The 67,952-nt window shown below is 38.9% G+C and overlaps 1 protein-coding gene across 1 annotated transcript; it reads right to left on the bottom strand.

Moving 5' to 3' along the window:
* Positions 1-63,575: 63,575 nt before the first annotated feature.
* Positions 63,576-65,498, bottom strand: LOC149795665 (uncharacterized). Its single transcript, XM_089963836.1, has one exon. It carries the CDS (start codon positions 65,496-65,498, stop codon positions 63,576-63,578), a length of 1,923 nt encoding a protein of 640 aa, XP_089819962.1.
* Between the last annotated feature and the right edge of the window lie 2,454 nt (positions 65,499-67,952).

Here is a 67,952-nt window from a genome sequence, read left to right as displayed (position 1 = left end):
ACGACCAAAACAACAGAAACGTAGCAACACCAGTAACAAAAGCACTGACAGCAAAAATCAAGAGCAACAAATATGCCACTACAGATCCATACAATAGAATATGGCTTTCTACAAATACAAAACCCCAAATAACAAATTCCAAATATTTCCCAACTCTTGTTCTGCAAATATAACCACAAATCCGCTATACTATAAGAAATAGGAAGACACAAATAACAAAATGCAAACAGATATGCCAAAGCATCCAGTAGTCGAAATATTTTCCAATTGGATAAACGATATCGCCCTATATATGGAAACCCAAAACAAGATTTTACCACCGTTACTCGAACTGCTCGAAACGACAGCACACATTCCACCGAACACATACTCGACCGCCCACAATATGGGTATTCCATCTGCAGGAGAGCGAACCGACACGCACGTGTCGCTACGAAACATATACCATGGAAACCTTGTATCAGATATAGCAAATGTAGACTATCTTTAACAAAACAGACAATAAAATCTTAGAACAGAACTGCAACGAATATCTGCCCTATACCTATATGTTTGAAGTCCTATTTCTGACAACCAAATATCGCATACAAGAGCAGAAGGGGTTTCCTTATCTGATGCAGGTCTTGTACCAAAAGCAGTTCTTACAAATATTGCCCACAGGCATCTAAATATGGTTTGCCAGTTTCTACAACTCCAGACATCGGAACATCGCCATCTCTACATCGATCAACAACTGCTTCCATATTTTGAAAAGATCCACATGCATTCGATGTATTCCATGCACATTAAACCCAAGCACAACAAACCAAACAATACTGGCATTAAGCAAAATAGATACATCCAATAATTTAACCAAATGACTGTTCAGATTGTTAACCGGTTTTCTGAGATCGTTGCAAACAGATGGAATCTTTTTCTATGCAATCGATGTTATCAGATACTCTCTTCGTGTTCTAGAGAGACCTGCATGGTAGAACATCTGCAATCAACCACAATTTACAACAACAACTATGACAATCGATATTATATTAAAAAATTCCAAAGCAGTGTCAGAAACAATTGCTTATCGAGTTTCCTAGAAGACGTTCCAACCGGATCTGCCAGTCGAATATTATGTCAAGGAAAATCCTACAACAATGTGCGTTCCAAGTGGGATGCGCCGGTACACAATTAATGCTTGGAAACAATATTTCGAATTTTCATAATTGTCCAGACGAACAATCGGGAACATTTGCCAACCTGAAAATAAAACAAAGAGGAATTTCTTGTATCTAGGTATAGCTAGCTGTATGCCTGCTTTGTTGCAAATATTAAGAGAAAAAAAAACAGCCACCAATGTTGTACAACAGATGTTTGAAGTCACAAAAATGACTACTATTTTATAGATACAGCCAATACAATTCTAATCCCAAGCGCCAGTAGCAGCAACACAATCCAACCTTGCACTCCTATTTAAATCGACCAAAAGCACTATATCCAATATATATTGGGAAAATACCCAAGTACCCGGATGTTGAGCAAATATACCGACCAAGACATCGAAACACTGGAACTGAAAAACCCTTCCACTGTGGACATCCTCGTGTGGATTTCTGGGTATGCATGTGCGTGCTCTTGTATTGAATGAAGAAAAAGACATCGCCATTGATATCAATGGGAACAAATGCGGGAGTATACCCCAACTCTTTGCCAAAGCCCTAAGGGAGAAACAAACGGAAATTTCCTGTATGCACCTTGAGGTGCTCACGAACGAGCTTCAAATAAAACTCGAAAAGAAAATACGGGGTCAAAGTGCAGAGTAGTTACATGGCAACATACTGGGGTTTCCCAACAATCTACACAGGAGTAAGGGTCTTTAGTATGTCTGATTATGACGCTAAGTAAATCCCACCATTTCTGTATGTACTAGGATTCATGATAAAATCCTGATATAGTGAGTGTAGCAGCAGAGGGGGCGAATCGGACATTTTGTCCAATCGTTATTTGGCTTAATTATTACTTTCTGCACTCAACGATCTAGTGTCGTCAGCGCCTGGTAAAAAAAAAACGACGTCGTCGTTGGGGGATCGTCCAAACGTCATTTGGTTTAATTAACACCTTCTGCGCGCCGATCCCCAGCGTCGTCAGCGTCCGGTAAGCACATCGACGACCGCGTCGATGTCATCGCCCCCTCTGCTGCTAAGTAGTTATTTACAATGAAAATTATTTACAACTAACCGAATATTTGGTCAAGTCCGATACGATATCGTGTCCGAGGATCATGTAAATTTATCGTTATGAATCCATGTGGGGTCGACTGAGCATGACTAAAAAAGTTTCGAAAAACATTAAAGTCCATGTCACCGCCGCACCATGTCTGCCAAATATTTCGTAGCGTGTGTGTATCAACGCCGTTGAATACAGCAAGAATATTGCAGTTATCTCTGATTACTTTTGGAATCTGAGTGTATCGTTGAGTGACATATATCACGTCAGTGTTTTTATGCCTGCCTCTGGAAAATATCCTAGCTGGGTTCTTTTGATTGTCTAACATAACATCATCGTACACGACTAGATTGTTAACGTCGCCATCAATATCATCAATACCCGGTGCATCATTGATATCCGTAATAAACTCAATAACATTCTTTTTAGCGATCGCTGATGCATTCTCGTTGAAATCTTTCAACACCTCGTAGCATCGTTGATCATCTACGCTAGGAGCAACCAAATACAACTTATCCCACTTCATCCATCTCATTATTAAATTGAGTAACAATTGCGTCTTGCCGGATCCAGATGGTCCGATGATAATCATCCGGATCGAGTTTGGTAACGCTGCAACATGCTTAACTGGTTCTCTTGTTTTAGTCGCCGAAAAATCAATTATATTCATATCTCTATACATAAATTATGGATCTATATTGTGTGAAGTGTAGAATGCGTACTGGCACAAATGATATGACAACCGTTACGACAAGAAATAACAGATCGGCGCTTACTGGTAAGTGTGTACAATGCGGTACAAAGAAATTTAGATTTATTTCTATTAGACCCGGAGATGTTTTAAAAAAAAGCGAGGAGGTGACATCGCAGCCAAATTGGCAAAACTCCCCGGAACACCGTGGGCAAAGTATCCAGGAGAAAAACACCTCCCAGGATATAACTACTGTGGCCCCGGAACACGATTAGATATTAGACTCGATGATCAAAATCAGCCCAAACCCGGTGAGTATCCAATAAACGCTATCGATAAGGCGTGTCATGCTCATGATGTTGCTTACAAAAGTAGCGATCTGCAACAGCGTCATATCGCGGATGTAAAATTAATTCACGCGCTAAATGCTATTCCTGATAAATCCGTCAAAGAAAAATTGGCCTCATGGTTGGTAAAATCGGCTATGAAAGGTAAATTAATGATTGGCGCTGGTAATTAATAACAATCATCCAAGAAAAACGATGGATTCCATCTATTATTCTCCGAGAGGATACTGGAAGGGGAAGGCCGCAATTGGTAAGCTTGCAAGCGCTGCAAAGGTAACAAAGACCACTGCGGCTAATTGGTTATCCAAACAGGCTATATGGCAAATCTATCTACCACCGCCTAAACAAATCAACTTCTCGCGCTTTGATGTCAGCGTACCTAATGAAGTTCATCAGGCTGATATACTATTTTTGCCGCATGACAACGGTTACAAATACGCGCTAACCGTAGTTGATGTTGCGAGTCGATACAAACAAGCGGAACCGTTGAAAACAAAGTCAGCAACTGAAGTAGCCGATGCGTTTGAGCGGATTTATCGAAGAGGTCCTCTGCGCTGGCCAAATCTATTACAAGTTGATCCTGGTAGTGAATTTCGCGGCGCTGTTTTATCAACGCTGAAACATCATAGCGTCGCGATACGACGAGGTCATACTGCGCTACATCGTGATCAGGCAATTGTTGAACGATTCAATCGGACTCTCGCTGAACGGTTATTTGGATATCAATACGCGAAGGAATTCATCCAAGAAAAACGATCTCGTGAATGGGTTAAAAGGTTGCCAGGTGTAATTGCAGCGTTAAATAACGAGATTACCCGAGTAATCAACATGAAGCCCAGCGACGCGATTAAATACGAGTATATACCCGGAAAATTAAAAATAAATAGCGTTTCTAAGCCGATTCTTGGCGATGTCACTGTTAGATATCTATATGAACCAGGAGAGCTTGAAGGCGGTAAAAAAAGGGCTACCGATCCTATTTGGAGTGTTACCACACATAACATATCAACGATAACACGATCAACTGGTAGACCACCGATCTATAGACTGGATTCAACTGCTCCTCAGCGCGGATTTACACGCGAGCAACTACAAGTGATACCTAACGATACTCAATTACCCCCGCGTGGTCTTAACTAGCGCCGTTGCGTCTATTACACTCAAGACAGGTCAACCTCACATTGTTTTTGACATGACCGAGACTGTTATCGATCCTATCCACGGTAAATTGGCGAGTGTTTTTATCCGAATAACGCCAACTCATTATACAATTGCAACTCGCGCAGTGATTATTCTGTTGTTGTCGTAGCGAGATTATTAGTTCGGCATCAATATCAAAACGCCGCTGTTTTTTTTTATCCTGTTGGCGGTAACCCGAGAGTTTTCTATCAATGACGCTTGCATCGATGGTGACTTTGTCGCCGGCTTCGTCGGTGGCTTCGTCAATAACAATTCTTCGAAGCTGATTTATCCTTCGTACTCTGGACACTGCAAGATAGACTAGATTCGACCATTCGATGCGATTATCAACTATCCAAACAATTGTGTCCGTGATGGTTAGTCCCTGCGAGGAATGTATTGTTGTTGCGTATCCTAGCGTCCACGGGGATTTATCAGCACGTAGCGCGTCCTCGACGACGCTGATATCAACGAGCACGATATCATTCAGCACGAGAATTTGTTTTTCTGTCCGGCCTGGAATTTCAACTTCAATGTTCTGCCGCCGTGTGTCCGCGGGTCTATAACATAACGGCACTGGACGCGTTGGAAACTTTTCCTTATGCAACGTAAACAACTTCCGCTGAAGTGTGTCTCTGACTATCTTTCTACTCGCTACAATCAAATCGTTTGGTCTCCATGTTTCCCAGAATTCATTTAACGGCGTTTCCGGAATCACCTCGCGAATTATTTCACATTGAATTCTATCCGGCTGTAATCTGATTAATTTCTTAACCTCGCGCAGTTGTTCATCAAGTGCTCGGTAATCAGTATCGGTTTCTTCATAATAGTCCACAAAACCCCTTAACCAATCATGTGGACCCTCGCCGACAAATGGTGGTGGTTGGCCATGGTCCCCACACATGATTACCGCTGTATTCGCGCGCAGCAACCACTCAAGAAACATTTGTAAAGTATCTAACGAAACAGTACATATCTCATCCCAGATGATAATGTCGGGAATAAATTTTTCACCCATTCGATCAGGAGTCCACTCACCGCCGCTGTATCGAAAGAAGCTGTGATAAGTAACGGCGTCAACATTTCGTTGTTTTATCTCTCGCGCTAGTCTATGAGTCGGTGTAAGCACGATTATACTTGCCCGCGTTCGAAATAATTCAATTGCCCGAGTCGTCTTTCCTGACCCGCCACAGCCGCTTAAATAAACCGTCTTGTGTCTACAAATTGGATCAGAACACGATGGTGCATTAGACCATTCTGACAATTTATCACCGCGTAAGTAGTTGTTCTCAACGGTGACATCTGCTGACGGGGAATAATCGCGTCGTATTTCATTTTTAATTCTCCATGTACCCCAACTCTCGTCCGGACTAGTAAACTCGGCTACGTTTCCCTTATACGCTACGTCAACATAAAACGAATCAACGGCTACTCTAACCGCGGTATCGGGAAATCTATTTATCATCGAGAATAAATTGATAGCGGCATATCCCAGCATAGACGCCCTCAAATGTGGATACGCCGGGCTGTCTCCATCGCTGTAGGTAACAACTGTACCCAACCTCGTTCCATTGGACAAGAAAGCTGTTTTGCAGTTCACGTATCTATTTTTTGCCACTGTGTCCTTGATTACGAAATCATATTCTGCGTCATCTATAATCAGCCGTGAGCAATATCGTTTGTAGTCGTGGTTTTTTCCACCTTGTGTGAACTTACCAATTATTCTTCTACCGAGATCTTTTGCCTCGCGGTTTCGTTGGTTAAATATCCTCCTGGACCATTCGATGATATATTCCTCGTCGGCATCAATGTTTTTTCTGGACTCGTCAATTATGCTATCTAGACGCTCCGGTTCTGGTAACCAGACTTCAGTCTGTGCCCGGTATGATATAATCGCGTCACTGACAATCAACGAAACTAGCATGCTACAATCAATCATATACCGTAGCAGCGCTATTGGCAGCCATCTCTTTTCAGCCATGTGTCTACCGATCCAAATATAGCAACAGCGATGGAGTCCTGCCGCGAATTCAAATGATACTATGCGAGCGAATCCGGTTAAATCAAAATCAGGCAGTGGTCCATTAATAGCAACACGAGTCATTTCATGACTGGGGTGTCCAAATCGTCTAAAGTACTCAGCGGCGGATCCATACCCGAGAAAACTCGCTGGATAACAGGCAACCATATCAACCGAGATCATAGCGTCGCGGTTGTATTCAGTGTTCCATAGTCCACCGTGATAGTATTCCAAACAACTGGATTGTACATCCGGTAGAAATTCCCTGCGCGTTGGTCTCCACGCATTTTTCCTTGCTGCAACATGAGCTACAACCGATGGAATCGTAAAACAATTTGTTAGCAGTTGTTCATCATGCTCCTCAAATTCTATGGCGGTTTTTTTCATCCTGTTGTGAAATGCTTCAGTGCGATATAATTCACCGTTTGGTCTTACAAACTGATCAAAGGTATCCGCATCGTTTTCAGCGCTGCGAAGTAACCACATTGATACAGGGTCGTTTTTACACAAGTAGGCAATAGCATCAAATAGTTTCCTCTCCGCGAGAAAACCGTCCTTGGAGAATTGTTCTCCCAGGAATTCTTCGGGTATATACTTTACTGTTCTATCCCGTGGAAATATTGTGATCACGGGCGTCCATGCGTGTTCGTTATGATCAATAATTTTGATTGGGGCTCCCTTCGATTTATACTTCGATTCGTATAATACTTCACCGGTTATCGTTGTAACGGTTATTGGAAATCTCAGCGATGTTTCTAATCTCGCTATGTCGCTGATGGTTGCTCCACGCTCTTTTACGGTTAGTTCCCACTGGTTGATTTTGCTACGTCGTAAATCAGTCAATTTGTTTCCTCGACATGCATTTGTAAAATGCTCTATTATTCGTTCTGCTACACAATTTATCCCAGTTGACTGTTTCATCGGTTTCAGTTTTCCGATATCAGGTTTCTTATTTAACGGGTATATTCCATAAACAACTGCTGTTTCAGGATACGCTCGTTCATAGTATGGTCTATCAATTCCGGTTAACAACCCCGGCTTGGAGTCGCGGCTGACAGTGACTGTTTTCATGTCGCTGAGAACTGGTTCAAATTTATCACGTATGATCCAATCGCCTGATTCCACCCGGACAATGAATTTTACTCTGAAGAAATACCTTTTACCGTCAAGTTGTGATATTATCATTGCTGCGCGGTTGTCGTTCATGGTAGCATCAACAACACCATCAATTCGAAATGTTGACCAACTATGAGATGCACCATCACGCTTGAATTCATTGATACAATCGCGTATTTTATTCAACAGGGTTCTATCGTTTATTAACGCTTTTGGTGTGTCCTTGAGGACTCTATCGAGATTGAACTTAATATTTTTCCGGGGTTTAATTACTGCTAATCTCTCGAACTCATCCATATAATTAAAACAAGTATTTAAATGAAAGAATATAGTATAATGAATCACTGCAAATGGTTGATGATTGGGTCGACAACCCCGTGCAATAAATCATGTAGAGGTGAATTCTGCGGATATCATTTACAAAGCGTTCGTAATGGTTCTCTTGGCCCCCTACCGTGCTTGGTTTGCCACGTCGGTGTAAGAGGAAAATCGCAGTTGTGTATCAATTGTGGCGGAAAGCGATACAGGGAACTAAAACGCTATTATGACAAGCGAATTAAAAACGCCGTCATTGACCCCACCGCAGACTTCGTCATCAAAACTCCTCAGGACTACATTGCAAGGTTTATAATTAAACCAAATAATAAATTAGACAAGTAGTATTATTATACAAATGGACCAAGAGTTCAGACCTCACCCTGTGTTTGTTAATTACGAGGCATCTCGCGACGGTATTGTTAGAAACCGCAGACTGAAGAAGCCGGTTGGTACCGTAAATAATCACGGATACTTGCGATTTAATGCTGGGAAAAAAATCTGTCTTATTCACAGGATGGTGTATGAAGCGTTTAACGGACTGATCAACGACGGTCTCGTTATTGATCACATTGATGGATGTCCTCAAAATAACAGACTGTGTAATCTAAGAGCTGTTACACCGAGTCAAAATTCCAAATTTGGAAAAACAGGAGGGATGAGAAAGGCAAAACCCGTAAAGTCATTTGATACAATAACGCACGAGGAAAAAATATTTCGCTCTATGAATGCGGCTGGTAAATACTTCGATATTTGTAGTAAATCAGTTCTAGATGTTGCGGAGAATATAACTAAAACAGCGATCTCAAAAAAGACGGGTCATAGAATTCGATTTTCATATATAACATCAAAGGGAGATAACTCGTTTTGTGATAGCGTCGCATGACAAGAGTTACGTCCCTTGAAGTCTAATTAATGTTGCGTCCCTTCAAGTCCAATTAATGTTGCGATTAATTAATCATTTTACGATGAAAACTAATGAAATACACGCTATTATCTAACAGCTGTATTCTTTTTTTTAATGTTTTATTTGAGTATTTGGTTTCATTTAAATGCCGTGAAACACCATTAATAAGTATTTAAGGATTCAAACGATTCAAGGGAATTCAAATTAACACACACCTTGTGACTGACGCCGCTGTATTAGTCACTTTATATACAAGATGACCCGTTATAAGCCTGGGGCTTTCGAAAGCCAATTCAACTAATCAAAACTAACCCACGCTCTTGACCCGGGCGTGTGGTTGTCTTTTGTTTACAATCATGCAACCGGGTTAATTTAATTGGGTTGCTTTTGATTGGTTGAATTGGCCGTAGAGTTCCGCCCCCGCCGTTTTATGTTTGTGCTGTCTTGTGCCGTCCCATCATCCATCAATCATTTCATTATAAATATATTCATCCATGTAGTGATGTCCCCCAAGCATATCTTCTGGGCGGTCTACGATGACGTTTGTCACCCTAGGCCTCCCTCCCGGAGATGTATGCTTTGGGGTTCCAAGATGTGAATGTCCTTAATTAAGTATATGTATATGCCTGCAATCTGCCACAACACTCGAGTGGAGATCTACGGCATTGTACTGTCCATGTATACCTGCAATCTGCCACAACACTCGAGTGGAGATCTACGGCATTGTACTGTCCATACAAAAAACGGGGTCAAAAATGGCCCCAATAATTTTATTAAAATTTTTGATATTAGAAATAAGATGTTTTATAAGAATAATGAATATCGAAGACATCAATAATATATTAACTGAGATTTCAAAATTAAAAAATCAAGGAATTGAATTATCTGATGGTCTCGACAGTGAAAAAATATTATCCGATTATGAGATTATTAACGAACAGTCGAAACGGGGGCGTTTTACCCTGGCCCGCGAGTATTTTTTTATAAAACGATTACAACATACGATTAATGAGAACCTGTACCACAATGACGCAAATGCATTCATTGGACTATTTACTGCCGTTGAAATAATACGAAAAAAACTCGGACGTGTTTATGAACGACGCCGGGAGATTTCTAGTAAGATCAAAAACATTAGAAGGATTATAGACGAAAACTCCGTGGAGCCCCCGATGGTACACTCGGCGGAAAATTAGAAAATTGCGGATCAATTTACAATAATGGTAGGTGAATCACTTACTACTCGGCTAGCCAGAGAGCGGCTAGCAGCGCTTAGAAAGTTTATACCGTTACGAGACAGAGTGAGAGAGAAACTTCAAACGCGACAACAAATGCAAACCGATTTTACTGTTGGAAGCGAACAGTTATTTGCCCCGGTAACTAAAGCGACTAAGGATGTTACGGCGGCAACTGTACCCGTTCTTGGTGCGCTTGAAAAGATAGCGGCTCAGACCGAACAAACAAAAAGGTCTTTAGAAACACTTCCTGCAAAAATAGCGGCTGCTACAACACGGAGGCCGCCACCACTCGCTATAACCGAACCACAAGAACCCTATGTTACAATGGCCGATGAAGAAGAACTAGGCGCTACTGCGAAAGAACCAGAAGAAGAAATACCAGAAGAAGAAATACCAGAAGAAGAAATACCGGAAGAAAAAGAGGGGAATATACCCCGTATTGTACTCAAGAAGAGCACAATAGATGAAATTAGAGGCTTCAGCAACAGGGAAGAATTAATTAATTTTACTGCCAACAATTTTGCTAAGAACATACGAGATAAGAAGCATATCAATAGCGGTTACGAGAAAAATATAAAGTCGTTAAAGGACTGGGCAAGAATAGTGTATTTAGCGAGTAAACATAAAGATGCATTACCACATCGTAGTAAATCCGATTACGACGCATTCCACAAGGAAGTTAAGAGTATAACACCAAAAAAAGGAAAAGGATACTCTGTTGGTAAAGAATCCTACGGCGTTACCTGTCCTAATAGTGTTCTCAGTGATATATCACGGCTGGAAGTACTAATCGGAGGAAAACGAGCCGGAAATAACTCTACGGAAATAATCAATGAGGCCGCTGATATTTGCAAGCGGTTATTTGCAGGCGGTATTATGGACATTAATGTATATCGAACGCTCATAGACGAACTCGTGGATGATTAATTGGAAAACTGGTGTTTTTAATAAGGATGATCATACACTACAACCATGATAAACCAGTACTCGTCTACGTGGTAAACTCGCGATTGCCTGTTTACCGCGCGTACTATGGAGATGGTCTCGGTAGCACCATTGCGGGGTTATTCACAAGAATGGCTCCAAAAGTAGCGCCGTTAGCCAAACAATTAGGAATGAAGGCTATTGATGTTATTCGTGATAAGGGTATTAGTGCTATTGGAGATGTTGCCGGAAGGGCGTTTTCAGCCGCGCGGGACAAACTAATGTCATTGGTGAAATTCAGGAGAAAAAAACAGATGCCATCAACGACAGTGATGCCTGCGAATATCAGTAAAGTAATAAATAACGCCGTGGAAGAAAAACTAGAGTCGTTGGCGGCGACTCAGTCGTTGGCGACGACTCCGTCGTTGGCGACTTCGCCATCCGCCGATGCGGCAACCAACGCGCTCATGAACGCGATAGCGGGAAGTGGTTTAAATTCAAAGAATTTACGACGAAAAAATCGCAATTGAAAACATCAACATGATAAATAATAGAATGTTTGCGCGTACCGCTGATCCCGCGTTTGATATGGACGCCCCAGTACGCAGGGATGATTCTGTCCGTGATTATCAATATTATTCTTATTATGCAGCGCAACCTGACCTACGATCGCGAATTGAACTTCAAGTCCAAGATACCAGTAAATACTTTCTGCCGTGTGAAGCGTTTATCGAAATCGAGGGAGAACTCGTGACAAATGCCGCCGATAATGCACCATACGCAGATGACCATCGTGTTCGAGTTGGCTTCGTCAACAACGGTATCATGGCGTTATTTGAGAGCGCCAGATATCTTATTGACGGGCGAGAAATTGAATCAATAGAACGCGAGGTTGATGTTGCAACGACGATAATTGGGTTAGCGAGGTATTCAGATGATTATACAAGATCGGCGGGTCCATCTATGATGTTTGCGAAGGACTCCACCGATAACGCTGATCATATTCAGTACATTAACGTGCTGGTGGAAAGAGATACCGCATTTGACCCACAAGCTGAAGCAGCCAATCCAGACCGCAGAGCAAGACCAGGCGCTGAGTTCAATATCATAAAAAGTACTAACGATAATTTTAATCTAGGATTCGCAGCACGAGTAGGAATGTTGCAAGGACCACGCCGAAAGTTTTCATGCGCGATTCCACTCCATCACATATTTGGATTCTGCAGAAATGTCAGAAAAGTTGTCTATGGGGCTAAGCATACAATTGCCCTGACGCGAAGGGGCGATGATAACAATGCAATATGGCATGCTGCTGGCGTCGCTGCCGGTAAAGTCATTTTAACTAAAATGGCATTGTGGATGCCGGTGCTGACTCCATCAGTTACCACGGAAGCACGATTGTTAGCATTTATGGAACAGGGAGGGAAATCGCTGTTGAGTTGGCTAACGGTAACAACTGATGCTAAAGAGGATAACGTCGCCGATACGTTTACATGGCACCTAGCATCAAAACAGGGTGTTTCAGCCCCGCGTCATATATTCATAGCGCTACAGAATAGGGAACGATTGGGTAATCAAGAACGCAGCCATATGATATTTGATCGATTAGGAGTCATGGAGGTTTCGCTGAGAATAAACGGACAACAGGAACCATCCGAGGATATACAGCTTAATTACGGCGACAACCATGTCGCACGTGTGTATCATCGATTGCTGTCATATATGGGTCGTGATCAAAACGTCGACACTGGTTTGCAAATATCACAACTTGATTTTAAAAACCTGTATCCGATTTATTATTTTTCGCTGGAACATCTTGATTTAACGAGACAATCCGTCGTTGATATACACTTCCGAGCTCGTATAGCCCCAGCTGGTGTTAATTACAGAGCGGTCGCTGTCATTCTCAGCGATAAATCAATGCTGCTAGAAGGTGTTGGTGGACGAATGAGAATCATTGATGCACCAGTGGAAAACATGTAATTGAAAGCACAAACGCGTTTACAATAAAATGTCGTATAATGTCGTCAGTGTAGAGTTGACTGATGGTCAAGTCAAGAAATTACGATCAAAGTCGGCTAAACAATGCGGAACCACAATAACGCTGAAGCCGTCACAGATGGCGGGTGGTAATCATAAGATATCGTTGACGGCGCGTCAAATAAAACATTTCAATGATGCGATGAAGAATAAAAAGGGTGTTCAAATAGATTTTTCAGCCGCAGCAATTAAAAACATGGAAAAGACCGGTGGGATATTTCCGCTGTTAGCTGCGATTCCAGCGTTGATTGCCGCGGCCGCACCAGCAGTGGCTAAGGCGGCGGCGTTAGGAGCCGTTGGTACCGCGGCGGGGATGGCATTGAAGAAGGCAACCGGGAAAGGCTATAAAAAAAAACGATCCGTGGCCGGAAAGGGTCTAAGACTACCGGGAACCCCGTATTCATGGTACTCGGGAAAGGGTCTAAGACTACCGGGAACCGTTTATTGACCCGGGAGTCTATGACTCCTGAGTCTATGACTCCTGAGTCTATGACTCCCATGTCTAATTTTGATTTAATAGACGCCGCAAACGCGCTAGCGATAAAAAACTTCAGAGGTGTTTTTATGAGGGATCAATTACCGGCGGCCCCAAGGAATACTGAAACAGGCATAATTAACCTCGATGGGTCCTCCGGAGCGGGAACTCATTGGGTTGCGTACGCGATTGATCCGCGCGCGATCGTCTATTTTGATTCATACGGGTTAGCCCCGCCGAAAGAGTTCATGCGGTATGTCCGGGCGTGTTCAGCCCCGGCGTGTTCAACCCGGGTTTTTTATTCCACGCTGCCAACACAGCGATTAAGCGACCCACCGATATGTGGCCGCGAGGTATTGAACGTACTTGCGGCGATTTCATCATCGCGGAAACCACCTCATGTGGTTGTAAACGAATACACTAGTGGGGTCGTAGAAGCTCAACGGATTTTAGAGAATAACATTTACAATAATAATGATTGATATCTGGGGACGACCGGTTTCGGCGCTGAAAAAGCCCACGGAAACGGCCGCAACCGATGACATAAAAAAACTAATTGAGGATGAAATCGCTGATACGTTGAACTTAACCAGTGTTGACCCGGGCGAAATAGTTGTATTTCAAGACCGCCAGGGTAAATTGAAATCCGGTAATGTGTCACTGAATGACGTTTTAATACGACAGCGTGATGCCGCCGAGGACACTATCGCGCTGTATACCAGCGACGGACGACTCAAACCGGGTGGACATATATCAGCGGTGACGGATAGGGTAACATTAGTCCAGGACGGTTTTACAAGGTTAGATAGATCGGTGACCGAACTTGACGCGCAGGTGAAAAAATCTGTCGCCGAGGTGAAAAAATCTGTCACCGATATACAACTCACTACCGCTAGTTTTTTTGGAACCCCGACGGTAACCGAACCGAATCTTGCAACAATAAAAAATACTATTTTGGAGTTTACGACGCTGTCGGGCCAATTTACCTCGTTACGAAAAAATGTTAACAGGATCGATGACAACTTTGATAAATTCCTTGGTAAAAAAAATACCAAACCGGATGAAATCACAATAACTATAAATGATATCACTGCGTATGGACAGGAAATAAAAACAATCAAAACTGATGTTGCAACAAACAAAAGGAGTGTAGACGCGCATGAACGGGAAATAGAAATAATCGGCGCTAATGTTGCAACGATCATAAATAATGTAGACTCGCATGGACGGAAAATAGAAACAATCAAAACTGATGTTACAACGATCATAAATAATATGGACACGCATACACAGGAAATAGGAACAATCAAAACTGATATTGAAGCGAACAAAAAGGGTGTGGACGCGCATACACAGGAAATAGGAACAATCAAAACTGATGTCGAAGCGAACAAAAAAAATGTAGACGCGTATTGGCGGGGAATAGGATTAATCAAAACTGATGTTGCAGCGAACAAAAAAGGTATAGACGTACATACATATGAAATAGGAACAATCAAACTTGATGTTGCAGCGAACAAAAAAAGTATGACCGAGAATACACGGGAAATAGAAACAATCAAAACTAATGTTGCAACGAACAAGAATAATATAGACGCGAATTTGCGTAGAATAGAAATAATCAAAACTGATGTTGAAGCGATTAAAGACGGACTACCGAGAATAACAGAGCAACTCGAAACTAATATTGAAGCGAACAAAAAAAATGTAGACGCGTATGGAGGGGAAATAAAAACAATCAAAACTGATGTTGAAGCGATTAAGGACAAACTACCTAGAATGACAGAGCAACTCGAAAAAATGAAAACACCTCATGGGATCATCGGCAGTGGCGTATACACGGTTCAATACGGATCATTCGATTGGACTCCTACGCGTAATGCAATAGATGTCACCGCAATTGTTAAGGGTATTTATCGATTGACATTGATTTCGGCGATGCAGTTCAGTATATCATCGCCGAGTTCATCCGGGTTTAACAATACAATATCAACAATCATCGACAAGGATACAATCGAACGGTTTATAATTAAAGCCGTTGATAGCAGTCTATTTAGGGCAAACATCACATGGTATGCGGAATTTGTAGTGGATCTAAGTAATTAAAAACACTAGCTCTTTTAAAATAAAAATGACCACCAAGGAAATTGAATCAGAGGTATCACCGACGTCACATCAATATCGATTCGATACCGCAAAAGAATTTTCCGCGAACTTGAAAACGCTTTCCGAACAATACCGTGTAAAAATAAAAAAATACCGTCGTAAAATAACCGCCATCGACGCGGTCGTGTACTCGGTGTCGGGTATAGTGGCCGGTACCGGTGTTATTTTATCCACGGTGACCACGATAGCCCCGATCGCTGTTCCAATCGCTGTCTCCGCAATGACAACAGTTGCTGGAGTCGCCAACGCAATCACTAAAAAGATATCATCGTGTTTTCAGAAAAAACTCAACGAGTATACAGTAAAACATCAAATAGTATCCGACGCATACTCGAAATTATCCGGGTTGATCTCGTTATCGATTGATAATTTGTTCGTATCCGATGTTGAATTCTCCACGATGGTCCAGTTGTATAGCTCCGCGATGTCAAAAATCGAGGATTTTCAACTGGAAGCCGGAACCACCTCAATGGGCTCTGGTTATTAATATTAAACACTAAAGACAACAAATAATAATAATGTCACTGAACCCCGAAGGGTTTCAATTACTTCAGCGGATCGCGGAGAACACCACTCCGGTACAAACAAATATGATATCGATAACATCAACGAAACCCGAATTCAGTGTAAACTTTCCATCACCGGTTCCAGTGAAGGAAATAGCGCTGGCAAAATTGCGAGTATATCACAGTTGGCCTAATATTCGAGCGGACGCATTTAACGGACAACAACCTAATAACTCGCTGGTTTTTGCACGGAAAAATAAACCCGATGGAACCCCAAACTGGGAGGAGGTTACAATACCAACTGGGTCATACCAAATAGAACAAATCAATAAAGAATTTCAACGCAGGATAAAATCGATCACAGGAAAGGAATCAAAAATCGCTATTACGGTTCATGAACCGACGTTATCGTCGACGATTGAAATAAACACACCGGGGTATATGGTTGATATTTATAACAGTTCAATAAGAACCATACTAGGATGGCCTAAGAATCCACCTTATGAAAACCCCGAGGGCAAACAATCGTATCATGAGATTAATCCCAATTATCGAGATGTTTTGTTTGTTATGAAAAACTCGTCACCCCCCGACTGGTTTACATTTCAAGACAGGAATACCATGTATTGGTATTTTAGGTACGAGAAAACTCCTGGATCGGTCGTCGAGGTCGAAGTTAATTTAAATGATATCGATAGGTTTTTTATCGAGATTAATCGTATTTACCAATCACAACTAGAACAGCTACGGGAAACAAAAGCACAAAAACACGTTGAGGTGTTAAATCAACTTATATTAGACATGGAATATATCAATGAAAGAATCATCGGGGTAATATCCACTAGCAGAATTGATAATAAACAAAAATTCCTAACCGAGTATAATATCGCAGAAGCCGATTTACCCGATTTTAAGTTTCCAAGATACAACACGCCAGAACTAAGAAAGTCTCTTAATGATTTTATCGGTCCATCAACTTATATCCTCAGACACGATAACGGGGATGATGGTAGGCATATTGCTCCATACAACGTAAATATCGCATCGGTGATAGCAATCAATCTAGTGTGTGATGTTATCGAAGGGAGTTACCAGGTAGATACCAATCAATCAAATCAAGCTCAACAGGGATATATCCTTTATTCATTTTCACCAACAGCCCCTCCGGGATTTTTAATCGTTGAGAATCCGATTAATCCGGTCTATATGCGATGCCATGATCGGTTTTTAACGAGAATTAATTTTAAACTCACCGATCAGTCAAATAACCTAATTGATCTACAGGAGGAGGAGTTAGTGATCACTCTGTTTGTAAGATCATTGTAAATAACCACTTAGCAGCAGAGGGGGCGATGACATCGACGCGGTCGTCGATGTGCTTACCGGACGCTGACGACACTGGGGATCGGCGCGCAGAAGGTGTTAATTAAACCAAATGACGTCACCATCGTGTAGGATGGACCGTCGTCGTTTTTTTTTTACCAGGCGCTGACGACACTAGATCGTTGAGTGCAGAAAGTATTAATTAAGCAAAATAACGATTGGACAAAATGTCCGATTCGCCCCCTCTGCTGCTAGTGTCAGTACCACAGGAAACGAAATCGCTGTGGCGCGACAGGACATCTACCGCGAGATTGTAAAAGCCGTATGGTGCTGAAATCATATGCGGCGACCGTCCAAACACTGGATGAGGCCACAGAGACTGCCCTTCAAACTCTAATATATGATAAGAAGAAATGAAATTTGGTGATTGGGCTCTGCAAAATTCAGAGAAAATGTTGGTATGTGAAAGTGGAACGGAAAGTCCTGATCACACCTAGCAAAGGGTACTTACCTCAGCGGAGGACACCAAACCCGTGGAGGAAACGGTTCACATAGAGAAAGTGATGGAGTCCCCAATCCAACCTCAGGAGCATGAGGATGGGGCAACCCAGGGAAAGTCGAACCCCAATACACAATAATTGCAAACGTCAATACCAAACGTGCCGCATAAACGTAAGAGGACAGCATCGGCACCGAGAACACGAACAGAAATTGAGGTTATCGATTTTGCCAGGAAGCATAGAACACCTGCTAAAAAAGTAATTCAAGTGATCGAATCTCGTGCTCATGAGAAAACAATCCCAGATGATATCCCTGATAGGAAAAGAACTGTTTCTCTAATAAGAGATGTTATGGGAAGAGTAAAAATCAGCTTAGAAGAATACAGATAAAAAAACGAAAACAAAATTAATATATTCATAAATACGCAATGAATACACACACACACACACACACACACACGGATATATATGTCAGAACAAACAGTGGAAAAACTAGAGGAGGCTCTAGCCGCCATAGCTTTTGTAAGCAACCACCCAACAGAAAGTAAATATGGGGGAGGGGTGGCTACTATTATGCGACGTGCCACCAAGGGTTTAAACCTTGCCAAGAAATACCTGATGAATTACATGGGAGACTATTACGTTTAAGCTTGAACAATTGGAACTTATTTAATGTTTATATTCCTGAATGTGTGTGTGTGTGTGTGTGTGTGTGTGTGTGTGTGTGTGTAAGAAAATCTAATCTCATAGTTAAACTAACGCAGTATTTACAACATTTAGCCATATATCCATGCATTGTAGGAGGAGATTTTATTTAATTGGTTTGCGAGTGAAACAGATAGAAGCGAGTGACGACTATAATCAGACAAAAGAGTTGCTCATCTGATTAAAACCTTTTTAATAACTAATAACTTGTGAGATGTTTATATAGATGTAAGAAAATACACATACAAATATATAAATACCAAGAAGAGTCGTTTGGATACATTTTTATATCTGAAGGTTATACTGAAACGATTATTTACTGTACTATAATACCCGAATCAATTTCGGACCACAAGCCAGTCAAGCTTGAAATAAGAATCAGTAATACGATTAAATGGGGGCAAGGACTATAGTAGATGGCAATTCTCACCTGGTCAGACAAGACTATGTAGACGCTGTTCACCTCCGATTAGATAACTCGGTAACAATAACAATGGAGATATCATGCAGAACTGGGAAAACGTGAAAGAAGATTTAAAAAAAATTAACCAAATATTAAAGTAAAACGAAGGGGACACATGAAATGGATTAAAGATAAACATTTAAAAATACAGAAAAAGGAAGGACAGAAAAATGAAGACAAAGAAATAGAAAAACAACGGGATAAATTAAGGAAATATGCTTTGCAAGGGGTTAACATAGGGGCGGGGAAATTTAGTGATATACACACACACAAAAGAAAGGGGCTTATATAAAAGACTAGAGATAAAAAGAGGAAGAGATGGGAAAATAGAGCGAATGACAATAAATGGCAATGTATATACTGACAAGAAGTAGGTTTTAGAAGGCTATAAAAGATATTATTCTGAAAGCTATACTAGCTAAAATATAAATCCAGACATAATAAATAATTATATCTCCACAACTAATTATAACAAGATAACATAGGAAGCAAAAGAGTGTTGTGATAAGTTTATCACATCAGAGGAGTTATATAAGGCAATCAGTAGTTTAGAGAAAGGGAAATCACCCTGATGGACTTACCACCGATTTTAATATAAAGTTTCAAAGCAAATTGATTGATTATCTAGAAATGCATTATAACAACATTTTATTTAGAGGGGAAATGTCAAAAACTATGAGTGTGCGTATCATAACACTAATTTAGAAGGGGAAGGGGGATAGAGATGAATTAAAAAATTGGAGTCCAATAACTCTAATCAATACAGGTTTTAAAAATTTAAGTAAAGCTAATACAAACAGAGTGAAATTTCGTATCGTAATAAATATAGATATTACTAAAGCTGTGGTGGAGGAGGGAAGAAGTATATTAAACAACACGCTATCTATTGGAGCTATAAATATATTTTTGACAAGCAGAAGATAAAGGAGTCGTGTTTTATTCGATCAGGAGAAAGCCTTCGAACGGATAGAACATGACTTCATAGAAAAGGCCTCAGAATCATGTGGCTTTGGTATGAATATTTTAAACACATAACTTCATAGAAAAGGCCTCAGAAGCATGTGGCTTTGGTATGAATATTTTAAACACATGGCTTCATAGAAAAGGCCTCAGAAGCATGTGTCTTTGGTATGAATATTTTAAACCTGATAAAAGCAACGTACGAGAAAAAAAAAACTCAAAGAAAATAACAAATGGGGCATTGACGGGGGGACATCTCGATTCAAGGGTCTGTGAGACAGAGATCTACCCTATTAATTCTACTGTATGTAATTACTATAGAATCAATGAATATAAATATTTAAAAGAATACAAATATACAAGGGACAAAGATACCAAATTTGGAGGGCGAGTTCAAACCTCTGCTACATGCCGATGACTAGTAACTTTACAGAGACGGTTCTTCAGTCAGACATCTTCAGTAGGAATTCGTGCAATTTGGAAAAGCCTCTGGATTAGCAATCAACCATGTCAAAACAGAAATTATACTAATATGTAACTGGCGGGGAACTCAGCATGGTCCTCCCCCAGACTTAATTAAAGATTATGTTAAAGCTTTACGGATTATATACAGGAGAATATCTACTCACTAAATTACAAACTATCAATGAGGAAGGTAGAAGACCAAATTTAAATATGGTCACATATACCACGAAATCTAATAGAGCGTATCCAGGTTGCCAAAACCTATCTATATAGCCAGTTTTTTTTGTGGACACGCCCTCGACCTGTAACTATGAAAAGCTATAGGTCTCGTTTGTGTTCCCCGTCCCCACCTAGCACGTTTCGAAACAGTTAAAGGATTGTATGTGGTATTGTTCCACCCAGCGATAGTGCATGTTGTTATTCAGTAAAATATCAAACAGAATTTTGTAAGAAAATTTACTTTATATAAATTTAGTTACGGGGCTTTCTCTTTTTTTTCTCTCTCTTTTTTAAGATAATTATATCTTTCCAGGCCTGGCTCTATGATGTGCGGGGCCCAAGGCAACATGCGATGAGCAGATTTGATTTCCTGAAAGCGGGGGCCCAAGGAGGTTGCATCGTTTGCCTTGCCCTATGGCCCGGCCTGTATCTTTCTCTGATGGGTCATACTTTGGAGTTTCTGTGTTAGCAGGCCCTCTGTTTATGTCCCTATTCCAATACTTCAAATAAATCTAGATATATGCCATGTACTTTCACCCACTGACAAAGTCTATGGATAGTTTCCATTGCATAGTTGCTACTTTATATGACCTTGGCTAGAGTTCGTCCTACTGTCACGTGTATGCATTGTTTATGCTATAATGTAAATGCTGCTGTATTGGTTTGTGTGTCTGGACTAGCCTCTATTTTGTCGAATCATTTTGGTCATATGTTTTCTATATTATTCAGAAATTGAACCATACAAATGTATATGATACATGTATATACATTGGTGTCTTACGACTTCATTTTCTCAATCTATACACATGTATATCTGGTAATTTTCCAGATGATTAAATTTTTCCAAATGTCATAGGAGAACAGATGCATTTGTTTCATGTGGAATAAAATATTTAAAAAATTAAGAAATAAAACCTTTTATTTTGTTGGGTCTGTTCGGTAGTACGTTTCATTCAAATGTGTCGTTTTTTCAGTATATTATTTATACCGAAAGTAAAATGACCTAAAGCACATTTTTAAAACTATTTAGAATGTAAAAATGGAGATGAAATATATATTAAAATGTGCTGGTGTGGAAGAATAAATATGTGTAAATTGTATCCCTTGTACTTCTTGTGTTGTTTGTCCATGTTTCCACAGAAATAAGGTTTTCATTAGCTTCTCCATGGGCATGTTTACCTCGCTTGGAGCCTCGTAACATAGCCCCGTGGAATCTACGATTTTTGCTTCTCTTGTTTCTTGGGTCCCTGTTCTAAATGTATATACTTTCTGTTCCTGTGGTGGCATATTATATTAAAGAGTTGTTAGTAAGCCATATTATATTAAAAAGCTGTTCGTAAGCCATATTATATTAAAGAGTTGTTAGTAAGACATATTATATTAAAGAGTTGTTAGTAAGACATATATTAAAGAGTTGTTAGTAAGCCATATTATATTAAAGAGTTATTAGTAAGCCATATTATATTAAAGAGTTGTTAGTAAGACATATTATATTAAAGAGTTGTTAGTAAGACATATTATATTAAAGAGTTGTTAGTAAGCCATATTATTTTAAAGAGTTGTTAGTAGGACATATTATATTAAAGAGTTGTTAGTAAGTCATATTATATATAAGAGTTGTTAGTAAGCTAGTGGAGGAACCTCTCTAATTGATTAGTATTTCATTTTCCATCGGCTATCAATTATAAAAAAAAAAATTTTTTAAAAAGAAATATTCCATCAAAAATGGTGTTTATATGCATACGCACTTATACGTGTATATATACCTGCGTGAGCATATGCGTCCACATGAAGTACATGCATGTATATATATATATATATATATATATATATATATATATATATATATATATATATAAGAAAAAAATTTAACACGTTTTTTATGAAATTAATCCGCATTATGGTGGGAGAACCATACAATACCATATGTTCAGTGCTTACTCTGGGCCCTTGTAAGTACAATGTCTCTAAATTCGATTTCATGAATACACTAAATGAATATATAACAAACTATCATATGGAAAAACTAATTATAGAAGGAAATTTTAACTGGGAAATTTTTATGTAAAAAAGCCGATGGAAAATGAAATACTAATCAGTTAAAGAGGTCCCTCCACTAGCTTACTAACAACTCTTATATATAATATGTCTTACTAACAACTCTTTAAATATGCTCTATTGTGGTGGCTTACCTACACTTTACCTTAAGTAGTAAAATCCGATTGACTTTACCGTAAGTAGTAAAATCCGATTGACTTTACCTTAAGTAGTAAAATCCGATTGACTTTACGTTAAGTAGTAAAATCCGATTGATTAGGTTATGTGGGAATAATCGAGACTTTCCTGTCTTACTTTCCTGTCTTACTTTGCTGTCTTACTTTTGTTGTCAAAGCCTCCCTCTCCGGTTTACTTTTCTCGCATGAAAAAATAAACATGTCTTTTTGTAAAGAGGTCTTTTTACATAAAAATTTCCCAGTTAAAATTTCCTTCTATAATTAGTTTTTCAAGTAGCATGTTGTATCTACCGTTTTTTAACAAAAACATTTCGAGACAGACAAAGACAAACGCATATGATGTCGAGCATTTTGGTATTATGCTTGTTCGTTCCACACAGCATGGTCAGTTTTATCCTATATGCAGTCTTAGCTCAGTACAATTTTAAATCAGCGTCATTAAATGTAGCTAAAGCTACCTAACTAGTTTTAAATACTTCGTGTGAAACAAAGTATATACTGTTAGCTACATTTAATGACGCTGACCTGAAAATGACTGTGCTACAGATAGGATAAAATTCTCAATGCTATGTGAAATGAAAATATAATAGAAAAAACTGCTCCATGCATATAGCCTATAGACCAGAGGTGGGCAAACTTTCCAGTGCAAGTGCCGCATACACAAATTTATGTAACTGTGTACGCATATGCATCCACATGAAGTACATGCATCCTTTTTACATAAAAATTTCTCAGCTAGAATTCCCTTCTATAATTAGTTTTATCATATAATAGTTTGCCATATATTCATGAAATCTATTTTAGAAACATTATACTTACAAGGCATGTATACATTTAGCATATGCCATACCAAGATTTTAAAATGTCAACCCTATCCTTAAAAATTTCCAGGTAGTTTATTTTTCATTTCATATTTCAATGGCATATAGTTTCTCTTCAATATATTGTGTTATTTCCCTTTATGTTATGAATTTCCTGTAAGCGTAGAATATCAAATTTACCAAGATAGATAGCTAGATGTGCGACATTTTCCTTGGTCACTCCTTTAATATTCGCAGTATTCATCTAAATTATATTCCTTATTGTTAGCTTATAGTGGTGCTGTTAGGTCAAAAATCATTTTTTAAAAATTACTCCATGTCCAAGAAGGCATAATACTTAAATTTCTAGAAATATGTTATACGAGATCTATTTGGTGGACCCATTGTTGTCCGTTTCTTGTTCATTTTCAATGTCCATACTTTCTCCATGCTGATTTTTCTCGTCTTCACTTACATCATCCTTTACCGTTTCAATGTCTTGTCTGATTTCTTTTCCGCGTCCACGTTCCTATCAGTGTTGTCGTCTGTGGTAATTTCTCCACTTTCTTTGTTTTCCAGTCTTTTCCTCGTCCTGTATTCAAAGATTGTGATCCTCTGTCTTGGGATTTCCGTGAGTGGCATTTTTTGTTTAGACCTGCTAGCAGATTGGACCCGTGCTAGTTCTTCTGGTGTTGCTACTCTCCTCCGCTTGAGAGGTACGGGAGTTGATGTTCTAGGTTCTTGGACATCTTCTTCCTTCTCTTTTCCTTCTTTATCCACCCTATCGTCCTGTTCTTCCTCTGAACGCTCTTCCGATAGGTATTGTAATTGATGGTAGGGGTTATTCTTCATAATAATTTACATCCTACTCTCTAACGCTCCTTTCTTTAGTTTTCCCCCCTACTGGATTTCACTGGCTGGAATGCCTCTTCGCCGTCCCCTCTAAAAGTTTCCCTCCATATCAGGAGTAGTAATAGCACTTGCATTGGGAATATCGGTCACATCTTTTACATAATAATCCTCTTGTATAGATTCATTCCCTCTGACATCCGTTGAACCTCCTGACATACGTTGTGTCTCCATCCATTCCTTGCGTTTCTGCTCTCTGCCCGTTATCTTGAGTTCCATTTTCAGCATCAACTGAATCTTCATCCTTTCCCGTATTTTGCGCTGCTCTATCCGCGTAAGCGTTCCCAGATCTGACTACTATAGGATTTGGACATTATTGTGGGAAGTACCACATTCTCGCGGGAAGTACCCTGTTTTCTTACACGTTACATGGTCTATTGTATTCACAACCTCGATACCACGTACGAACTACAAAACCCATAACGTAGAAAAAAGATGGCATTTGCAATATTTTAATTCTAGATTGTTCGAAACCTCAAAACAACAGCCATATTTTCATTTAGGACTTTTACCTTGTATGTTTGTTGTAGCCTATTTATAACAGTTTGATTGTGTATCTCATATGGCAGACCAGCAACATGTATGTCTGTTGTTTTTACTTAAGATTGGTGGCGCACTTTTGATAAGAACTTTCTTGCCAATGAGGGTAATCCATCCTTCCTGTAACAGTGGTTCATTCTCCCTGGTGATCCTCTTCCACCGTTTTGCAATGCCCTAATGTCTTTTATGTCTATCCCGCTGACTTCTAAAGCAGTTAGAATTTCAGCTGGCCGGGACGTGGGGACGGTGGGCACAGAGCACCCTCTCTTCCCCCGTTTTAATTACTTCTGTTTTAAAGTAGTTTTCTAACCTAGCCATGCTCTAATTTTAGCTGAAGGTTAGCACAGCAAAGTTTTAGATTTTCAGTTAGTATCAAAACTAAGAAAAGCGTTTCAAAATCAAGACTAAAGCGAAACTAGTCATAAATTCAAAAAGCAGATTGCAGTGCGATGTTTGGTTTATGTTTTGAGACACAAACACAGCATACAAAGTAAACAAAATTTCAAAAAAAAAAAAAAACCACAAGAATAAAGTAAAATATCTAGCAAAGTTAGTGCATGGCTTTTGGAGATATGTCACTAGATACAGCAAATAACCCAAAAAAATAAATGCAAAATATATAAATCAAAATAAGCAAAAGGTCGGGTGGCACAAAACGCGTGCAACCACACCTACCAAAAGTGAGTATAACTCACTACATGTAATACAGAAAACAGTAAGTGTATAAGCATAAAGCAAAAAGGTAATGCAAACGTAAGAGATTTCTTTTCAAACCTTGGTGACTAACTGTTTTCTAGGAGCCTTTCCTCCTGTGGACTTACTTTTTTTTTTGGAGGGGAGAATGTCACTCGTCTGATATTTTCAGACTATTCAAGGTAGACCTCCCTCCTAACTGTAATATTACCCGAAGACTTAGTGTTTTCATTATATGGTGTGTTCTATATTCTTTACATTTATGATTTTTTTCGTACTATTTAAAGAGTTAATTACAATTATATTTGTTTGGGATCATTTGGATGGATTGTGTAATTGATGGTAAGGGGTTTTGTCATTACGGATGTTTTGTTTTTTGCAATTCTTTTTACATTATTACAATTTCAGATAAATTGTTCATCTCTTGAATGTCTTATTCTGTTTCTTCTAGTTCCTCATCATACGTCAACTTATATAATTATTTTTTCCTTTTCCTCTCACTTTGTTCCGATGTTGTTTTGGATTGGTATTTTGATATTCTTAATTTAAAGACCTTCTATCTTTCTTTTTCCTTCTTCTTTGTTCCTTTCTCTGTTCTGTCGTTGAGGCGTTTTCAGTCTTTTGTTTGACATGATAGTATTCCCTGCGTTTGTTCTTGACTGTTTTGTCTTTTTGTTTTTCTTGTACTACTTTTTTTTGTTGTTCTTCGAGTTGCTGTTGTTGTTGTTCCATTATTTCCGTTGTTGTTGATTGTTTGTTTTTGTTGTTGATTCTGTGGATTTCCTTGTTTTTCCTTTTGGTTCTCCTTTGGTTGTTGTTGTTGTTTGTCTTTTTCTTCCTTGAGTTGTTGAGTCTGATGCTTTCTGTGTTGTTGTTTGCCTTCTTTTTCTGTTTGTTGTTGCTTGTTTACATTGCTTTGGAAAGATGTTTGTCTCGCTGATATGAGATGTCCCTTGTTGTTTTGTTTGCTTTTCTGTGTTGGGCACTTCTTCGCCGTGTGTCCCACTTTCCCAAATTTATTACATTTCTATGGAAAATACACCCCTTATACAACGTCTTTGCTATAAAGCCATGTAGAAAGAACACATTTTTCATCGAGTATAGTTTCTTTCTTTCTATATATAGTATGCGTATTCCATTCTTTATTGTATATCCCGGATGAGTGTCCATTCTAGCTGTTGTCTGTTTAGTTTTAAATTCATGTTCGAAACGCTCCACCATAGCTTCTAATGGAATTTCAAGAGGTATGTCCGAACTGTGGAGTTCAGCTGTTTTTATTTTTGTTTCTTTTTCTCATGATGAGCTCCGGTTCTTTCACTAACCCTGTTTCTCCTCCTATTGTTAGTTCCCCGTATGGTATAATGGTTTCCATCCCTTTTGGCCTAAAGATGTATCCGCTCTTTTCTTTCCTGTTCAAACTTTCCGTTAGCTTGGTAAAATCTTTGTTTCTTATGTCTAGAGTGACCATTATCATGTACATTGTGGGTTGTCGCTCCTTTGATATTCCAAACAAGACAATCTCTTGGGTTTCTTTTTTATAGGAGCAGTATAGAAAGATCCTTCGGTTGTATCAGTCCTTTCTATAACAAAGTATTTTTCTAGCTCTTTTAGCTCTCTGTTTCTTGCCATTTTGGTTTGCATTTGCGGCTCGTGGAAATGAGTTCCTATTTGTTCTGTATTATTTTACTTTTGTGTATAATATTGTATAGTTATCTATTATCTATTCATTCATGCTGTCATGAAACACGAATTATGTAGACTTACTTGGGGGGGAGGGGGCGCCAGAATACCCACCACCCCCCAATTTCCGAAAAAAAATAAAGTGTTTCTATGTGTTATTGTACCCCCTAAGGTGTGCTGTGTTGCGTTTTTTATTCCAAAAAGAATTTCGCTTACCCGGGTATTGTTGGTCCCTAGTGTGTACGAGGAGCCTAGGCTGGTTCATCTGTCTAAAGGGTTCTTCATCCGATTTGGGGCTTTATTGTCATGGTCGGAATGCCTTCCCTTGTTCGTTCTAGTGACCTTTGCTAAGGATGTCCTTTGTTCTGTGTTTGCTGTATGTGTATTTACTGTATTGTTTGTTTGCTACAGATTGCATTGTAAGGACAACATTTAAGTCAAATTTCACCCAGTTTGTATTTCATTGGTATATTTATTATTTAAAAATAGGAGGGTGGGATTTTTTTTGTTTGGAAACGATTGATTTTCATTTCATTGTTTTAAATTGTCTTTTCTTGAGTAAGGGTTTTTTTTAAAAATAAGAAACGGTTGCTGTTACAAAAATTTTTATAAAAAAATTCCTAGTGCTTTATGTGTGTAGTATTTGTGAGACGTTTCTCATTCTTTTCCTCGGAGCTTTTCAAGGTTGATAAGGCTGTGTCCTATTTGAGGAGCCGCACTACCTTTTATTTTGTATTTATCATGCTTCTCTTTGTGTGTGGACACAGCCCTACTTGCCGCCTTGAGCGTTCTGTTTAAACATTTGTACCGCCATGGCCCATATCAGCGAGACAAACATCTTTCCAAAGCAGTGTAAACAAGCAACAACAAATCGGCCATTTTTAGTATAGAAAACTTATCAACACTAGTCAGAAAGGGCCTAATATCAATAAAAAAATAGTTTTTTTCTATATTATTTAGTCAGGGGAAACCGTGGGGTTAGTTAATTCTCTATATGTCCCATGTATATGTTCTTTTTGTCCGTTTCCTGCGTCTAGGTTTTTCTGAAACTCTTTCGCGGGCCTGTTCACTTCGCGTGGCGCCGTGAGACGTAGCCCTGCGATGTCTGTCTCTGATACTTCGTCTAGTCTGCAGGTTCCCTGTGTCCAACTGAGTATCTGCTAGAGACAAATAAAGCTAAGAATGTTAGATTATTATAATACAAAGTGGGTTTCCCCTTCACATTTGTGCTTTAGCATAATTTTTGGGTACCGAAGAATCAGTTGTTAGAAGTCTATTTATTGAGATGACTTTCGTTTGTAAGCATGTGCAGTATGGAAGCCCGCGTACCGGCTGGTACCGCCTCTACATGGGCAATCAACCAGAGACCCCTCCCCCACTATAACTCTCTACACTCAAACTCCACCATTTTAATGCTATTTTGGTATAGGCTATTTCCACAGGGTGAGAGACGTCGTTGAGGCCTCAGACCGCGCATAGGCTGGTACCACCCCTACTTGGGAGTCAACCGAAGCCCCTTCCTATCAGCAGCAGAGGGGCTGTACAGACCGAAACTTTTTGCACAATAAACCCCTCCAGGAAACTATTCCTCGATAGAGGGCTTATTTCGACGAAATAAACCCTTCTATTCAGAATACAGGACAAAAAAAAATGTCCCCCGAAAACTCGAAGAGTTTCCAGGGACAAACTCGTTGAGTTTGCACTGACAACTTGGGTTACTTCAATAAATCTGAAACAGTTTCCGTGGCGGGGTCGTTATTGAAAAATCCATGGGTCGGGTCCATCCCCTCTGCTGCTCTGGGAAATGAGTTTCCAAGGAAAAACATTTTTATGTTAGCGGAATTAAATCATTGACAAATAAATAATGGCAAATATTGGAGAAGCACATACGACTAGATTAGCTCGAGAACGTCTCGAAGCAATTCAGAAATTTCTTCCTGTCCGTGATAGTGTCAGACAAAAATTACAACTAAGACAGCAAGCACGGGAAGGCTTTGCAGAGACTACGGAGGAATTATTTAAACCCGTGACCAAAGCTACTGAAAAATCCGCAGCTGTTACCAAAGAGGCTTTAATAGAGCAAAGGAAAATTTTACAGGATATTTCAGCTGGACTTAAACCCCCGCCTCCACCCGATGAAGTTGTTGTGTCAGTACCTGCTGGTAAGCGAGTAACAGGGAGAATTACTGACCCCGCCAAAAGATTTACGCCGGATTATATTGAACTTCTTAAAAATGTACCAGAAGAGAAATTACCTGAGACAATACTGTTAGGATTGATTAGAAGAGATGTGTCTTTAAACCCAGAACACGGTTCTATGACAGATGATAATTTTATCAAATATTCGTATCGTATACGTGAAAATAAAAAACAAATCAGCAGGGACGATACAAAATACGATAGACTTGTAGATGCTATACGTAAACTTGAAATTCCACCATCGCAACCTCAAGAAGAAAAATCACCGTTGCAACACACAGAACGACAACAATATCCTTCACGGCGAAGAGCAATAGATCCTGACCTAACTCCGTTAAGTGAATACGAGGCTGCATCTGAAGGAAGTCCGCGGGGCCAAAAATTCAAACAAACTAGGTCGCCGATAATTAGCTTAACAACATCTTCTGAAAGTTTGCCTCAAGACATTTTATCCCCAAGAATTGTACCATCAACAGGGGAGGGTTTAGGATCCGGTTTTATTGCCTGCCCTAATAATATCATCGATGATGTATCACGGTTGGAAGTTCTCATCGGAGGAAGACGTGCCGGAAACAATTCTCCGGAAATTATAAATGAAGCCGCAGATATCTGTCAGAGACTATTTCAGCGTGGCATCATGGATATCAGCATCTACCGGGGGCTCATTGATGAACTCGCAGACGGTTACCACAGCGACTAATAATTAAATTTGCTAGCAAATTCAGTTAGATAAACAATAATTAAATAAAATGATACTACACGATTCTTTTCGCAGACCAAGAAGTGTCAGAGTAGTAAACTCACGATTACCAGTATACGAGGTTGTTTACGGAGATGGAGTCGGTGATGTTGTTAGGGATTTAGTCACAAGAATCGCTCCGAAAGCTGGACCGTTAGCAAAACAATTCGCGATGAAAGCCGCTGATGTTGTCAAGGATAAAGCCATTGGCACTGTTGGTAGTCTTGCCGGGAAAGCATTTCAATCAATCAAGGATCGACTAGCACAGCTGATACGAAAAAAAAACCCAGTCGAGAGGTTGGTGCCAGTAAAACTACCATCCACTGAAGCTATGCCGGCAAATGTTAGTAGCGTAGTAAATAAGGCCGTAAATCAGAAATTAGCTGAGATCGCAACAGCAGGAATTACCTCCAAAGCGTTGCAAGATAGTGTAACTGCTAATTTGATAGCTGGTAGTGGTTTCCGGTGACGATAACATTTTAATTAGATCATCACAAATAATAATAATGTTTGCACGAAAATCCAATGACGCGTTTGATATGTCCAAACCAGTACTTAAAGATGATTCTGTACGTGATTTTCAATATTATTCTTATGAAGCACGTGATCCTAACCAACGCGGAAGAATTGAACTACAGGTCCAGGATACAAGTAGATACTTCTTGCCCGCTGAGGCCTTCATCGAAGTTGAAGGTAGGCTTTTAAAGAATGATAACACTAACTACGGAATCGGCGACCGAGTTGGATTTGTTAACAACGGCATCATGGCGTTATTTAAATCCGCTATTTACATGATAGATGGAAAAGAAATTGAAACAATTCATGATAACGTCGACGTTGCCACAACAATTCTCGGGTTGGCGAGATACTCGGATGATTACACCAGATCAGCCGGACCATCAATGATGTTTGCAAAGGATATAACCGACAGCCCCGAGAACAGGAATGTAACAATGAATAATGCCGGTGACGCAGTTGCATCGATGAACGAAAATTTTAATTTGGGTTTTGCAACACGTAGATCGATGTTAAGTGGAGATGAAGAGTTCTCAGGTGTGATTCCATTGTCTCACATCTTTGGATTCTGCAGAGATGTCCACAAGGTCATATTCGGTGCCAAACACACAGTTGTACTTGTGCGAAAACCTGATGATAATGACGCTATCTGGCGAGATGCTGCTGTTGCCCCTGGTCAGGTAATACTAACTAAACTGTGGTTGTGGATGCCAGTGTTGTCTCCGTCAATCACCGAAGAACAACGACTGTTGTCTTTCATGGACACGGGCGGTAAATCACTGCTATCCTGGAAAACAACAACCACAGACGTTATTCAGGGTGATAATGGTGGGTTGTTTACATGGCATATATCATCGCAACAAGGAGTATCAGCACCACGACATATTTTCATTGCATTTCAATACCGTGCTAGAACAGATAGCCAGGAAAGAAATCCAATGGTATTTGATACACTTGGAGTTTCTGAAGTTTCGTTGAGAATAAATGGGCATCAGGAGCCATCTGAGGATATATTAATAGATTTCGAACATCATCGTGTCGCACGCGCGTATCATCGTCTGATGTCATTTATGGGGCGCGACCTTAATGTAGACACTGGCCTGCAAATATCACAGCGAGACTTTATGAGTTTATATCCGATTTATTACTTTTCGCTGGAACATCTTGATCTGGTTAAACAATCTGTTGTCGACCTACATTTCCGAGCTCGTGTAGGTGTTCCTGCTGGTGGTTACAGAGCGATTGCTGTCATACTCTCCGATAAAGCAATGCTGCTTGAAGGTGTTGGCGGACGAATGAGGGTCATCGACGCTCCAATCGAGAATATGTAACGCAATTAAAATCAAACTTAGGATATAATGTCATACAGTCATGTTAATGTCACCTTGACTTCCGGTCAAACGAAGAAATTGCAATCAAAGAACGCAAGCACGTGCGGGACATCAATAACACTAAAACGAGATCAGATTACTGGTGGTCCAAACAAATTGTCGTTGACTAATACTCAGCTTAAACATTTTAATAAGGCACTAACAGCAAAAACCGGTGTCCGACTTGATTTCTCTGCTGCAGCTATCAAGGACATGACTAAAACCGGTGGAATATTTCCTCTTCTCGCAGCAATACCGGCGTTGATTGCCGCGGCAGCACCAGCCGTAGCAAAAGCCGCAGCACTCGGTGCAGTTGGAACTGCAGCTGGAATGGCACTAAAAAAGGCAACGGGAAAAGGATACAAGAAAAAAAAGGGACGCGGTCTAAGACTACCAGGAACTCCACCATCATGGTATCCAAAAAAATTCTAACGCCGTTGAGCAATTTTGATTTACTCGATGCTGTTAAAAAATTGCGTGTAAAACATTTCAGAGGCGTATTTATGCGAGATCAATTACCGCAACGACCGAATAATCCAGAAACTGGCATTATCAATCTCGACAACAAAGATGGTCCGGGAACTCACTGGGTTGCTTACGCGATCGATCCACGTGGAATTATCTATTTTGATTCGTACGGTTTAGCACCGCCAGTTGAGTTTCTCAAGTATGTCAGCAGATTTTCTAATGTTCCAGTGTGGCAGTCGACGTTACCAACACAAACATTAATTGATCCGCCCATTTGTGGGAGGGAGGTTTTAAATGTTCTTGATGCAATCTCAAGAAATGCAGCAACTCCTCCTCATAAAGTAGTGTATGAATATACCGCATCGAGAAATGCTAGCATTTGAAAAACAGCAATAAGAATAATGGTGGATATTTACGGAAGACCTTTCACACGAGGAGGTAAACCAAGCACAGATGCTGATCTCTCAAAATATGCGACCAAAGATGAAGTCGATAATCTTTTGAATATAGCTGGAGTTGACCCAGATGAAGTTGCTATTTTCCAAGACAGGCAAGGAAAACTAAGAACGAGCAACATTAAGTGGAATGATATAATTCGCAGAGTTCTTGGAGCTACCAAGGATAACTTCGTTGCATTTAGTGATGGCGGCCGGATCAAGGACTCGAATATATCAATCGCAAGCATCAAAGACAGTATTGATAAAGGTGTTGATAAATGTGTGAAAAAAGCCGGTGACACGATGACAGGCGAACTCAGCATGAGCGGCAACAAAATAACCGCGTTAGCGAATCCCGAATCCGACCAGGATGCGTCAAACAAACAATACGTGGACATCGTCAACGGTAAACTAAATACGCTGCGTGCAGAGCATGATGTTCACGTGGGCGCGTTTACAAGATTTCGAAGAAACTTCGTAAAAACTGATGAGGTCGTGGATAAGTTCTTTGGGACTCCTCCAGTCGTCGATGTAAAACTCGCTGATGTAAAGACCGACATTAACACGATCAAACAAACACAGCAGGATATCGTATCGGGTATTCCTGATATCGTTAACAAAACCAGTTTGATTAAAGTTCCCACTGGAGTTACTCCGGGGCATATCACCAACATCGTATTCACGGTATCATCGGGATTCGCAACATGGTCACGACAAAATAACACTATCAAATATACAGCAACAGCCACCGGTGTTTACAGGTTGTCTGTGTTTTCAGCCGCTAAATTTGAAATCTTCACAACATATCCTTGGAGACATTCCACCGATAAGTATTCCGGGGTTTGCACTGTAATACTAAACAGCGGAACCGAGGAAACATTTATGCTTGAAGCCGAGGACGATAGTTTAACAGCAACATCTTACTGGTTTTGTTTGGAATTCGTCGCTGCAACGCCTCAATTGGTTACCGCGTAATTGAATAATGTCAACGACGCCAGATGCTCAACAATATCGATACAATCAAGTCCGTGAGTGGCAATCTGAGTTAAAAACTGTCATCGAAGTAACTAGTCAAAAAGTAAAAAAATACAAGCGCCGCATAACAGTGCTGGATATTATGGTTTATTCAGTATCTGCCGTTGTTGCATCTGCCGGAGCAATACTATCAGCGGTCACTCCGGTAACTGCAGCAGTCGCCGCCACGATCTGTGTTTCCGCGGCCACAACAACAGCTGGAGTTTTCGGCATCATAGCAAAAAAAATATCATCATGTGCTAACACAAAATTACACGATTACACGACAAAATTAAATACAGCCACGACCGCATATCAGAAATTATCATCGCTGATATCATCATCGTTAGACGTGCAAAGTAGCGACGCTACGATATCAGATTCTGAATTCAAACTAATGTCAGATGCGTACAATGACTATTTGAAAACTAAACAAATAAATAATGTCAATAGAACTGCTTCAACAAATAGTCACAAACACAACACCGGTAAGGACCACAATGATCTCAGTGTCCTCGACGACACCAGAATTCGGTATTAATTTTCGAACTCCAATTCCAGTGAGTGAAATCGCGTTAGCAAAGCTCAGTGTGTATCACAGCTGGCCCAATGTTAGGTCGGCATCATTTGGTGGTCTGCAGCCAAATAATTCATTCGTGTTCGGGAAAAGCAAAGCCGACTCCGGCGAACAGGGTGAACTTGACTGGAATACAATTACACTTCCCACTGGGAGTTATCAGATCGAAGAAATCAATAATGAGATACAACGCCAAATAAAACGAATCACCGGCAAGGAAGCCAAAATATCTATAACAGCTCATGAACCAACGCTGTCTGCGGTCATTGAAATCTCAACGCCAGGATACGCCGTGGATATTTATAACAGCTCAATCCGAACATTATTAGGATGGCCAAAGGCCCCCGAGGTTAAACCTCGTCCACCAAAACCTGAAAAATCGGATTTTATGACCTATAAAGAAGCACTACACGACCTCGAGTACAATTATTATTTACTCCTTGCAGATCAATTACTAGCAAGAAAAAGTACTTTAATGCCCGATACTTGGAGTATAGAAGCTCCACGTGTTAAGGGGGGGCAGGAGCTCCGTGTTTACCGTCTAGATGATATAGAATCTGAATTATTTATTCCGATCAATCTAGTACATAAACAACAGCTACAACTCCTGCGAGTATATTTCCAAGATTATATTTCTGATTTAACAAGTCCGCGTGATAATATTATCACAACCATAGAAAAACTAAACAAACTCGCATCGGCCATGGAAACTATAAATCTAAGAATAATTCAGGCTTTACTGGATCTTAAAGACTATATCGATGATAATTATAGACAGATAGCCAGAGCAGATTTTGCAATTAAATATGGTATTCAAGTGAATGATATTTCAGATTTTAAATTTCCTGGATATAACGTGCCCGAGCTGAGAAAATCAGTCTCTGATCTCATCGATCAATCTTTCGAAGATATTCTTGCCGCGTACGAACGAATAAAACCACAACCTGTTATTTTAAGACACGACAACAGTACAGCATCCGATGGCAGACACATCTCACCCGGGATCGTAAATATCACAGATGTTATTGCGGTCAATCTTGTATGTGACGTCATCGATGGCAGTTACAGCGCATCAGATACTACGACGGCCCAACAGGGGTTTATCCTGTATACGTTCACACCAAAAGACCCCCCTGGTTTTCTGATTGTGCAAGAACCAATCAATCCGGTCTATCTGCGGTGTCATAACCGGTGGTTGTCAACGATAAATTTCAAACTCACCGACCAGAGGGGAAATTTGTTGGACCTGCGTGGCGAGACTGTCTCCGTGAACTTACTGGTGAAATCCTAAAATGCTCTACTGGGCGTGGAAACTCGAAGAGTTTCTCGTGCTAGCATCGCCAAGTGGTTATCAAAACCGGCATCGTTGGAAACTCGAAGAGTTTCTCGTGCTAGCGCGCATTTAAAAAAAAACAGTTGTGTATAATGTATCAATGTGAATACATTCACGCACGAGTTCATATTCATGATAAGCAAATTCTTCACGAGGCAATAAAAACCGCATTCGGACAGCCCCCGGAACAGTATTTCCCCGTTAAAATAATCGTTGACGTGTATGGTGACGAAGACTTCTTGTTAACTCCGTCACAATTAACACAGCTACAGCAAAATCATATGATCATAGTTTGGTGTCAACGAGAACAGATTATGAACTATTCTCATTGTTGTATTGATGTTGAAACGCTTAAGCAAATCCTGAAAATCTGAAAACGCCCTTGAGAAGTCCTTTGGACTTCCAGAGAAATGCTTTGAGTTTCCAAGGGCAAAAAAAATAATACACTTTTTTTTTACCGTGGAAATGTGCTTTACACTCCAAGCGGGGGGGGCGCTAGCGTTTCTCAGGTTCTACTTTCACTTTGTGCTGTGAGTCACACGCTATGCGGTTTATACTTCCTTGTCGGCCTCGTAGTCAGAAACACTAGTATTTTCGTCAGAAATGCAAGGCATTTCCGTGTCTAGATTCTTTATATAACCTTTTAACCGTCTCACCCTGGTGCTAATTAATTTTCGAGTCTCATACTCTTGTGACAATCCAAGACGAATCTTCTCAACTGCACGGCACAGTGGAATAAATTCAGATACCTGATTTTCAGTTATCCCGGCAAGTGATCTGTAAATGCGATCTTGCAAACCCTTAATGAACCTATATCTGGCAGGGAGATTGTTCTTCCCCAACCGTGATAGCTCATTCAAGGATTCAAAATCTGACATAATTGTTTCAGTGTCTAGTAAAATATTAAAACCTCGCTGTTGTAATTCTTTAATTTCAACAAGTATGGTATTTATATTTTCGTGATTCATATTATTATATATTTTTATATTTTTAATAGAAAAACTTTGCATGAGAAACGCTAGCTTTCCAAAACAAAACGAGACAGTCGGAAACATTTATCCCCTGCAAGGGCCTAGATCGTCAAATAACGTTCTAGAACCCCACGAGGACTGCTTCCGACATGACAATACAACATGTAACACGAAACACTTTATCCCCTGCAAGAGCCTCTAGATCGTCAAATAACGTTCTATAGGCTCAAGAAGACGTGTTTAGTGAATTGACAAGGACAAACATATAACACGTAACTTATCCTAAGGACGGACCCCTCTGACTGCCAAGTGACTCAGAGGCACATTTATTTACAAGACGAGACAGCCCTGGCTTCTAGGATCGAGTTCTCTAGCAGGCCCGGCAAACATTTATTTGACAACACAAACAACCTTTACCTCTGATTCGAGTATCACAGCAAGCAAAGGTACAATGAACATGTAATCTTATCCTAAGAGACGGTACAGAACAGACAACCTTTACCTCTGATTCGAGTATCACAGCAAGCAAAGGTACAATGAACATGTAATCTTATCCTAAGAGACGGTACAGAACAGACAACCTTTAACCTCTGATTCGAGTATGACAGCAAGTAAAGGCACAATGAACATGTAATCTTATCCTAACTTATCCTAAGACCTTATCCTATGACGACACAAACATACACAGGTGGGTCATTTTCTACGGTCAGCAGCAGAGCAAAACCATCCATTGAATCGACCATTGGATGGTGCACAAAAGACACCCGCCATTGGCGGATTAAATTTATGGTTTTGCTTGCGCGTGCTGACTTTCGATCGACCCAAAGGTCTTAGGGAGCGATTTCGTATATAACCCAACTGTTACTTGCGAGTTGGAAATTCGCTCTAGCAGTGGGCGGGACTTGTTTAAAATATTTTAATTGTATGTTTTCTTAAGCGCGGTCATATAACAAGCACAGAAGAGCAAAACAGTCGGATATATTCAGTAAAACGAGGATATTGTTTGTAAAAAAATATATATTCTACGGTAAATAAATGATTACATGTTATGAACTCGATAAAATATTTTATCAAGGTGGCTTTCTTAGGGGGAGCAAATCCTCTGACCAGCAACGACAACTCTGCAAAGCGTTACACACTCTCGGAGGAGTTATCGTCGTTTGTGTCAACGATAAGAGTTATATAACAGAATGAAATCTTCTGTTTGAGCTTCTTTGAAAATGCTGTTTTGTAGATCCCATCTGCGACATGCTGTACAGAAGGTGGACAAATACCGAAATACCTACCGGCGGCGTTTATTGACTGGAATACAATTTCTTCACCTGTAATTGCGTTTATAGCTTTAATAGCTCTTCTTGCAACTGTTTTACAACGCCCTGTGTTACCCAGTAGGCAGTTCTTGCTCTGAGTGACCACGCGAAGATTGTTTATAGAGTTATCAAGTATGTTACCGTTAATGTGATCAATGACAAAACCCTTAGGGATCACTCCAAAGAAACATTCGTAAATAAAACGATGACATAAATACCTCTTTCCGCACGTGGCAGTAAATCTTGAATAACCACCATTATCAACTCCACCAACTGGTCGTCTTCGCGTGCAGTGTCGTACTATGCCATCTCGGTTTGCCTCATAATTTGGAATAGTTGGATGTCGGACGAATTCTTGATTCATTATACTATAAGCAAATCATTTGTCTAATTCATAATTTGTCTGAAAACTTATTTATGTAATCACGCTCCGAGAGAGCGTTATCACAGTCTGGATTTTTTTTATCATAATACCGTTTTAGTTCTCGATAGCGTTTTCCCCCACACGCTGAACATAATTGCGTTTTTCCTCGTACTCCAATGCCGCATCTGATACACGGTATCGGTCCTAGACTCCCACCGCGGACCTGTTGAGCATGTTGTCCACAGTATTCGCCTCTGCAGGGTTTGCTACACGGCGCTGATGAATTTAGTTTGATCCACTTGCATGAGAAACTCTTTGAGTTTCCGTTCATTATATATAATATTTTTGTCTATTTAAATATTTGTCTTAATTATAATAATGGGTTTTGAAAGACTATCCAGAATAAAACCCGTATCAGGTTCTCGATTCGATCTTGACCGGTTAACCGCTGATCCACGACGAAGAGAGTTAGCAACGGTAATTGGTGTTATCAAGAACGCCAAAGAAGAGTTTCGTCGTGATGGTGCCGGACATGTGTTCTCTACGTATAAAATTATCCCCGACGCGAGCATTATCATTGATGCTACCATGAACGATACAATCGCGCGTAACATAATTTGGTATCTCGACGATAGAAGATATTTCATACAGATAAAATTTATTGTTAGAGTCGACGACGGAAAGTGGATTATCAGAGACAAACTAGACCCTGTTCTTGATGCCAAGGGGGTTCGTGGAAAAACCGTTCTGTTAAGTAAAGACTCAAAACCGGGAGTACTTGTTGGGATTGATATACCATATTATGCCAGAGCGTATCCTGTGACCGCAGTCATTTATGGAATTTATCCGATGAAGAAACCAAGCGTTGATAAACTCAAACCGATGAAGGTGTCGCCGTTGACAGAGTCAAGGATGAATTGTGTAGCTGAGCGAGTAATGGAACATTTTAAAAATGCAATGCGAGGAAACGGCCTAACACCGCTAAGACAAACTAAAATAACAGCGTGGGCGACACGAGTAGCGGATAAAGGAGCGTCAATAAATGATGTTGCTGAGCTAGAGCGATTACTAAAATTTCCTATAACGGTTTCATCGTTAACCGGTGAGGTATTGTATGAGTGTAAATACAATTCCCGTGGAACACCAATAACTATTATCGATCATAACAGTCACGCCTGGACTGACTCGGTTAGGATATTCCCGCGAGACCGTGTTGTGAAGTATTATCCGGAATTGCAAAGCAATTCTGGGAGCATGTTTGATTTTATTTATCAGATAAGTAAAACCGATCCGGTGTCTGTGTGGTTATTCAGAAGTAGTGAAGATGGAGAATATGATCAGTTTGTGAGACCCGACGGGGAAATATATAGAACAACGGCGTTACAGCAGGAAATGAAAAAACTCGCAGAAAAATATCATGCGGGCAACACTGATACATTACTGACACACTGTTTTACTGTCCCGGGTGTTGCCGCACATGTAGCCCGGGAACGAAATTCATGGAGACCAACTCCGAAAAGTTTTCTTGCGGATATCCAACAGAGCTGTGTTGAATACGGACACGGCGGTTTGTGGAATACTCGATATGATCACCGCGGCATGATATCCGTCGACATGACGGCGTGTTATCCAGGAAGTTTCCTTGGGCGTGGAGAATGCAGCGAATATTTTAAACGATTTGGCCACGTTACAAACTCGATGACAAGAGTTGCTGTAAACGGACCATTGCCTGATTTTGACTTGACCGGATTTGCTTGTGTGTCGTCGTTTAAATTCGCTAAGGATTTACATCCTGTGTGTTATGTTTGGTTTGGCAGACATTTCGTTGAGAAGCGATGGGCACCGATAGTGTTATTGCGATACATGCTTGACAGTCGAATACTGTTGTCGCTGACGGTCAGCGAAGCGATTATATGTTATTGTCGTCAAACCGAAGTTTGGTTGCCAACTCCAACGCCGGTTACATTAGAAGAAGTCATCGAAGATTGGTCACGAGAATATCCAGAAACTTCTATCGACGCTATCATCAAGAAAGCTCCTGAAGTACTTAAAAACAAACTCAGAAATGACGAAAGCACAGCAAAAGATCTAGGACGAAGAATAATAGGGAAATTCACTCAAGGTGGAGCGTATGATCATAAACAACATCACAGTCGATTAATCATGGACAAGACTGAATTGGATCTTGTTGTCGCTGATGCAGCCACGAACAACATGTTCTGTAACCGCGAAGATGTGTTTCTGTCAAACGGGGAAAAACTAGGGACTGTTTTTAGTTATATCGACGGAGAATCATCTCAGTACACACATTTGAGATCTTCGATGCTAGCTTATGTATCCATAAATTTGTTGTCGATGATTAATAGATTCCCTGTTGTCGCAGTGAGAGTTGCAACGGATTCATTTTATATTAATAAAAAATACTCAGCGCTGTTGGATAATGTTATATCGGATGATCCATCGTGGGGCTCGTGGAGAATAAAGAATGAAATGTTACAAGGATATTGTGAATCAGCTGACGTTGAAATCGTGGATGAGTATCGCAGCGCAGAAATGTCTTCGACGGTTTCGTTGTCTCCGCCGGTGCACGATCCTGTTACAAGACACAAAACAGTTTATCTAAACGGCCCTGGTGGTTCTGGTAAGACAACTCGGGCGATTGAATTATTTCGCGGTTCTGACTTGGTCGTGCTGACTCCCACACACAGACTTGCCAGGGAGATGAGACAACGGGATGTTAACGCGTGCACGTATCACAGTTTTTTCAAATACAGCGGCGGCACGTGGACACCTGAACGAATGGGAACGAAATATATTCCCGAGAAAATAATCTGGGATGAGATAGACACTGTGCCGTTAGATATATTAAAACAGTTTCTGGATTGGTTGCTAAAGAAAAATACCGCAGTGGTGATGTGCGGCGATCATGGTCAACCACCGCCATTTACAGGTGAATCTCCACACGAGTGGCTGCAAACTTTTGTAGATTATTATGAGGAAATAACTAACGATCACAGAGCACTCGATGAAACGCTGAAAGAGTTTAAGACACTGATCAGGCTACAAACCAATAAAGTCCAGTGTGAGATAATGCGTGAAATAATTCCAGAGACTTCGCTGAGCGACTTTTGGGAAACGTGGAAACCAGGTGATTTAATTGTGGCAAGTAGAAAGATAGTCAGGGACACACTTCAGCAGCGGTTATTTCAGTTACATCAGAAGAAATTTCCCATGTTGCCAGTGCCGTTGTGTTATAGACCAGCTGATACGCGATTGCAGAATATTGATGTTGATATTCCAGGACGCCTGACTGCGTCAGGGACGGAAAAACAAAATTTAGTATTAAATGATATTGTTATCGTTGATGTTGATGCTGTCGAACAGGCACTGAAAATGAGCAAATCCCCGTGGACGCTAGGATACGCTATGACCATCCACAGTTCGCAAGGACTAACTATTTCAGATACAACAGTTTGGATTGTTGATGATCGCATCGAGTGGTCAAATTTAGTTTATTTAGCCGTGTCAAGAGTAAGAAGGATAGCTCAGTTACAAAGAATTGTATTAGATGATGTTATCAACGACAGCATCAACAGATCAATCGCTGATGATACAATAAGAAAGAAATTAGCCGGTTACAAACAGAGCGACAAAAAAAATGGTAGAGAGTTTGATCCCAAACAAAGTTTGGATGTTGAATTTGTAATACAATTACAACAACAGCAGAATAATCACTGTGCGAGTTGTAATTGTTTATTGCTGTGGCAGTATTCGAAAAACGACCCAAGGCAATTCACCGTAGATAGAATAGATAGCAGTCGCGGTCATACACGTGAAAATGTGATGTTGACCTGTCTTGAGTGTAACCGACGCAGAGGTGTTGCTGCAGTTATTTAAATGATTGAATCACTTCAGTGCGGATCACTTTAGTGATCGGGGTGGTAATTGTGTATCCTCGGGAATCACCTGAAGTTGCTCGCGTTTAAATCCGCGTTGAGGAGCAGTCGAATCTAATCTGTAGATTGCGTTTCTCCCAGTTGATCTGGTTATGCTGGATATCTTATGTGTAGTAACACTCCATGTGGGATCGGTTGCTCTTTTTTTTCCTCCTTCTAGTTCGCCTGGTTCGTATAAATACCTAACGGTGACATTACCCAGCAGTGGGGACGCTAGCGTCCCTGGCTGCGTTGAAACATTTTGTTGCTGTTGTCCGCGTTCACTGACGCGGGGTATATATTTTTTTGTGATTGCATTTACAGGTCTCATGTTTGTTGTTCTGGTAATTTCATTATTCAGTGCGGCTATCACGTTTGGCAGTCTTGCAACCCATTCACGAGATCTCGTATCGTAAATGAATTCCCTCGCGTACTGGTATCCGAATAATCTCTCAGCGAGTGTTCTATTAAATCGCTCAACAATTGCCTGATCCCGATGAATTTCAGTATGTCCTCGTCGTATAACAACGTTATGCTGCTTTGTCAGTGATGACACCGCGCCCTGAAATTCCTTGCCAGGATCAACTTGTAATAATCGTGGCCAGTTTAGAGGTCCTCGCTGATAAATTCGTTTAAACGCAGAGGCAACTTCAGTGGCTGTTTTAGTCGCTAACGGTTCTGCTTCTTTGTATCTACTGGCAACATCAACTACTGTTAGCGCGTATTTGTATATTTTTCTACGGACAGTATCATGAGGCAGGAATAGTATGTCAGCCTGATGAACTTCATTGGGCACACTAACATCAAAATGTGCAAAGTTGATTTGTCGAGGTGGTGGTAAGTAGATTTGCCATATTGCTTGTTTTGATAGCCAATTTTTGGCAACCTCGCGTGTTACTGATGCCGCGTTGGCGAGTTTATTAATTGCTGAGTTACCTCTCCAGTATCCGATTGGGGAATAATAAATCGCTTGCATTTTTATTTAATTATCCAGCGCCTAATACTAATTTAGATTTCATCGCTGATCTTACTAACCAATTAGCGAGTGACTCCTTAAATGATTTATTTTTTATGGCGCTTAGTGCATGAATTAATTTCACATCCGCGATATGCCTGTCTTGTAGATCTTTACTTCGATAAGCAACATCATGTATGTGACACGCTGCGTCGATAGCGTTTATCGGATACTCTCCCGGTTTTGGTTTAGATTGTTCATCAAGTCTGATATCTAGTCGGGTCCCTGGACCGCAGTAATTGTATCCTGGGAGATGTTTTTCTCCGGGATACTTTGCCCAGGGAGTTCCGGGGAGCTTTCCAAGTTTGGCTGCAATGTCACCTCCGCTAAATTCTCGCTTTTTTTTGAAATCTAAATTTTTTTGTGCCACATCGCGTACACTTACCAGAAAGTGCTTGTCTGTTATTTTTTGTTGTAATGGTTGTTAGATCATTCGTAGGGGTTCGTGCCTTACACTTCACACAATATAGATCCATAATTATTATTCTTTATATACAAATGGAAATTACAGATTTTTCTGCGACGCGAAGAAAGGAGCCAGTTAAGCATAATTCAGTGCTACCAAACTCTATCAGAATGATCATCATAGGACCGTCAGGATCGGGTAAAACGCAACTGCTGTTGAACATGATAATGAAGTGGATGAAGTGGGATAAGCTGTATTTGGTAGCACCATCTGTAGATGATCAGCGATGCTATAATGTTATAAAAGATTTTAATGAGAGTGCAAAAGCGCTGAGTGAAGACGGCGAGGAAGTAGTTGAATTTATCACTGATATCGAAGAAGCTCCCAGCGTTGAAGACCTTAACGGGGAAATAAATAACCTAGTAGTGTATGATGATGTGATGCTGGACAAGCAAAAAAATCCTGCAAGAATATTTTCCCGGGGTCGTCATAAAAACACCGATGTCATTTATATTACTCAACGTTACACACAAATACCAAAAGTAATCAGGGATAACTGTAATCTTCTTGCTGTGTTTAATGGAGTTGATGTTCATACGCTGAGAAATATTCATCAAACCTGGTGTAGCGGCGATATGGATATTAATAAGTTTAAGAATTTCTTTAGTCACGCTCAAAGAAACCAGCACGGATTTGTGACAATAAATTTACACGACCCGCGGACACGATACCGTATCGGACTTGATACATTGTATGGTTAACATAAAAATGTTTTTCCTTGGAAACTCATTTCGTAGAGCAGCAGAGGGGGGGGGGGGCTGGACCGACCGACCGTGTCAATGACGACCCGCGGGGGAATAGTTTCAGATTTATTGAAGTAAACCAAGAACGTCAGCGCGCGGATGTTATTGCATTTCCCCGGTCGTCGAAGAGTCTCTCCGAGAGAAATTATTCGACGTTCAGGGATATTTTTTTTTTATTCTGTGGTCGTCATGGAAAGGTTTATCGTCGAAATAAGTAAACCGAAACTGTTTTTGTCTATTCAGTACTATTTTAGTTTCGGTCTGTTCACCCCCTCTGCTGCTCTATCTCTCCCTCCTGGACTATGATGGCTTGTTACGGCAGGCTGTTTTGCGACCTTTATAACCTGCCCACAAGCCATCATCGTTTTTTGTTATTTATTCTATAATTTTCATAATTAAATTTTCGTCAAAGTCCTCATCAAAAAATAATAAACTGTTCCTTCGATACGTCTCTTTTTGCATATTTCTATGATTAGTTTTAATCTATCAGTTTTTCTAATCTCGCACTATGCAATTGTGTGGTATTTTGTAAAATTTGCTTTTTTACACATGGGACACTTTGGTATAATTCTTATCATGTGCCTCCTGGCCGTTACTTCTCCTGTCAACCATGTGTTGTGTAGACATTTGAAAATTATGCTCTGTATTTTCAAAGATCTTATTTTTGACCAGTGCATCCATACCCTATCACAGTTAATTCCCCAGTCCTCTTCCTCCACCTTGCATCTAATATTTCTTGTAATCTCTTCTCTTATCCACTCGTAAGTTTGAGGTTTATCCCTAATCCATTGTTCTTTTTTCCCTTAAATTTTAGTAATAGCTCTTTAATATTTCTAACGTTTTTAGACACTTCTAATTTTTTTTATAGTAAGTTATTCTTATATATATATATATATATATATATATATATATATATATATATATATATATATATATATATATATATATATATCTGAACTGTACCTTATTGTTAACCCGAATGTATTATATGTATAACGCTTCCATGCTGTCTTTGGCTCTGGGTTAATCGTTTTTATTCTGTTAATTATGTTGGTACACTTGAGTAGTATCGGGCTTGGTAGAGCTAGCCCTCCTCTCTTTTTGGCCCCATATAGGTTTTCTTTTATTATGTAATGTGTTTTATATCCCCATATGAAGTTTATTATTTCATTATCTAGTTTGTTAAGCATTTTGTTATCGATATCTATTGATTTCGATGTATAATTAATATTTTAATATAAATATGTTTAGGCCACATGGCACGTTCAATTATGCAGAGCGGTGTTAGTGCCTAGATTTTAGTGTTTTCTTTTATCTTTTTGGTCATGTTCCTATAGTTTTCTAATTCATCGTCCTTACCGAAGTATATCCCCAATTCTTTCACCCAATCTTTTGGGGGGGGGGGCGGGAGTCCAGGGCGATTCCCTCGCCAAATTTCCTATTTTTAGTATCTCTGTTTTGTCGTGGTTTAATTTTTTACCCAGAGGTTTTCCCAAATGTTTCGAATTCTTTCTCTAGGTGCTTGAAGGATCAAGTAATCTTTATCAAGCTAGTGCAATCATCTGCAAGCTGGAGCATTTTGAATTCCTGTCTTATTTTTGGAATTTGTATCCCTTCTATTTATCTGTTGTTCCTTATATTGTGGTTTAAGATTTCAATTGCTATTACAAATAGTTGGCACCCTTGTCTCACAGATCTCTGTATTTCAAATTATGTCGTGATCGCACCGTTTACTTGTACTCTTGCGGTTATTTTGTTGTAAAGGATTTCAGTGCACCTTCGGAAATTATTTCCAAATCCAAAGTTTTCTAAATCTTTCTGCATATATTTTTGATCCAATCTGTAAAATGCTTTTTCTTGGTCAAAAAATACCATATCACCTTTCTGGCCTATTTCGTTGATAAAATCAATAACTGTACTTATACTGAGTATGTTATTTTGTATGTCTCGTCCTTTTTTCCCAGCATATCTGATTTGTATTGATTATTTTCCCCATCCCATTTTTTACCCTGTTTGCTAAGATTCTACTTAAAATTGTATAGCCTATGTTAAGTAGGGAGATGAGCCTCCAGTTTCTTAATTCTTCCCTTTCTCTCTTTCCTTTGTATATTATCGTAATTATACCATCACGCATCGATTTTGGCATAGTTTCGTTTCTTAGTACAATATTATTATATAATGCCTCAAGGATCGGCAAAATCTCTCATTGGAATTTTTGACAGAAGTCCGCAGTGAATCCATCTCTGCCGAGCGATTTTCCTTTCGCTATTTGTGTGATGTTTTCTTTTTTTAAATTTCTTCTCTAGAGATGAGACCATCACATCCGTCTCTATGTTCTAACGATATCTTCTCTTTGAGGTACATATTTATTTTATTTGGATCAATTTGTTGCGATGTGTATAATTCCTTATAATATTTTAAAATATAGTTCGTGATGTAATTTTTCCCTGTTATTTCCTTGTTGCTTTCCCTTATCATTTCTAGCTTTTTCTCTCCTCCTTTGACCGCTTCGGTGGCCTAGTGGTTAGAGCGTCCGCCTCGGATGCGGGAGGTCGCGGGTTCGAACTCCGACTGAGTCATACCAAAGACTTACAAAATTGGTACTAACAGCTGCCTCGCTTGGCGCTCAACATTAAGAGATTATTGTTAGGACTCGTCGGCCTGGTATCAGGATAATGTGACTGGGTGGGACATCATGTTACATGTCTGCGACATGATGCCCCAGCGCTACACATCACTCTAACCTGCCACACTGCAGACATCAAAGCGATATGACTGAAAAATTGTTAAAGCTACGTTAAAAATCTAAATCACACACACACACACACACACACTCTCTCTCTCTCTCTCTCTCTCTCTCTCTCTCCTCCTGCTCCTCCTTTCCTTAATTCCTCTCTTTTATAGAGTCCTTATGCTTTTTTGAATAATCGTGTAAATTTTCCCGCTCTGATTTGTCTCCCTTTCTTTTCTTCTTGTTGAATTTCTCTGTGTTTTCTTTACTTTCTTTTTTATCTTTCCTCCATGTTATTTCTTCCTAATTGTCTCTTTAGTGCGTCCTTTTTCCATTTTTTGCAGCGCCATTCTTCTTTTGGAATATCTAGCTGCATTCTCTTTGGTTTGTTTTTTTTAATTTATCCCATTATATAATTATATCCTTATTTCCTTTTTCTATTAATTCCCTTAAGTCATTTTTTATTATTTCGTTAAATTCGTTTTCTCTTATAACTTTTTTTAAATTCCACGTGCTCTTACCCCATTTCTTTCTACACATATTTCTATATGCATTCGTTTATAATCTGATAATTTAAGGTCTGTGGACTTACTTTTTTGGGGGGAGGCAGCAGGCACATGCCCACCCCCACCCCCCACCCCAATTTCCCAAAAAATTTAAAAAGTGTTGTTAAATGTTTGTGTGTACCCCCAAAGGTATGTATGTTTGTATGTTTTATAATAGAATTTAGATTAAAAAATTCAAAGTTTAGAATTTTTGATGAGGTATTTATATTCCTAGTGTGATCTAAAGGGTTGTTCATCCAACTCCGGGTTTTCAACCCCAGTGTCGGAGTTCACTCCCTTGTTTGTTCTGTGATCTTAGCCAGAGATCTCCTAAGTCCCGTGTATGATATATGTATTTTTGCAATGTTGTGTGTATGCTATATATTTCTTTGTTGGGACGTCAAACGTAGTCCAATAATCGCCCAGTTGTCTTATCGTATAGTTGTAGTTATAGTTATTTGGTATTTGATATCCAAATTATTGAGGTTTACGATTTTAAAATTTGAAAAAATGAAAGTTTGAATTTTGTCTATAAACCGGTGTAATATATAGTTTTAAAAAGAAACTTATTGTTTTAGTTGAGTGATCATTGTGTGTTGTTTTCTCGTTTTATCTTTACTTCAGACTGAGAGACTATATCCAAGTGGGGATCCGTACTTCAGACTGAGAGACTATATCCGAGTGGAGATCCGTATTCTTCTTTATTCGTTAATATTTCTCCTTCTGCAGAATTTAGCCTTCTCGTTTATTTATAATAGAATGTAAAATTTCCACACAAAAAATTTGTTTTGTGTTAGTTCCTAAGTTTAGTGTGGGTAGCTTTTTATTATTGTATATCTTAATTCCCCTTGTTTTTGTTATGTGTGTCCATATCTGCCATATGTGTTTTTCTGATGCTGTTTCACAGGCCTGTTCACTTCGCGTAGCGCCTTAGCCCTGCGACGTCTGTGCAACTTACTTCACACAGACGGAGGTTCCTTGTTACCCTTAGATCTATGTTAATTAGTGGGGTGGGGGATTGGTTAATAGTATATCGCTACCCACCTATGACTTCATTATAGGTTAATGACTTCATTATAGGTTACTGAATTTCATCTATTGATACTGTGGGGTGTGAGATGGGGGCCGGGCTCCAGTATGTGGACTTAATGGCAGTTTGTTTAGTTCGTGCCATGTCAGATCAATAATCGAAGACCTTACTTCTCAAGAATAAGTGTCAGAATCAGCAATTATACAGCCAATTTAATTACATTACATTAATTACTTTACATTACATTAATTACATTACATTACATTAATTACATTACATTTACATTAATTACATTACATTACATTAATTACATTACAAAACAGAGTACCGAATTAATGTTGAATACAATAGAAAATTTTACACTACCTTCGAAAGATATATATGTATGCGAAAGGATGAAGGGGGTTTGAGTGTTATACATTTTTGTATTAAACAAAAGTCATTTATTTTAAACAGATTACTACATATTACAGCTCTCCACAACACCCGTGGGAAGCACTATACATATACGTATATGGATGGTTATGCCATTTAATAATGATATGTACAAAAATAATAGATTAATTCAACTGTTAAATCACCACTGTACTGAAGGCTGATAAGGGAAACAATTAACTTCTACAGAGACAAGGGGAAACTATGGCTGGAAACAAATGACATAAACATGTACAAGTTCATCAATGAAGATACTTATAAGAATGATAAATTACTAATAGAGGTACTAAATCCTGAATTGGGGGGGGGGGGGATAAGGAAAAGATGGGCAGGCATAGGATCACCATCTATACAAAGCAGTATGTTCCTATACCCACATGATGTTTGGTTAACCGGAGAGATGGCTTGTAAGAGACACAGTTCGTTAGGTCCCACTGTGTCATTTATGTGGGAACCATACTGACTCAAAGAACCACGTTATATTGAGATGTCCAAATACAGAAATTGATAGATATACAATAACTAATTAACTTCGTTAGAAATATGGGGTGGGGTGGGGGTGGATTTAAAAAAACGTCTTTATATAAATGAAGTATCAGATAGAGGAATCAATATGGAGGTACTTAATTTCATATCTCCGATTATGAAAAGTAAAATGCGTGATCTGTATTAATTTTAGAGGTCCTCAAAGAATTAGATAAAGTAATGAACTGATCCCTCTACCCCTCCCCATTTTTTTTTTTTTTTTGTTTATTGTTGTTCGGAAGGATGAGTCAGTTCATGGCATAGAATATAAACTAAACTAACGAAAATAACAAACTCATCAAAAACAAATAAGCTACTAAAAAAACTAGAAACTAATAAATCTTTAACACAAATAGGTACAATGCAAAAAAACACAGTGGGGTGGGACAGGTATTGGCCCTACCCAATAAGGAGCGAATCATGGTGAGATGCCTATGCAACATGGCCAACACGGGGTAGTATGGATTACACCTGATCTACCCCAAAGGGAATGCCATTTTAAGAAGAACATTACGAAAACTCGAACACCGGGATACAATTACGCATTACTAAAAATACGAGCTAGTAAAATATGCATTACATACACACCTGCAACAAAATACTATTTAGCTTTTCATTTCTTCTTGTTTCTTATTTTATTTTCATTTTTCTTTTACAGTTATTACAAGCACTTCAGCATAATTACAGCTATTACAAGCACTACCGCATAATTACTGTTAGTACAAGCACTATCGCATAATTACAGTTATTACAAGCACTTCAACATAATTACAGTTATTACAAGCACTACCGCATAATTACTGTCAGTACAAGCACTATAGCATAATTACAGCTATTACAAGCGCTGCATCATAATTACAGTTATTACAAGCATCACAGTATAAGTACAGATATTACAAGCACTACCGCATAATTACAGTTATTGCAAGCATTACCGCATAATTGCAGTTATTACTAGCACTACAGCATAATTACAGTTATTACAAGCACTACAGCATACTTACAGTTGTTATAAGCACTTCATGTTAATTACAGTTATTACAAGCACTACCACATAATTACTGTTAATACAAGCACCATCGCATAATTACAGCTATTACAAGCACTACATCATAATTACAGTTATTACAAGCACCACAGTATAATTACAGATATTACAAGCACTACCACATAATTACAGTTATTACAAGCATTACCGCATAATTACAGTTATTACAAGCACTACATCATAATTACAGTTATTACAAGCACAAGAGCATAATTACAATTACAAGCACTGCAACATGATTACAGTTATTACAAACATTACAGCATAATTACAGTTATTACAAGCACTACAGCATAATTACAGCTATTAAAGCACTACAACATAATTAAATAAGGAAACACCGCATGGGGAAGAAGGGACTGGCCAAAATGGTGAAAGAGGGTTGACAGAAGAACCACCTGCCATCACCCAGTGCTCGCCCAGGACCTCCTTAGCTGATTCAAGTTATTTTATTTTTACTAAATAGGTTTCAATAAAATTAAAGACAACTCAAATATTATGATTTGACTCTAAAGCCAGTCTAAACAGAAACACACGGACATCATATAATACAATATAGCATACGCACGTAGCATACACCGGACAATATAGATCCCTGGCAAGGATCACTCTTCATCTAATAGCTCGAAAACCAGCTGGAGTTGTAATGTTAAAATAGAGTACGGATGTGTACTGAACCCTATTTAAAATTTTTATAAAATTTAATCAAACTTCTTTCTGTATTTTTACAAAACATGAACAACATACCATAAGGGATACACAAACACAAAAAATCCTTTAATCTTTCGGCACTAGGGGGTTCTCTCTATGATGGAGACTGAGAGGGACCGCGCCATTACCAACAAAAAGCAAAAAAAAAAAAAAAAAAAAAAAAAAAATAAGTGAGGAAAAGACTTGGAATTATGCAGAAATAAAAACAAAAGGATATATTCTCAGATTGTATTATAGTGATCCAACAAAGGACTGTTGGCACATCAGCACTGTACAAGTCATCACACGCATCAACACCTTCAGCGTCGGACTTAATTTAGGATTTCTACTAAAGTTTATTCAAACTTTAAATTATTAAGACTTCTGTCTATAATTCTAGGATAATTTTTGGATTTTGATTCGCAATACCGTAAACGTTCCTTTTTATTTTCAGTGTGTGTGTGTGTGTGTGTGTGTGTGTGTGTGTGTGTGTGATTTGAATTTTTAACGTAGCTTTAACAATGTTACAGTCATATCGCTACGATGTCTGCAGTGTGGCAGTTTATAGTGATGTCTAGCACTGGGGCATCATGGCGCAGACATGTAGCATGATGTCCCACCCAGTCACATTATCCTGACACCAGGCCGACCAGTCCTAACACTAAACTCTTTATGCTGAGCGCCAAGCGAGGCAGCTGTTAGTACCATTGTTGTAAGTCTTTGGTAAGACTCGGCCGGGAATCGAACCCACGATCTCCCGCATCCGAGGCGGACGCTCTGCCAACTAGGCCACCGGAGCGGATTTTCACTTTGCATTATCGAGAATAAATTATTCGTTGAATTTTATAAAGCATGTTGCTTTTCACTATTTCCTGTTGCTTATTTTAAGAGCATAGATTTGTAACAATTCCTATACTTAGCCATGAATGTAATTGCGTTCCATTTTACTGTTGGGTTGGTAGTATGTTCTGATACATAACTACACAACAAACTACTCTTTCGTCCTATACAAAATGTTTCAAGAAATAGGATCCCGCCTCTTGCACTTGCTCAATAGTTGGAATATATACACATTTGCTTAGATAACATATTTATATTCATATGCTATATACCATCTTTATATTTCAAGGTCAAGCAGACGGTTGTTGAAAATATTCCTTAGATATGAAGTAACTAGAACAAAAATTTCGACTTGATAAACACCAAGAACAAACAAGCATTTGTAGTTGTAGAGTCTGCTAATTGGTTGGATTTAAAGTACAAAAATAACTTGATAAACACCAAGAACAAACAAGCATTTGCAGTTGTAGAGTCTGCTAATTGGTTGGATTTAAAGTACAAAAATAGCTTGATAAACACCAAGAACAAACAAGCATTTGTAGTTGTAGAGTCTGCTAGTTGGTTGGATTTAAAGTACAAAAATAGCTAAATCTCTCCGACCGATTTACATCTACCTAAAATAGTAATGTTTCTCTCAGCAATTACTAACGTATATATTAGCTAACCTACCTCCCTACTGGCCTTGTTCCACCAACAAAATTCCTGACTGTCCGAGTATATAGCTTTAAAATGTATTTCTTTATAATAAGTCATTCATAGCTTTTTTAACTATGTATCAGCACTAGAGGAATTCACTTTATCGCTTCAACATCAAAGCTGACACGACTTGAATTACAACCAGTTTTGTACATAGATACACTAATTGATAAATGACTCTTTCTATACTACCACAGGTAATAAAGTCATTTCCACGGACAAGGTGGTCGTCCTCTATTCATGTTCATGAAAGTTGATCGTCATCACATATGATCTTGATTATCAAGGTTTAATGATCCTGGCAAAATAAAATGTGAAACTTCTTAGGTATCAATTATTAAATATTGTATGATCTATCTATCTATCTATCTATCTATCTATCTATCTATCTATCTATAAATACGTTGACGCAGTCACACTTGACTATTAAGCAACGGGTGGTACGTGGTCAAAGATAAAGTAAAGATGGAAGTGATAGGATAGTCAGAAGAGTAATGATAGGAAAGACAGAAATAAGTAAAAGTGTGTCAGTGTACGTTTTCGTCCCTTCATACTCAGACCAATCCGGCTACCGTAGCGGTAATAAAATATGGAACCTCAACCGGCATAGCCCTGAGAATCACTAGGTCTTACTTGTAGCTGACAAGGGGGAGTTCAAGATAAATTAATACTAGATGAAAGTTAAAAAGTTATATCACCCAGGCACCCATTTACATGGGCTTATTTGCATCAAACTTTTAGCACAATTATATCGGCGGATTTGTGAGGACACGGAGACTAATGAATGGAAAGCTTAAATCTCAAAATCAGCAATGCTATTTTCGTGGCGTGGGGTGGTTGTAAAAGTACATCTATTTCAAAAACTCGCAGTCACCAGTTTTTGTCTTACTGGAACTTTGGCAATACATGTACGTAGAGGCGGCTTAAAAAGATAGTCAAGTGTAAACACTTGTGTTTAAAAATAGCTACCGCACGCTCGTCATGTATGCAAGATCACAATAAATGGAACTTAAATTCAATTTAGATGTGGACTAATGATAACAATTAAGGGTAACAGATAGGTAAATTTTCAAGATTAAATTTGCATGGGGTATTTCTTGCATTCTGACACTATTCAGAGACAGCAATAAAAATGTTGTGGTTTTTTTCTCTTCAAAACAAAAAACGAACAGAGAGGAACAACGATAACGACATCCTATCTAAACACACTAAATGCTCCATAGTCATTACTCCAGTCATTACTCCATAGTCATTACCCCAGGGTCATTACTCCATATTCATTACTCCATAGTCATTACTCCATAGTCATTACCCCATTGTCATTACTCCATAGCCATTACTCCATAGTCATTACTCCATGGTCATTACTCTATAGTCATTACCCCATAGTCATTACTCCAGTCATTACTCCATTAATCATTACTCCATAGTCATTGCTCCAGTCATTACTCCATAGTCATTACTCCATAGTCATTACCCCATAGTCATTACTCCATAGTCATTACTCCAGTCATTACCCCATAGTCATTACTCCATAGTCATTACTCCAGTCACTATTCCATAGTCATTAGGGGTCGTCCATTAGTTATGTCAACAAAATAGGGGGAGGGTGTTTGAAGAAGTTTGACAATTGTTGACATGGGGGAGGGGGAGTTCAAGATAAATTGACGTCAACAATGTTATTTTTTACAATAAATTTAATAAATCAAAAATTTGGAAATTAGTCGGTGGGTTGGTATGGCACACACTCGCTCGCCCGTCAACAGCCCACCAGTTTAATTCTAAACCGACTGAGCTCTCGCTATCTTCATGGTACTGTAAAAGTTTTCTGTCTGTCATGGACCATGATGCTATCTTCATGGTACCGTTAAAGTTTTCTGTCTGTCATGGACCAAGATGCTATCTTCATGGTACTGTAAAAGTTGTATGTCTTTCATAGACCATGATGCTGTCCTTCATATTACTGTAAAATTGTTCTGCCTGCACATAGATAATAAATAAATGAGTCAGTCATTAACAGTCTGTAATCGTTTTTGCTATAGAGCTTTCTGTAGTAAGAGTCACACATTAACCATTTTGAGTAATGCTGTAAATCAACGTTGAATTAGAGTGTGCAATTGGAATTCTTGCTTATCTTACTGACCAGTGCTAAGTCATTATCGGTAATTATACACCTTTAACACCTTGCCAAATACACTGTTGTTGAAACAAAATATCTTTATGAAATTCGTGATTTTTTTCTGTCTCAGAATTGTACTATTTTCAATTTGGGATATTAGTCACTGTGATTTTTTTTAAAAAAAAGACTTTAAGAGTGTTTGCATTTTGCTGTCAGTTTTATGCCTGACTGTATGTAAAGATTTTAGTATATGTAATGAATGACATACTTCAATTTGTTTCTCGATGTATATAACAGTCATGGAACATTTGTTTTATAACAATGTAATCATCTGTTAACTTCTTCTGGAAGTCTGATAAATCACTTTTCATATAGAATTCATTTTTCTGAAGATGAGGGGTAGTCTATGAAATGGCCGTGCGGGTTTAATTGAACATTCATAACTACTTCTAACATGTAACCCGTATCATAGTCCCCTGGTGTTTTGAATATATTTTCGTCTCCTCATCTAATTTGTTTACAAGCTCCACATGTTTAGTTTGCTTTTGCTTTATTTTGTTTTGTTTTGCTTTGCTTGTGTTTCTTTTATAAAGCTCATTGCGTTCTATAAAAATTGCTTTAATCCAGATACATAATAATTCACCTTCACTGGACTCCTTACCTTCACTGGACTCCTTACCTTCACTGGACTCCTTACCTTTAAACATTTAACATTACATATACATAACTGTGCATAAAGGTTCGATTTCAGACTTTGTCTCTCCAGCGTTGTCCAGGTATTGCTCATGATTTGTTTCATTCTATGTATGTATGTATGTATGTATGTATGAATGCATGGATGCATGTATGTATATGTCTGTGTGTGCGTACGTACGTATGTATGTATGTATGTATGTATGTATGTATGCATGCATGTATGTGGGGAACGTGTATGCTATCATGCTATTCCACTGGCAGTCATCTGTATGTATGTATGTATGTATGTATGTATGTATGTATGTATGAATGCATGCATACATGTATGTATGTATGTATGGTATGTATGTATGTGTCTGTGTGTGCGTACGTACGTACTTATGTATGTATGTATGTATGTGTGTATGTATGTATATATGTATGTATGTATGTATGTATGTGTGTATGTATGTATATATGTATGTATGTATGTATGCGTCTGTGTGTGCTTACGTATGTATGTATGTATGCATGCATACATGTATGTATGTATGTATGTGTCTGTGTGTGCGTACGTACGTATGTATGTATGTATGTATGTATGCATGCATGTATGTGGGGAACGTGTATGCTATCATGCTATTCCACTGGCAGTCATCTGGAACATGTCAAAATCTATAATAAGTTCAACTTCCATACCTGATGTATTCAAATGTGTGTCATAACCTGGTGTACTATAAAAATGAGTAGAATTTGGTATAGAAAAAACGCATCCTTCAAGCCCCAATAGTGTAACGTGTCAAGGGTCAAGGCCAAATAAAATGAAATAGATGGACAGCTCACGCTTTTTTCTGTTACCAGATCTATCCAGTATATTGTAATGTCACCACAAAAGTTCTTATTTAGATCATAATAGCACAAAACAAGACAAATATGAATAGTCAACACTGTTTATCATATGACTTCTAGGCTTGTGTGTTTTCTCACACAATTTAGTGCTCAAAATGATGAAATATAATGTCTGCAAATCTGTAGGACAGATGATTGATACAGCATGTTGGAATGACAATAATAGTGGCAGTGCTAAATTGCATGTGAAAATCTGCATTAATGTTCAATTTGTCCTAATTCACACATTCTCAAACTCAAATAATCCCAATTCCATAACTAATATTGCACAGAAAAATAAGTTAATAGTTCTCAAAATTTGTTCATATTACGTACTGAAGTGGTAATTGATTTTGTGCACCCATTCAAGGTTTTTCGAATCCAATAGTAAATATGTTAGAGACACAGTCTGGAACCGGATGTCAATAGTGTGTAGCGTGGGTTGATACGACAATGTGTGTCGTTTTGTAGTAAGAAAGTGTCTCGATGTCGGGTACATTATTTCGACATCTAAATGACACAACCACAACAAAATGGATGGAAATTTGTGATTTCAAAATTAAACATGAAATTGAGTAGGACATTCCATAATGCCAATCGAAAACTAAATTTCCAATGGATAGCAGACGTTTGTGTTGATGACGACACAGTGACAGTTTCGACTGCTAAATCCCTCTATGTGAACTTTTATCTGATAAATACATGTTGAAACAACTTCAGAGAAACATTATAGTCATTATGAGTACTAAATTTAAGGTGTCGGTATTAATTAGTCTACCTTGCTATTAATACTTAAAATCATCAGTTGAGATGACTAGAGACTTTTGTTATGTTTGCTTGGTTCTGAAACCTTTATCCGAGTCCAGCAGAACCACAACTACCAAAACGGCGGATCTCACCCCTATTTATAGGTTTTGGGAACACACGCGGGAAATGTATGACAAAGTCGTAACGAATAAAAAGGGGAAGAATTCGGAAAGATTAACCTCAGCGCCTCCTAGTGGAAAGCCGAGCGCCTAATACACATAGTAGTAAACCACAAAAAGAGCAATTATTTCACAATAAATTATACAATGATTCAGCATTGATGATGAACAGTTTCATCACACTGGTGATGACAAATTATGAACTGACACGCATATTACCATAATGCTGGAGAAAAATGGATACAATTGTATATTTCTCTCAGAATAGAAGGTAAGTGAAAACAGTTTACAATCCTATCATGTACACACTGGGCTTCAAAACTCAACCTAGACAATGAATATGTAAACAAATCATTTGAGCATGATTAACATATTGTATCAGATTACTTTTATTTTGTACAATTGTCATATACCAAAACCTGTTACTACAGTTACTATTATTTTGTACAAGGGTCATATACCAAAAGCTGTTACTATAGTTACTATTATTTGCATTGGAAACAGAGGTACAACATTCAAACATAAAGGGAATGTAATCAGTAATAGGGTATTATAAATAATCCCTAACATTAATGATACGTGCAAATATACTTTATAGTAATAGAAGTTGACAGGTAGTCAGGATTGTTTCAATAGTACTACAGACCTCCAACAATGTATCCTTTATGACTTAATACTACTATAGACCTCAATCGATGTATCCTTCATGAACTAATGGTACCATAGACCTCCAACAACGTATCCTTCATGACCCAGTAGTACTATAGACCTCCAATAATGTATCCTTTATGACCTAATACTACTATAGACCTCAAACAATGTATCCTTCATGATCTATTAGTAATATAGACCTCAATCAATGTATCCTTCATGAACTAATGGTACCATAGACCTCCAACAACGTATCCTTCATGACCCAGTAGTACTATAGACCTCCAACAATGTATCCTTCATGGCCTAGTAGTAATATAGACCTCCAACTACGTATCCTCCATGATCCAACGGTACTATAGACCTCCACCGATGTAACCGTGACCTAGTCGTGTTATAGACCTCCACCAATGTAACCGTGACCTAGTCGTGTTATAGACCTCCACCAATGTAACCGTGACCTAGTCGTGTTATAGACCTCCACCAATGTAACCGTGACCTAGTCGTGTTATAGACCTCCACCAATGTAACCATGACCTAGTCGTACTATAGACCTCCACCAATGTAACCGTGACCTAGTCGTATTATAGACCTCCACCGATGTAACCGTGACCTAGTCGTATTATAGACCTCCAACGATGTAACCGTGACCTAGTCGTATTATAGACCTCCACCAATGTAACCGTGACCTAGTCGTATTATAGACCTCCACCAATGTAACCGTGACCTAGTCGTATTATAGACCTCCACCAATGTAACCGTGACCTAGTCGTATTATAGACCTCCACCAATGTAACCGTGACCTAGTCGTACTATAGACCTCCACTAATGTAACCGTGACCTAGTCGTATTATAGACCTCCACCAATGTAACCGTGACCTAGTCGTGTTATAGACTTCCACCAATGTAACCGTGACCTAGTCGTATTACAGACCTCCACCAATGTAACCGTGACCTAGTCGTACTATAGACCTCCACCAATGTAACCGTGACCTAGTCGTATTATAGACCTCCACCGATGTAACCGTGACCTAGTCGTATTATAGACCTCCACCAATGTAACCGTGACCTAATCGTATTATAGACCTCCACCAATGTAACCGTGACCTAGTCGTACTATAGACCTCCACCAATGTAACCGTGACCTATTCGTATTATAGACCTCCACCAATGTAACCGTGACCTAATCGTATTATAGACCTCCACCAATGTAACCGTGACCTAGTCGTACTATAGACCTCCACCAATGTAACCGTGACCTATTCGTATTATAGACCTCCACCAATGTAACCGTGACCTAGTCGTACTATAGACCTCCACCAATGTAACCGTGACCTAGTCGTATTATAGACCTCCACCGATGTAACCGTGACCTAGTCGTATTATAGACCTCCACCGATGTAACCGTGACCTAGTCGTATTATAGACCTCCACCAATGTGACCGTGACCTAGTCGTATTATAGACCTCCACCAATGTAACCGTGACCTAGTCGTGTTATAGACCTCCACCAATGTAACCGTGACCTAGCAGTAATATAGACCTCCACCAATGTAACCGTGACCTAGGCGTGTTATAGACCTCCACCAATGTAACCGTGACCTAGTCGTATTATAGACCTCCACCGATGTATCCTTCATGACATAATAGTACTATAGAGCTAATACAACATATCCTTCATGATCAACTGGTACTACATACCTCCAACAACGTATCCTTCATGATCATATGGTACGACATACCTCCACCAATGTAACTTGCATGACCTAATAGTGCGACAGACCTCCAGCGATGTAACCTTCATGACCTAATAGTACTATAGACCTCCAACAACGTATCCTTCATGATCATATGGTACTATAGACCTCCAACAACGTATCCTTCATGATCATATGGTACTATAGACCTCCAACAACGTATCCTTCATGATCATATGGTACTATAGACCTCCAACAACGTATCCTTCATGATCAAATGGTACTATAGACCTCCAACAACGTATCCTTCATGATCATATGGTACTATAGACATCCACCAATATTACTTTCATGACCAAATAGTACGATTGACCTCCAACGCTGTAACCTTCATGACCTAAGCGTACTATAGACCTCCAACGATGTATCCTGTATGACCTAATAGTACTATGTGTATGTGTGTGTGTTTTGGATTTTTAACGTAGCTTTAACAATATTTCAGTCATATTGTTACGATGTTTGCAGTGTGGCAGTTTATAATGATGTCGATCACTGGCGCATCATGCTGCAGACACCAGACCGACCAGTTCTAACACTAACCTCTTAATGCTGAGTGCCTGGCGAGGCAGCTGAAAGTACAATTTTCATGCCTTTGGAATGACTCAGCTGGGGTTCTAACCGACGACCTCTCACATCCGAGGCGGACGCTCTAACCGCTAGGACACCGGAGCGGTCCTAATAGTGATATAGACCTTCAGATGTATGAAGGATGAAATGCACAATGACTTATGTTCATATAATTAACAAATCAATATACATTCTCTCTCTCTCTCTCTCTCTCTCTCTCTCTCTCTCTCTCTCTCTCTCTCTCTCTGTTACCAAACCATGTATCTATCCAGATGGTATTTTTATGGCCTGTGGGGATCTTCACTGGTAGCATCTAAAATATATGTCATGGTACAGACAAAAACATACATTATCCATATTATTTGTTTGAAAACAAGCTTCTTTGTATTTTCTCATTCACGAAAATCCACGCGTGCGTTTTCTCGGAGAAACTGATACGTATATATGTGCAACATTACATTATTAATCCTGTCAAAATATTTATTTTGTATCTTAGCGTCTTTTCTGTCCAACTTTATTTATGAAGTTAATTTTCAATAATATTATCCATTTCACCTTCTACTGAATGCGTTTGAAAACGTTGTTCATTGATAAACGCGTACGATAAAGACTGGAGAAAATGTTCTTTATTCTTTTGACGTATACAGTGTAACTGTTCTCGGTATTGTTTTACACCTAACCTATGCAGTGGAATTTCTTCTGTCGAAAGAAAAATTGTATTTAGTCTCAAGTTCTCAGTGTTATTCACCATCTGACCTACTTTTCTTGTTTTCCCGCATTTTCAGAGTAAATCATACTTCAATCATAGTTTATTCCCTCAACAGTGGGCTCGTGGAACAAATCTTGAAATCAATGTAGCATGTCTTAGAGTGGGTTGAAAAAGTGTTTATGTCCGAAAATCAAATCCAGTAGGATACCTACTTTAGTCATCGAGCTTTAGATATTGTCTATACTAGACTGTGACATAATGTAAACTCATTAAAACCTGATTTTCACCGCACTCAGTATGTCAAAAACCTTTTCTGTTTCTGTGGTGGGATAAAAACCACCGTGCATTTCTTCATGTTCTCTCTCAAAATAGCCAGCAAGGATCTACATTTATGAGAAAATTACTCTCAGTGCCGTATCCAGTTGTTAGCTTAGATTTACTGCTTTGGGGGAAAGCCGATGCAAATGAAAAATATAAAATTTTACAACATGTGTGCAAAATATCTCATATCGGACATTTTTAATAACTTAATAAAACCGTGAATGCTGTCTTTGTGACCCACCCCTCTCTTACCAAACATTTTGCATAATTAGTTGGGTATTTTCCATCACTTTTATCATGTTGAAATGTGTTAGAACTTGTGCCCAATCCAACTGTATAAAATATGTTTAAACAAAACGACGAAGGGTTATTGGAATTTATTACGTCGCTAATGGTTTTTTGTGAATGTGCCCAATAGTGCCTGACATGAATAAATTTTTCTTGTATGTCTACAGGGCCGGCGCTGCTATATAGACAAACTAGGCAGCCGCCAAGGGCGCTGATTTCAAGGGGCGCATTTCTCCAAATCAACAACAGTTTTGAAAAATAAATAAATAAATTTCAGTTTTATTGAGGGTCGTTTTTTTTCCTGGTTTATTTCATACAGGGACAAACAATCGGATAGATTCAGTCTTATATGTTTGTTGGGTATGAAAAGACAAATGTACATTATGTTTATAAATGTTGAAATTGATATTTTCCCGGGGGGGGGGGTGGCAGAATCTAACCTTGCCCTGTATGTCTACAATATCTCTTAGTATGTTTGAGTCTTAATTTTGTATTTATCTATTTTGATAGCATTTTTGCTGCTGAAGGCGCTGAGTTCTGAAGGAACATCGCATCCTTATGGCTTAGTCGAGGCACCCCCCTCCAATTTAAAAGTATACCTATATACTAGTGTACTACATAATATGCACAAATTAATATCTTCGTGACTTGGTTATTTCTCTGCTGATTTCATCCAAATGTAACTAAATAATCAAACAAAATCCTTAGGTGTATATTTCTTAGTAATAATATTGAAATTTGTAGAAGCTGATGAACGCAAATAAATAGGATGAACATAGTCAGTTACTAGATCCAACAACTTTCTCTCTCATGCTTCCTAAAAGAAACGAAAAAGTTATTATTATTATTATTATTATTATTATTATCACAGACTTTCTGATGTATGAGACCCTCAAAAACCTTCAGCGATGTCATTGGATGAGGTTCTTTTAGTCTATAATCTAAAGATTCTATAACGAAAAGCATTTCTGTGTCTCGCCAACCAACGGTTTGGTTGCATGGATTATCATCATAGGAAACGCTAAATTTGTACAGCTGCATTAAAACCTAGAAGCTGATTAAATAGCATGTCGTGGTTCCTGGAAATGGTCGTGGACGCGGCCGTCGCCGCAACGTAGCTGTGCCTTTAAAGAGGTGACGCCAGTAAAAAATGGTAAGCAAAAGAGTGTCGCTAACATGACCAAAAGAAGTGTGGCGTCTTGAAAAAATAAGACTACCAAGACGCTCAATGCTATAGCTAGAAGGGAGTATCCCCACAAATGGCGAAAGCTTGACAGGAGAGGGTTCGACGTTTTGAACTCCTCTTCGACGGTCCGTTGTGGAACCCAATGCAAATTTATGCCAATATTGGCAACCCAAGCTCTTGAGATGCGGACAATTCCTACAATCGCTTCCGGTGTGAATTGGCATATTGACCCTATTGTCTCCAGAAAAACGCATTTGATGTTCTGTCTGGTACAAGTGGCGAATTTGGGAAATACAACGACTAGGAACATTACAACTATAATTGGTGTGTAATCATAGTGCATTTTGACACCGTAGTGTATGCATATGTATACAAACAGTACAGGTTTCATGAACATGTTTCTGAGAGCAGAGTGCGCAATGTATGAAGTCACGAAATCTAGAGAAGCTTTGGTTCTCAACTGAATTTTGTTGTAGCGCTTTCCCTGAAACAATCTTTGCAATAATCTCATTGGTCTTCCAAATAAATTTGGCCAAAAGTACATTGCTAGCAGTATTTCTCCTTTATTCCATCTTCTTTCTCGGATACTCCATGATACGTAGTTATAACAAGGGGCTTCTGTAAGATAAACAGAGCCTGCATACACAGGTTTTAATATAGCAGCCTCGAAAGTATCATGGCTGATCACGTCCACTGGCACGCGCTCAATTGGTTTTTCCTCTGAACCAATGACATTATCGATGTAGATTCGATTCTTAATCAAACCTTTGCCATAAAAGGATGACTGTTCTAAAATAGATGTCATGGCGTTTGTGATTGGTTCGTATATGTTTTGTCGCGCAGTTTCCAATTGCATGAATATTGTATCGCTCTCACTACATTGCAGCTTGATTGCTGGTTGGATTATACCGCTGTCCGGATGTGCTGCTGCGATCTGAAGTAGTTTCCATACTGTACCAGTTGGTACTCCAGTATCGGAGTCAAGAACGAGGGTATAGTCAAATTTCCGATTTTGAATGTTATTTACATCGCTTGAAGACTCAAAAAGAGGTTCACCGTACTCTCGGGCCGATTTCCCATAGTAATCCGTGTCACAGTAACTGAAAGCGGTTAAATGACCGTCTGATAGAAGCATTAGGTCCTGATATTGTCCGCATTTCTTTAGGACGCGACTCACTCTGTGAATAACCATGAACTCACGTATAAATTTCTCACATATTCCATCAAGGTGGCAATATAGAAATTCTAACGGTTCAACATGGATGAAGTTGAGCCATATCTGTTGCAAGCGATTTACATCAATTTTTTCCCAGTCTCTCTCTGAAAATAGAACTCCTTCGTGAAATAGCTCAAAATATATCAGAGATCGATATTTATTTCTCATCTCAAGTTCGTACCTTTTTAATTCTGCATCATTCGTGGCACTCAGCAAGACTGCCGAAACATTGTGATCTAGATTTCCCATGAAGGCGCGATGCATGCTTTGGAAGCATTCCTCAATATCTCCTTTGCTCGTTGCCAGCAGGTTATAATTTAGGATCACAGTCAGACCCTCACTCGAACATTGTTTATTTTGTCTTTTGTGGCCTCCAACGATTAGAGTGGCTATACCTTGCACAGGAATCTCCAGTACAGAGCCTTGTATTATTCCTAGAAATAGTATCACTGCTACACCATTAGCCAGACTGGTAACGCTCCAATCTATGTTCAGAACATTTAAGACGATGGCACATACAGCAAAAAGGAGCCATGACAGAAAATACAGAGTTATGCGGTGGGATTTCTTCACATCCATCGTCCTGGCACTTAATGTTATTTCTGTCTTGGTTATAAATTCGCAAAACTGTGGCTGATATAGTCTGAAAAGAAAAAAAACCCACAAAAATTCAGCAAATTATTTTCATTCTATCAAATATCATAAAATGTAGAAAAAGCAAGCAAAGTAGATTTTTTTTCCACTTTAGTGAATATACCACAGATAAAGAGTAGTATGTGACTTATGAGGCGATTAGGTTTGGGGGTCTATCTCCAAAAGGGCATTCGCTTATACTGCTGCTATGGGACCCCCATCCCCCCCCCAAAAAAAAATAAAATAAAGAAAGCATTTTTATAAAGCACCAACTTAACAAGTACATTCTATTGCGCTTTGAAAGTAAAACTTTAATGGCAACCACTCATATTTAACTGGTCATTTGCATCTCTTATTTTCAGAATAGAGAACAAAAGTAAATAAATAAATAAATAAATAAATAACAATTGCAATATTTGTTCAATATTCTTTTTAAAACTGTAACACTAGGTTTCTATAATTTCAAAAAGGAACACGAAAGAGAATAGAGTTCCCAGTTTAAACAACTTTCTTTCTTACTGCCTGCACTAAATTGTTCTGTCAAGTGTTTTAAGTCCATTCCATAATATTTTTTTAAAAATCATCCCATAATTCCATAAAGGACTATGAGAGAGAGCAAAACACCATTAAAAGTTCAAACGTTAATGCTAACATTTACTTCTAATTCATTCCTGCTGACAGGAATATGCTAGTCCCGAGTGAATAACGAAGTGTGTGAAAACTGCATTTTCACATAATGCTTCAAAATTTTCTTTTTCTGTAATACTGTACATTTTTTGGCTGCCTTAAGTATGTATAACAGATTGGAGTAGCAGATGTCTTAAGGTAATGTTAACTGTTTAATACTTTCTGTTTAATATTTTGTTTTCTTGTGTTTTGTCGACTTGAACACAAAAGGTAGTTCCACTTTAGACAGATAATTGATATTTCCATAATTACAATCAAGTACTTCAACGATAGCAAAAATTATTAATAAGAAAACAACTACAAGTGGTTTATCGATGTGTAATTCTGTCTTTATTAGCGTGCAATAAAATATAAAAATAAGTTCCAGCGAAGTTACCTTGACGAGTCGTTCCTTGACCAGACGTCATTTTTTAACATTTCTAAACTGCACTGCCAACACAAATTGACTTCTGCAAGAATGTTGCAGAAATGCTATTTATTGTTTCATCCTTTCCAGATAATTTGCAAAAACGTAACAGAAAAAAAAATTGTAAAGCCTGAGTCAACATATTAGACCGATTGTTGATTTTGGTATCCGCTTTGAAAAAAAAAACACACACACCCCTAAAAAAAAATACCCAAACCCAAAACAAAACAAAACAAAAGCTGAATGAAATTTATATGAACTGAGACTGACCCAAGTCACACCCAAGTGTCCAAGTGACTGTGCAGTCAGTGGTGTTGTATTTTAACAACGTCATCTAGGCATTTTGTGCTGCACGTTAAGTGTACTAATGCAATGAAACATTTTGAATTCGTACCAAATACAAGTTTAATAGGTATGAATGAACGTTCTTATTTATTGATCAAACAATAAACAATAAGTTAAAACATAAATTAATAAAACTGTAATGTCGCTGATGAGTTTTATTTGTGGCGACGCCAACATTAATGTTGAATACATTCCTGAAGGAATGAAAGTGTTATTTTTTTTATTTGGGTGGAATCTTTCAGCAAAATGCACATTATTATTGATTAACATCATAAATCAATAATGAGTTCGATTGAGAGCATGCATTAGTGATGCTAATCACCTGGAATTCTAATACGTTCAATGACGAGTTATTAAGCTAACGAATCTGAGACGCAGGTGTATTAAACAGAAGGTTGAGATACTGGGAAACCAATACATTTACTTATTTAGGTTTAAAACACAATTGTGTAAAATTTCATCAAATAAAAAAAAAAAGTATTTTAAAATAGAATCAGGAATTGAAAACGCCTGGATAGTCATAAATGATATTTCAATTACGATCTTATTAGACGGGTCTGAAATAATGTGTTATCGCGTAAGATGCTCTCCTTTAATTAACATGGTGCCAAAACGTGGATAAAATCTCTCTCTCTCTATATCTCTCTCTCTCTCTCTCTCAAAATGCCAAGCATGTATACCTAAATTCTTATATATGAAAGGTCATGCTTGGTTGTCTAAATCCAAATGAATAAATTTAAATTTGCTAGAAATTTATCTTGAAACGAACGACTTTATGTTTAAATGAAAAGGCTCTCTTCAAAGAAAAGGCAAATCTTTAGGAAGACGTTTGCGCCATGAGCTGCAGCAATGAAAAAGACTTTGACGCTTATTTTTTGCTTTTCACAGGATTACGAGAAAGAGGATACAAAATCAGGGTAATAAGGAAATTTATTTCTGTGGCATTAAGATGAATAAAAATT

Source organism: Sinohyriopsis cumingii, chromosome 7 (genome assembly GCF_028554795.1).
Source record: "Sinohyriopsis cumingii isolate HCF-2022 chromosome 7, ASM2855479v2, whole genome shotgun sequence".
In the NCBI taxonomy this organism is placed as follows: domain Eukaryota; kingdom Metazoa; phylum Mollusca; class Bivalvia; order Unionida; family Unionidae; genus Sinohyriopsis; species Sinohyriopsis cumingii.
This window is presented reverse-complemented; position numbering and strand designations above follow the sequence as displayed.

Excerpts from the sequence above, each read along its gene's own strand:
- LOC149795665 (XM_089963836.1), bottom strand. The coding sequence starts at position 65,498 with ATGGATGTGAAGAAATCCCACCGCATAACTCTGTATTTTCTGTCATGG.